The sequence below is a fragment of the Urocitellus parryii genome, chromosome 5 (assembly GCF_045843805.1).
Source record: "Urocitellus parryii isolate mUroPar1 chromosome 5, mUroPar1.hap1, whole genome shotgun sequence".
Lineage (NCBI taxonomy): Eukaryota > Metazoa > Chordata > Mammalia > Rodentia > Sciuridae > Urocitellus > Urocitellus parryii.
Window position 1 is genome coordinate 125,106,385 of NC_135535.1, and position 72,089 is coordinate 125,178,473.

General features: G+C 35.5%; 1 protein-coding gene across 1 annotated transcript; it reads left to right on the forward strand.

The window, feature by feature from the left end:
* The first annotated feature begins 1,432 nt into the window (after positions 1–1,432).
* On the forward strand, positions 1,433–25,732 carry LOC113190317 (zinc finger protein 248). The gene is made up of 7 exons (XM_026399533.2): positions 1,433–1,599; positions 2,307–2,368; positions 3,325–3,425; positions 3,521–3,562; positions 16,747–16,873; positions 17,197–17,292; positions 21,604–25,732. Exons 4-7 carry the CDS (start codon positions 3,548–3,550, stop codon positions 23,097–23,099), a joined length of 1,734 nt encoding a protein of 577 aa, XP_026255318.1. The 5' UTR covers positions 1,433–1,599; positions 2,307–2,368; positions 3,325–3,425; positions 3,521–3,547; the 3' UTR covers positions 23,100–25,732.
* Positions 25,733–72,089: the final 46,357 nt, after the last annotated feature.

Consider the following 72,089-nt stretch of genomic DNA (forward strand, 5'->3'; position numbering starts at 1 on the left):
TTGCTCACTGAGCTGCCAGCTGGAATGGTTTAGAGCTGAAGTTGGTTGAAATAGTCCAGTTTTCCTTCTCACCAGTATATTGTAGGAAGGAATATAAAATATTGTTAATTGGAATTTTGTCTGGACAGAGAAGATCAATGTACTCCCAGGGTGAGATTTCTGCAGAGTTCTTAAGTCCTGAATGGATTTTTGAAAAAAGATCCAATGATATGTTGTTTATAAGACATGCTAATGAAATCTAAGGACATATAGGATAAAAGTGAATGGACATAAAGTGATATTTCATGAAATGGTAACTAAAAGAGAAAAAGGGAAGCTATTCTATTAGCAGGAAAAAAAATAGATTTTAAGTAAAAAAAAAAAAAAAAACCTACCAAAAGAGACCCCCCCCCAAAAAAAAAAGGATATTGCCTAATGATGAAAGAGTCAATCCACTAGAAGCATAAATCAATATCCCCAGGGCATTTTTCAAAAGAATTATAAAAACCAACTCAATTCTTAATCCTGGAATAAGTTGACTCTAGCAGTTACTATATCAGTCACTTAGGGCAAAGAATAAACGATTTTACAAGGGGAGACTTTGCAAAATAAAGCTAATTTTGAAGAGAGAGGAGTAAAACAAATGATTAAGTCATTGCTTCTGACACAACAGCGTCCTAAAAAAATGGTATGAGGTGTACGTCAAGGAATGTTTTGTTCTAGTTTGTAAAGTATGTTTGGTTTCACGAGATCAGAGAGGTTTTACTTCTATAAGTTTGATATGTAAACAGTTTCCTACAAATAAACAATTTTACTTTATTATTTAATTTTTGAGATGAGGTAGGGTTGGTGGGGGGGGGGGTCTCCCTATGCTGCTCAGGCTGGAATCCTGTCTCAGCGTCCGTCCGGAAGAGCTGGGATCATATGCATGGGCCATCCTGCCGGTTTCGAAACTCATAGATTGTCTTTTTTCTTTATTTCATAGAATAGACATGCTTGCTGCAGTTGTTTACATGAACCTGTTTTCTGTTTCCGATAAATGAATATTTATAAACGAAATTTAAGCATATCTTTTCTTTTGCTGGCTTCCTGCACAAGTGAATAATAGTAATCTCTCATTAAACTAGGCAAAAAATCCAGATGATTTCTAGAGACATGGGCATCATGTATACCGGGAAGTACAAACTTTTAAAAGTGTTGAACAATTTATGAGCCAGGCAGCGTTCTAAGTGCTTTTACAATGCAAACCGCTTTTGATTTTCATAGAAATTCTACTAACTAGACATTGTTAATAGCTTCATTCTACAGTGGAAAATGAGGTATGGAGGGCAGGTAACTCCTAGCAGCATCCCTTCGGAGAGCTCAGCTACCTTTCTGTCTTCCAGCCATCCCGCCGCACCGCCTCTCCCTCTGCGCATGCGCACCCCCCCCCCCCCGTTGGTCGTCCCTGGCCTCCAGGCCCTCGTGGGAAACAATTGCCAGCCTCCGGGTCCACGGGGCGAGGGAGCGGCGGGTGAGCCCGGAGGAGTTGAGCAAAGGTCTAGGGGGCCCGGGAGGCTTCGGGGACCGGAAGGAGGCGGCTGATGCTAGGCGGAGAGGAGGAGTCCCGCGGACCCCGCGGTGAGACCTCGGGCATCTGCAGTTGAAGCAGGCCATCCGGACGGGTGCATCCCTGTTGGCGGAAGGGGCTCGGGTCTGGCGCGGGAACGGTAGTGTTTGTGCTCGCGGGGTCCGCACTGGTCTAGCCTCAGCGCCTAGCCCGCGGCGCCGTCGTGTGGCCACAGGTGGGGAGTACGTGTGATTTTCCTACGCTCTGGGCCAGCGGGGAGGGAGCCGCTGCGGCGGGCGGGGATCTGGGGAAGGGACCGCGCGTGTGTAGCGTGTGACGTGTGCGCGACGCGTGCTTGACGTTGTGACGTAGGCCTTTCGCTGGACCCACGGGGAAGGGGCGGGGCTGCGAGGGCCAGGTCTCGTGTGACTGTTACTCTTGACCAAATAATCCACGTGAGATTCTTCCTTCTCTATAAGATGCGGATGTTATGAATATTTGCCGCTTTGGGTTGTTTTGAGCACCTTCAGGTTTTTAGCCAATATCCTATAGATTTATTGTGTATATGTAGCGCACTGGGAGGATCCCAACAAGACCTCCTTTGCTGCTGGAGCTTGGACTGGTCCCTAAGGCCTTTGTGTTAGTGAAGTGGAAAAGGAAAGGGACTGGCGTATCTAGCCACCAAGGCATTTTGCTGGCCCTAACCCACCTGGATTCTAAGATATTCCTTATTTGTTACTTGTTTATTTATTATTTATTATGTATAATCGTAACACAGTATTCTGAAGTCATCGAAGGCTGTGTGCCGGTGGAAGGTCTGGGACAAGTTTAAGAAGAGAGGTGAGCTGGAGCTGAGAGGGGTGGGCACCCAGGCTGCACAGGAAATGTCACCTTTTTGGAGCATGGGCTGGAATGAAAGGCTCACCAGAGGCAGCTAACAAAATGCCATCCCTTCTCGTTAAAAGTCTCCCGCATCCTTCCTATCCTGTTCACTCTTTACTGAGGCTAGCACCTCTCAGTGTACCATCCAAGGGTGGAATTTAGAGAGATGCTGAGTTTCCTGCTCTCCTGGCCTTATAGATTCACAGGATGGTAGTGCAGGCAGGTCCTCTTTGTTTCATCGCATTTAAAAGATTAAAAATAGTTTGTGAGAAAGTGATTCACATCATGCAGTTTGTCATTGGCAGGACCAAGAAATGTAACATCTGCAGATTCCTGGGCCCTTGCTATCCATTTTGTCACTGTTAAGTCATAGTTAGTTTCTTATTAAAAAATCTTTTTGAGCTGGGCATGGTAGGGCAAGCCTGTAATCCCAGTAGCTCCATAGGCTGAAGCAGGAAAATCGCAATTTCAAGGCCAGCCTCAGAAACTTAGCAAGACCCTAAGCAATTTAGTGAGACCCTAAGCAACTTAGTGAGATCCTGCCTCAAAATTTAAAAATAAGCAGGGATAGGTATGTATCTTAGTGGTAAATTGCCCCTGGGTTAAATCCCCAGTACCAAGAATAATAATAATAATAATAATAATAATAATAATAATAATAAATTAATTCTAAGCAAGTTAGAACAAACATGCTTAAAAAAATTTTTTTATCTTGCCTTAAACACACCATAAAGGAGGGTTAGAGATTTCTTGGGTTATCTGATCTCAAGGGATTAATGGTGTTAACAGGTAAATAAACAATGTGGTATAGTTTTTCTCCCTTTGCAACATTGGTATCCATACTATTTCCTTCTTTAGATTTACTGTTATTTTTAAACTCATCTTTTCATGTTTTTAATTTCTCTGTGTAACAGAACCTAAATTGGTAACAAATGAATAAGAAAAAATATTTGCTTACACTCAATGAAAAGTATCATATCTAAACTCAACACATATGGGAGCCACACATGGACAGGTAAGTATTTTGTTGTGGAGCTGTATAGGCAGGTGAATCTAGGAACTGCAAGGCAGGCCAAATTTCTCCTGACATCCTCCTTCCTTCTCTCTTAGCTTTCCCTCCTCCAATAAGAACGGAAAATGAACAAATCCCAGGTGAGTGTTTTGTTTATTTACTCTCACTTTGTTTTAAGTTTATAAGGACTCAATTTTTTAGGAGAAAAAGTAAAACTAGGCAAAAGATTTACATTAAGGGAAATAGAGTGTAGCAAATTCAGAATAGGACAGTTGGCAAAATTAGATGAAAGACTTTTAATTTCATAGGATTGTCCAAGTTATTGTAAAATTTTCTGTGATCTTTCTAATAACATCCCTTAAATAAATGTGATATATTTTCTATAATCATTTCTTGGCTAGAAACAAAGTAGTGCTGGAGCAAAACCCAGTGCACAAAACCCAGTCTCTCTTTTCAGAAGACCAAACATTGAGAGGTTTGACTAGACTGCTCTCTGATGATCCTGATTAATTCAAGAATAAAACCTAAAAGGTACGGAGGAATGGAGGGGTTACATGTCCTCAAAACAGCATTCCTTAATGTGTTGGCTTGGTGTTTCTATATACAGTCACAGGTAGTTCTGGCTTATGTCTTGCATTTTTTAACCTGATAAATACAGCCTTGTCCCATTACCACCATTCACCTGATTTAGTTTAGAAAAAGCCACCAAATTATAGTCAAAACCAGTAGATATTTTTGTCTTTGCCTTACTAGACGTTGAACAACATTTGATAGTATTGACCTCAATCTCTGATTTGAATATCTCCTCTGTTGGTGTCTGTGACATCATCCTTTAAGCTCTCCCTGTTTCTTTTTTCTTTTTTTTTTTTTTTAATATTTTTTAGTTGTAGTTGGACACAATACCTTTATTTATTTATCTTTATGTGGTGCTGAGGATTGAACCCAGGGCCTCACATGTGCTAAGCGAGTGCTGTACCACTGAGCCACAACTCCAGCCCCTAAGCTCTCCCTGTTTCTGATGCTTGATTTCCTCTCTAATCCTCAGTAAAGCATCTTTGCTTTTTGTCCCAGGTGATTTTTATACCCATATTTCCATCCTTGACTTACTCCTCCTCTGTGCTTTATTGACTGGTTTCATGTGTTTTATTTTTTTTTCTTAATCAAATGCTTTTGAATTAATAATATACCAATATGTTTAAAAACTGACTATATTAATAAAAAAATTAAAACTTCAAACCAGAAAAACGATAATCTAAAAGATACAAGATTTTGCACTCCCTTTCTCTTCATTTCTGCTTGCATTTTTAACCTGATAAATACAGCCTCTAGGTAGGGTGATATTTATCCTACAGAGATACTTTCACTGAGTGTGAAAGAAGTTCTTTAAATTAATATGCTAGGATAACTGGCATATATTGGGACAGCCCCAAACTGGAGTGTATGGTCACCCTACTCTAGATCCCTATTTTTAAAAATAGTTTCTTTTCTGTCCTTCCAGTGTTTCTTTATCTGGTTAAAAGAAATAAGTGTACATATTCTTATATACCCCCTCCCTTTATTTAAGAAGGAATCCATTGTCCTTTAGGGCTTCTTAGACTTACATGGGCCTGTGTATTTCTAGTGTCATGTTAATGGCAGATTCTGAGTTAGTAGAAATAGATGGTATCCTGGATTCTGAATTTCTAATAAGCTTCCAGGTGAAGCCAATTCTGCTCAAGGGCACCCTTTGAGTAGCAAGCCTGTACACTGTTTTCCATTCTTTTTTCACTTACATACACCAGAGATTTCTGTGACCAGAACATGGATTGCTGCTTCTTTCTTTGTCACAATTACATGGTAATTTAAGTGTAAATATTCAAGTTTACTAAACTACTTCCAACCTTTTGTTATTGTAAACCATGTTGGAATGAGTAACCTTGCATACACACATGTGCATGTATGTACACACAAAAATAATCCATAGATAGATTTGTCTGTTAGATTAATTCCCAGAGCTTGATCAGCTTAGTGAGACTGCCTTGTCCTAGAGGTGGTATCATTTTATAGTCTCATTGGCAATTCATGAGGACTTATTTCTCCACAGCTTCTCCCATAGAGGTGTTTTCAACCTTTGGATTTTGGGTACCAGATACATAAAAAGTGGTATTTTGTGTAGTTAGCATCTGCAGTTTTCTTCACTCTGGATGAAGCTGAGTACCTTTTCACATGTCTAAGAGTGCTTTGTATTTTTCTGTGAACTGTCTGTTATTATGCACATTTTGCTCCCATCCTGTGTCTAGTTAGCTCTTTATATATTAGAGATGATAATGCTTGTTTTTTTGCATTTTTAAATTTTAATTTGTTTTTTATGGCAGCAGAGTGCATTACAATTCATATTACACATATAGAGCACAATTTACTTGTTTTTTTATATGAGTTGCAAATTACTACTTTTTTATCAATCTTTTATGGGTTTAAACTTTATAGCATTTAACAGAATAATTACAAAGTTCTTCTCACTTCATGATTATAAAGAATCTGATCCTAAAATTTAGCACATTATGTGTTTTATGTTTAAATCTCTAATTCATTTGGAGTTTATTGTAGTATGCAAGAACAGGACAGTTAAATTGCAACAGTATCGTGACATTTACCACTTCCCGCCCTGGGTGCTGCTGTTATCTTGTTTTCTTCTCCCTGTCTTCTCAACCCTGTAAGACTTCTATAGCTTTAGATAGTTAGTAGCTTTATATTTACTTAAATGCTTTCTCTTTCCTATGTTTTCCTTCCTTGTAACAGCAGTTTTCTATTTCATCTATGATCATTTGTTTTTAGCCCAAAGAACTTCTTTCATTATTTCTTGTGCCGGTCTTACAGTTAGAAATGCTCTCAACTTTTTTTTTTTTTTTTAAAGATGTCTGCATTTCTTTGTTTCTGAAGGATATTTTTGATGAGTACAGAATTCTGGATTAAGAGCTCACCCTCGGGCTGGGGATGTGGCTCAAGTGGTAGCTCGCTCGCCTGGCATGCGTGCGGCCCGGGTTCGATCCTCAGCACCACATACCAACAAAGATGTTGTGTCTGCCGAGAACTAAAAAATAAACATTAAAAATTCTCTCTCTCCTCTCTCACTCTCTCTTTAAAAAAATAAAATAAAATTTAAAAAAAAAAAAAAAAAAAAAAAGAGCTCACCCTCTCCCCTTTGGTACTTTAAAGTATACCATCCCAATATCTTTTGAAACTTTGTTGTTGTAATCTAAAGTCAGCCTTATTTATTTTAATTTTTTCATTTCTTCATTTCAAACCCAGGGCCTCATGTTGGCTAGGCAAATACTCACCACTGAGCTACACCCCACCGTGAAACATTTTAAATATTCTCCCCCCTTGAAAGCAGTGATTTTTTTTTTTTTCAAAACTCTGGCAGCTTATGAGAATTTCTCCTTTTTTTCTTGCAGTTGTTACTTGATATTATTTGGTTTTGTTTTCTCTATGTGTACTTATCCTTTTTCTGGAAGGTTTTGATTCTGAGGTGTGATATCTTTTTTATCAGTTTGAAAAAAATTCTCAGCTGTCTCTCTGCCCCACCCCGACACACCAAATATTTGCTACTTCCCTTCTGGGATTCCAGTTAAACTTAATCAGAATCTTTCAGTTCCTTATGTCTATTAGCATACATAACATTTCTTGTCATTCTTTTCCTTCCTTTATTTCTTCTTGTGTAAATCTTCACCTCTCTTTCAACGATGTTAGTTTTCTAGCTGTGTTTATTTTGTTGTAGTGTCCTCTATTCTGTACCCCTAAAGTTTTCTCTTTCACATTGAGTTTTTTTGTTTTGGGCTTTTATTAGAGCTTCATAGTTGTACATAATAGTTGAGTTCATTTTGACATAATCATACATGAATGGAAATTAATTTACTCCATTTCAGTCCCCAGTGCCCCTCCTTTCCCTCCTGTACTCCCTCCCCCTATTCCCTTTCTACCACTCTACTGGTCTGCTTTCTATTCTATAAATATATAAAAAATATATATTTTTTACATTTATTTCTTTTTTAAATCTTTATTTTTTGTGGTGTTGAGTATCAAACCTAGTGCCTCATGCATGTGAGACAAGTGCTGTATCACTAAGCTATAGCCCCAACCCCCATTTGTATATTTTTAATTGGTGCTTATTTTACCTAAAGGTAGAGTTCACTATGGTATATTTGTACATGCACATTGCCTAATTTTGTCAAATTCATTGTACATTTTATCCCCTTTCCTGTCCCTGCTCTTTAATCCTCTACTCTTTTGATCTTTTCCCTGTTCTTATGATATCTGACCATCCCTTTTCCCTGCTTCATTCATAACTTCTACATATGAGAGAGAACACTCGACTCTTAATTTTCTGAGTCTGGCTCATTTCACTTACATGATATTCTCCAGTTCCATTTATGGGCATGATTTCATTCTTAATGGCCCAGTAAAACTCCATATATTCCATATTTTCTTAATCTGTTCATCTGTTGATGGGCATCTGGGCTAGTTCCATATGGCTATTGTGAGTTGTGCTGCTATAAACATAGATGACTATTCACTATAGTAGGCAGATTTTAGTTCTTTTGGATAAATCTTGATGAGATAGCTAGTGATTCCCTTCCTAGTTTTTTGAGGAATCTCCATACTGGTTAAAATCTCCAGAGTGGTTATACTAATTTGTAGTACCATCAGCAATGAATGAACATATCTTTTTTCCTGCATTCTCACCAGCATTTTTCATTATTTGTATTCTTTTTATTTGGTACTGGGAATTGAACCCAGGGGCACTTAAACGCTGAGCTAAATTCCTAGCCCTTTTTATTTTTATTTTTTTGAAATAGGGTCTTGCTAAGTTGCTTAGGACCACATTAAATTGCTGAGGCTGCCTTTGAACTTGAGAATCCTCCTCCCTCAGCCTTCCTAGTCTCTGGGATTACAGATATGTACCGCCATGGCTGGTTTATCATTTGTATTCCTGATAATTGCCATTCTCACTAGGGTAAGATGAAATCTCAATATAGTTTTGATTCATATTTCTCTAACTGCTAGGGATGTTAAACATTTTTTTTCTTTTTTTTTTTAGAGAGAGAGGAGAGAGAGAGAGAGAGAGAGAGAGAGAGAATTTAATATATTTATTTTTTAGTTCTCGGCAGACACAACATCTTTGTTGGTATGTGGTGCTGAGGATCGAACCCGGGCCGCACGCATGCCAGGCCAGCGCGCTACCGCTGAGCCACATCCCCAGCCCAACATTTTTTTTCTTACATTTGTTGGCCATTTGTGTTTCTTCTTTTGAGGAACATCTGTTTAGTCCATTTATTCTTTTGCCCATTTATTAATTGCCACTTGGTTTATTTGGTGTTTTTGTTTGTTTGTTCTTGTTGTTCTTTATAAATTCTGGATATTCATACTCTGTCAGAAAAATAACTGACAAAGATTTTCTTCCATTCTATAGGTTCTCTTTTCACACTTTTTGTAGTTTATTTGCTGTGCCAAAGCTTTTTAATTTGATGCTGATCCATTTATTAATTCTTAGTTTGATTTCTTGAGCTTCAGGGATATTGTTAAGGAATTCAGTACCTATGTCAATATGTTGGAGTGTTAGCCTATGTTTTCTTAGCAATTGCAAAGTTTATGGTCTAGTTCCTAAGTCTTTCATTCACTTTGAGTTGACATGTGCAGGATGAGAGATAGGGATCTTGTTTCATTTTTCTACATAGGGTATCCAGTTTTTCCTGCACAATTTATTAAAAAGGATATCTTTTCCTCTCACATATTTTTGGTATTTTTGTCAAGTATCAGATGATTGTAACTGTGAGTTTATCTCTGTGTCTTCTATTCTTTTCCATTGATCTTTATGTCTATTTTTGTTTGTTTGTTTAGTGTAGATGGAAACAATATTTTATTTATTTATGCTATTCTGTTGTGCAGAGAGTTGAACCAGTGCTTCACACGTGTTAGGCAAACACTCTATCAATGAGCCATAACCCCAGGCCACTTCAAGTCTGTTTTGATGCCAGTATTATGCTGGTCTTGTTACTATAGCCCTATAGTATAATTTGAGGTCCAGTATTTTGATGCTTCCAGAATATCTCTTCTTGTTCAGGGTCGTTTTATTCTTCTAAATGAATTTTAGGGCTGTCTTGTCTAGTTCTGTGAAAGAATATCATTGGTATTTTGATAGGGATTGCATTGAAGTAAGGCTATTTTAACAGTATTATTTCTGCCTACCCAAGAACATGGGAAGTTTTTCTGTCTTTTAAGGTCTTCTTCAATGTCTTTCTTCAATATTCATATAGTTTTCATTGAAGAGGGCTTTCACCTCCTCTACAAAATAAAATGCTTGGGAATTGGTCTAAATTAATTTTCAAGTATTTTATTTTTTGAGATTATTCTGACTGGTTGAGTTTTCCTAATTTCTTTCCCAGCAGAGTCTCTACTGGAATATAGGAAAGCTCTTGATTCGTGAATAGTGATCTTGTATCCTATTAACCTTGCTAAATTTATTCATCAACTCTTAAGAGTCATCTAGTGGAATGTTTCGGGTCTTCCAGATATTGGATCATGTCATCAGCAAACATATAGTGTCCTTTAATTTCCTTTTCTTGCCTGTTTGCTCTGGTTATAGTTTCAAGGACTATATTGAATAGACGTGGTATTGTCTTCTTCCTGATTTTTGAAGAAATGTTTTCAGTTTTTCTTCATTCAGTATGATTTTTGGCTTTGGGTTTGTTGTATATAGCCTTTGTAATGTTGAGGTGAATTCCTTCTATCCCTAGTTTCTTCAGCATTTTTTAAACTTTTTATTTAATATTTATTTATTTTTAGTTATAGATAGACATAATATCTTTATTTTATTTGTTTATTTTGTAAGTAGTGCCAGGGATTGAACCCAGTGCCTCACACATGCTAGGCAAGCACTCTACCACTGAGCCACAACCCTGGTCCTCCAGCATTTTTAACATGAATAGATGCTGGATTTTATCAAAGATCTTGTCTTTATCTGTGAAATGATCATGACTCTTGTCCTTACTTTTCATCTATGTGGTGAATCATATTTATTGATTTGTATAGGTTGAACCAAACTTGCATCCAAGGGATTAAACCCATTTGAACATGGTATACTCTTTTCACCTACTTCCTTGAAGAGTTTTTGAATGCATATTTTGGTTGGTTTTTTGGTTTTTTGGTTAGTTTGGCTAGAGGTTTATCAATCTTGTTTATCTTTGTTACATTGATTCTGTATATTGTTTTATTAATTTTAGTTATGATCTTAATTATTCCTGTCTTCTACCGATTTCGACTTCTTCCTTTTCTAAGGCCCTGAGTCATAACATTAGATTATTTGGATTTTTCTGGTTTTTTTAATGTAAGATTTCAAGTCTGTAAACTAGCCTTTTAGAACTTCCTTTATGCTGTCCTGGAGATTTGATATGCTGTACATTTGTTATGATTTGTTTGTAGGAATTTTTTTTTAATTATTTCTTGTCTCTTCTATGATCCATTCCTTGTCTAAAACAGTATTGTTCAGGGGCTGGGGTTGTGGCTCAGTGGTAGAGTGCTGGGCCTAGCATGTGTGAGGCACTGGGTTTGATTCTCAGCAATACATATAAATAAATAAATAATAAAGGTCCAACAACAATTAAAGAATTTTTTTTTTAAAAAGAGTATTGGGGGTGGGGATGTGGCTCAAGAGGTAGCACGCTCGCCTGGCATGCGCGGGTTGCTGGGTTCAACCTCTTCATCACATAAAAATAAAATAAAGATGTTGTGTCCACTGAAAACTAAAAAATAAATATTAAAAATTTCTCTCTCTCTTTGAAAAAATTAAAAAAAATAAAAAATAAAAAAAGAGTATTGTTCAATCTCTATGTGTTTTTGTGATTTCTTTAATGTTTCTTGCTGTTGGTTTCTAGTTCATTCCATTATGAGCTGATAGGATGCATGGATATATCAATTTTTGGTATTTTCTGAGATTTGGATTTTAACCTAGAATATGATCTATTTTTTAAAAATCTCATTGAGCTTCTGAGAAAAAAGTAAATTCAGCCATACATATCTTGTGGATCCATTTAATTTATAGTATCATTTAGGATGGACATACCTGTGTTGATTTTATGTTTAGATGAACAGGTGATAGGGATATTTAAAACCACCCAGTATTATTGTAGTGAGGTTTAATGTGAAGAAGTAGTGTTTTGTATAATTAGTACACTTAGATTTATGGCATAATTATTTGTGGTGTTCAGTCATCTTGTTGAATTGTTACCTTCACCAATAATTAGTGGTTTTCTTTGTCTCCTCTGATTAATTTTTGCTTGAAATCTGCTTTGTCAATATGAGAATAGCTACTTACTCCTCCTTGTTTTGGGACTCCATTTGAATGGAATATTTTTCCCATTCTTCACTTTTAGCCTGTGAATGTCTGTGCCTATGAGATGAGTCTCGTCAAATAGCATATAGTTGGATCTTATTTTTTAATACATTCTAACAATCTGTGCCTTTTAATTAGGGAGTTGAGAACATTTATATTGAGTGTTATTATGGATAGATGATTGTTACTTCCTGCCATTTTGGTTAGTTTGCTGTATTTAATTGTCTTGGTTTTCATTTAGTTAATGGTTCTCTAGTGAACTTCATATGTTTGGGAGCTGTGGGGTTTGTTTTGGGGTTCCTCTGTGTATCTTTAAGTACTCTTTGTAGTGTTGGCTCAGTGGTTATCACTTTTAGTTTATTTTTATCTGGAAAATTTTTATTTGTCCATCAATTCTGATAGATAACTTTCCAGATATAGCAATCTTGGCTACAGTTTTTCCTTTCAGAGCTTTTAGAGCTTATTCCAGACCCTTCTTGATTTTAGAGTTTGAGTTGAGAGTCAGAAGTAGGCCTCACTAGTTTTTCCTCTAAATGTGACCTGACATTTTTCTCTTTGAGCTTTTAATATTCTTCCCTTATTTTCTATGTTAGGCTTTTTAATTATGTTGTATCTTGGAGAAGTTCTGATTTGATCTTGTCTATTTGAGGAGTCCTATATATACCTCCTGTATGTAAATGTCTATCTCATTTTTAAGGTAGGGAAATTTTTCTGCTTCTATCACCCTGAAAAGTTTCATAATGCTTTTAGCCTGTATTTCCCCATTCTCTTCTATCATAATGACTCTCTGGTTTGATCTCTTGCTATTGTCTCAGAGTTCTTATATATTCTGATCATGGTCTTCCCCCACTACCCCCATTTATTGCATAGTTAGTATTCGGAGTAACATACACGGTCTTCAAGGCCTGAGTTCTGCCTTTGAGGTTTGGAGTTCTATTTTGTTTATGATCTCTACTGTTGATGATACTTCCAATTGAATTTTGAATTTGATTCATTATGCCTTACATTTCCAGGAGCTCTGATTTTTTTTCTTTTTAATATCTTTCTATTTCTTTTTTGAAATGGCCTTTCACCACCTGCATTTTCTCTCTAATTCATTCCTTAGATATTCTTTTGGTTCACTCATTGTTTTGGTCTTTCTCTGAAATTTCATCTACTTCCATATATATGAGTTTCTTTGTTGGTTTGTGAATTTTGTGGGGAGACTTGTTTGCCTGTTTCCTCATGTTTTCAGATTGGACTTGTACATAAGTTGCGTTTGATTCCTCTTTCTCTTTTATACATGTGTCCACCAATGTGTAGTTATCTTTTTTGGTCTAGGGACTTCTCTCTGGTTTTTGCTGTATGAGTAGATATCTAGAAGTGGACCTGAGGCCCCCCTCTAGTTGTTTTTACTTCAGGCACAGATATTGGTTTGGGGTTTTTCTTCCCTGTATTCTATGTGTTGAAGTATTGTTGAGGTTCAAGTAGGGCTAGTTTGTGTGTTCAGTGAGGATCAAGGTTACTGAATTGTGAGCTACTCATCAGGATCTCTACTCTGTACGCTTAAAGTATGCCTGTCATTTCACAGATCCTTAAAATAAATGTCCCGTGTCTACTTGGATATCTCTGCTACTTACAGAGGAATAGTGGGGTCAGCATTTAACATCAATGCTAATAGTAAACAACTATGACCTCAATCAGACATTAACCAGCAGGTGTCTACTGTGCCATCAACTGTATTAATAATCACAACATGTATTGGGTACAAATTACATAAACTATATACTTTTACCACATAATGGAATTATAGTTCCTTAAATGAAGACAAAATATGGTGGAAAGGCAAGAGAAAGTTTGAAGTATTTTAAAAGTGAACAAAGGAGAAGCAGGAGAAAGGAATCAGATGATGGCTATAAAGATAGGAGAATAAAAAAATAACTAAAAGTAATAGTGGAAGAAAAAAGGTACAGGAAAAGTTGGTTACTAATGGTATAAGAGAATGAAGGGGTAATAAGAGGAACATAAACTGAAGAATGTACAAAAAGAACAAAAGATCTAAAGAGAACAAACCCATGTAAAATTTTACCCCACCAGCTGGGTGCAACAGCACATGCCTGTAATCCCAGTGGCTTGAGAGGCTGAGGCGGAAGGATTGCAAGTTCAAAGCCAATCTCAGCAACTTATTGAGGCCTTAAGCAACTTAGCAAGACCCTGTCTCTAAATAAAATTAAAAATGGGCTAGCGATGTGGCTCAGTGGTTAAGCACCCCTCGGTTAAATCCCCACTACTAAAAACTAAAAACAAAACAGTGAATAAGAGAGCAATTAAAATGAATAAAAAATTATATGAACATTTATATTATATATTTTTGTACATATCCACATTAATGAGAACACTAACACCCCCACCCCACCCCCCACTTACACTCATACGTACATACACACAATAATGCAGAATGTAAAAAAGTAAAATATGTGTATACATGTATGTGAAATAAAAATAAAAATTAGAAAAGGAAAAATAATTTTTTATTTTTTATTTGTTTTAATTAGTTATACAGGACAGTAGAATGATAGGATGTGTCCTTTACGATTTTGGATAGAGTACTGTATGAATGTCAGTTAGATCAATTAATATGCTACTCATGTCCTTTATATGCTTACTGACTTTCTGCATTTGATTTATCACTATTCAGGTGGGTTGAAGTCTTTAATTGTAATGTAGATTGGTCATTTTCTCCTTTAATTTCTTTCAGTTTTTTCCTAATGCATTTCAACAGCCTTGTTAGATGCATACTGTTTTAGATTGCATCTTTTTCTAGTATGAATTTGAATCCATCTAATGAGCTCTTAACTTCAGATACTGTGTTTTTTAGCTCTGATATGCCCACTGTATGTGTGTATATATGTGTAAGAAGTCTCCAGGATCATCCTAGGTGGAGTGAGTCCCAAGAATGACTCAGCATATAGTCATTCTTAATGGCTGTAGTTTAGTACATATGAAAAGGATATAAGCATAATGAGCAAGATTCTAAGAGCTTTCTTCCAGTGGAGTCTTAAAGAACACACTTAAGTCCTCTAGCCATGACTCATGAAATACATACCAAGAAAGCCCAAAGATACTTGGCACCCAGAGTTTTGTTAGGCACTGGTTATATAGGTACTGTCTGTCTAGTATTGTTGCCAAAAGCTTGGTCCTTGTTCCCAATGCCAATCTTAATAATGAAGACATGGTTTTGAGAAAAAGGAAAAAGAAGGTTTATTGCTTTGCTAGCAAGGAGAAACACAGGAGACTCCTGTCCCAAAGGCTGTGATTCTGCCCATCAGCAGGAATAGGAGGATTTTAAAAGAGGTGATTCAAAGGCTACATTCCACATTTTATCTGTCTGGAACTGTAATTCACTTGTTAATTTGAAAGAGAGTCATTTCTGAGATCTTCTGGTACCATCCCCAAAGTCTGGATTACTTCATTCCTAAGGTGGATGTTTACTCAGGGACAGATAATTCTGCCTAGGATGGTAAAGAAAGATAATCCTATTTTCCCCTAAAATTAGGGAGAGGGAGAGATTAGGGAGGAGCTAGGGAAAAAGGAAGAGAAAGAAACATGTCCATTTTAAAAATAAGTTGTAGTGGCAGAGCAACAAGGGTTATATTCAGAGCAAAAAGTGGACCACTGTTGTAGCATGTCCCAAAATTCTAGACTCCCAGAAGGAAAGCACATATGCAGAATAAACAATATTGTTTACATAAGCAGTTCAGGCTCAGTGGGTTGTTCTTATCAGGGAATGATAATGAAAATTCTCTTGAAATTCAAGTTCCCAGAAATCCAACAAAGGGTGACCTTTCAAAGGACATCAGTCTCAGGCCTATGGTCTTAGCCCTTTTTCTATACAACATAAATTCATTTATCTGTTGAGCTTTTACCATCCTCACATTTATTTTGTTCATATTTTCCTCTTTTTTATTGGACAAATTCATCATAATTTATATTGAAAATCTTGTTTTTTAATTCCAGTATCTGGGTCACCCATGGATCTGCTTTTTTTGTTTTGTTTTGTTTGTTTTTCAGTGCCAGGGTATTGTGCATGTTAGGCAAGAGCTTTAACACTTAGCTATATTTGTAGCCCTTTTTAAATTTTTGAGACAGGATCTTGTTAATAGGTTGTCTGAGCTGACCTCAAGCTTGCCAGTCCCTTTGTGAGCCTCCCCTACATGGCTGGGATTACAGGCATATGCCACCACATCTGACTGGAGTGGCTGCTTGTATTCCCTTTTTTTCTTGGTCCCTGTTATTTCACATACCGCTAAATTTTTTTAACGAATATCAGATATTGTGTTATGAACAAATAAATTTGCTTCTTGGTCCCTGTTATTTCACATACCACTAAATTTTTTACTGAATATCAAATATTGTGTTATGAACAGAAAAGGATGAGCTCTGCTTGAAGAGATCATCTCCAGAAGATGATCTCTTCAAGCAGAGCTCATCCTTTTCTCTGGTGGGCAGTTAGACTGCAAGGCAGTCTTTTCAACTAATCATGGACTTCTCTTGGTCAGGGCCTGTGCCATATACATTGTAATCTCACTGTTTATTTTAACAACTGCAGATATTACTTCCTGATGAAAATTAGAATGGTAATGTTAAAGACAGTAGGAAAAAAATGTTCTCTATAACTCCAATCCACTTTGTATACACTGCCAGTTCCTGCAATATCCATCTTCTTAAGTGTTCACATGTACGTATCCTAATGAGGTCATAAGCACTTTGAGAACAGGAACCATGTTTTATGTTAGCATCAGTAATATTTATAGCAACTAGGACAGTTCTAAGTCCTTAGTGGAAACTCAATTTTTGCAAAATATATTATTCTATGTAGTAAAGCTTAAAAGGAGGCATTCTGTCATTTTTCAGTAAATTTTTTCTATACCATTTCATTCTGACTACTTCATATATAAAGGGGATATTCTCTTACAGGAGCAAGTGTCATTCAAGGATGTGTGTGTGGACTTTACCAAGGAAGAATGGAGTCTGTTGGACCCTGCTCAGAAGATACTATACAGAGATGTGATCCTGGAAAATTACAGTAACCTTGTCTCAGTTGGTGAGAATTTTTTGGTTTTAGTGTGGTTACCAATTGCATGTACTTCTTAGTTGCTGACAGTGAACAGTAAAAGCCCTGTGGTTTTCTGTTTTAAAGCTTGAGATTCATAATTTGCTATTTTAAAGTTTGAGATTCAATGCTATGAAGTGACTGATCTTTTTAGTCTTCTATGTAAAAAATGTATTCTTATCTCTCAGTGGTTGGTTCATCTGAGCACCTTCTCTAAGCACTTCTGAAGTTGTACCTTTCTTTCCCTTCATTTTTGCATTTATCCCCAAAGATAAGCTATTCAGTCCCAGCCCTGTGTTATTTTGTCTTAACAGGGTATTGCGTTACTAAGCCAGAAGTGATCTTCAAAATAGAGCAAGGAGAAGAGCCCTGGATATTAGAGAAGGAATTCCCAAGCCAGTGCCACTCAGGTGAGTTAGTGAATTCATAGGCAGATGAAGACCAGAGGAAGTTAATTTTAGGTCATTTGGTTTAGGGTTTGTACCCTTTGAAGGTCTTGTTTTTTAATTCCAGTATCTTTGGAATACTGGAATATTTTTTCTGAAATTTCCATTTTTAGCCTCAGACCTTTGGAAATGACCAGGGACTCCATTCTATTATCTTAATAATTCTTCTGTATGTCACTCCTACTCATAAATGCTTTTCTTTTTCTTCAACATTTTAGAATGATTTATTATACTCATAATCAAAAGCTAGTTGGCTTCACCTTAGTTTTTTTGTTGTTGTTAGTTTCTCTTTTACAATCATTCACCTCTCTGTTTTCTTAGGACACCTTTTGTTAGCTGGTATATATTCATGAACTACTTCCATATACCCATTTGACAAAAACATGATGATGAACACTCCCTGTGATCCAGTTATGTTTTAGGTAATACAGAATGATGTCCTGGTATCACAGACCTTGTATTACAATGAGGGACAAACAATATGTTGGTTGGTGGTAAGTTCTGTGAAGAGACTTCTCCCAGGGAACAGGAGACTAAAGCATATTTAGCAAGGAGATCAGAGAAATCTTTTTAATGAGGTCCATGTTAAACAGGAGACTTAATAAAGTCAGAGTACAAACTCTGTAGATTGATGGTATTCCAGGCAGAGAGAACATCAGGTGCTATATCTCTTAGGCAAGTGTGTTCTTGGACTATTTAGATAATGACAGTGGGTGGAAGCTGGTGGGTATGGAGGAGGCTAGTAGGAGGATTTTATAAATAGTAGTAGCATGTGAGATGTAGATATAATAATGTGATTTTGAGGGATGTGAAAAACCTTCAGTTTATCTTGAGTAAATGTCAATTAGATTAAATCATCAGATCTGATTTACAGTTTAAAAGGATGTCTGACTTCTGTGTGGTGACTGTACTGAGTGGGGTGATTGGTAGGCAGGCATGAGCAAGAGAAGAGATACTAGTTAGGAGGCTGTGCTGTACTCCAGAGGGGAGAGGGTGATGGCAAAAACCATGCTAGAGGTGCCGAGAATTGGTAGGTATCTTGAAGATGGGGCCACAAGTATTTGCTCTCAGAGTCAAAGAGAGAGGAGTCTAGCATGATTCCAATGATTCTCAAGCAACTACATAAATTAGGGAGTCATTTACTGATATAGAGAAAATTATGGAGGAGACATTATAGGGAAGTTATTATAGATTTAATTTTGGAAAAGAAAAGTTGGAGATAACTGTTAGAATCTGAGGTTGGATATGGCTAAGTGTGGTGCATGGTTGAGGTTGGAACTAGAGGTAGCCATTTAAAAGGCATCAACTTTAAATGCTGATAAGGCAGAGATACAATCTAGAACAGAGATTGACAGAATTGTTTTTTGTAAAAGACCAGATAATAAAAGTGTTAGGCCTAAAAAGCCACATGTCCTACTTACTGCTATTCTCTTCCTTCTTCCTGTTCCTCTTCTTTCTCTCTTCCTTTCTCCTTCCTTCCTTCTTTCTCCCACCTCTTTACTGCTTCTTCTTTTTCCCTTCAAAAACCTTAAAAGACCATTTCCTTGTGGTCATTGTTTGCCAGCAGCTTATCTTGAGCATGTAGGTGAGAGTAGTCCTAGTATAAGACTATTTTTTGAAGGTATTAAGTCCATTTATTCAAAGAGATTGAGAAGGAACAACCTGAGTTTCACAAAAACCACAGAGCCTGTTTGCCAGGAGTTAAATACAGTCTATTCTACCTTCTACTAGTACCTTAAATGGCAAACATGGGATCCCTACACTATTCCTTGTCATCTCTTACTGATCTTATCATACTTATGTTATTTTTCTTTCAAAACTACCTATATCTCTTCATATTCTAATTTTGCATTGATGACACTTGAAAGTAGAATAGTGTCTCTCAATGTTCTCATTTCTGACTTGGCCTATTTCATAATTTATTTATTCATTCATTCATTCTTTTTTTTTTTAACCTCAAGCATTTCAGTTTCTCTTTAACTAGCCTGACAAAGTAATCTATAGAAATAAATGAGATTATAGTCTCTTTTTATTGACTGTTATAATGTGGTTCTGTTTTACTTGTCTTACATTTCTTTCTTTCTTTCGATACTAAACCTTATACTATCCTATATCTTAAATTGTGTTTATAAATGTTCTCTCATTTATCTAAAAACTTTTTCGTGTTTACTTTGCTTTTTTTCAGATAATTAATATTATATGTGTAAAATGTTCACATCGTACATGGTAATGACTTCAGTCATTGTTACTATTTCACTTGTTTTAAGTCAGAACAATTTAATTTGCCATTAATAGACCATATTTTGTGACACTAATCCATCAGTGGTTGCGCCTCAAAACTCAAACCTGAGTTGCTTAGGGTTTCTTTCCCTACTGAGATTGTGTTCTCTCTAAAAGAAGGACTTTTCTTAATTCTGATATTTTGGTAATTAGTGTTGACTACCTGTAGAGCCAAGTTTAGGCTCTTCCTAAGTGCACTTTCCCTTCTTTTGTCTAATGTATTTTATTATTATTGGTTAGAGTTTGGAAATAATCCACATGCTCATTGTTTTCCTAAGAATCATTTCAGAGGAAGCAGGGAAAACAAGACTTGTATTACCTCCCAAGAGTTAGACCCTGGTCACAACAGAGGCTTAGCATTGAGCAGGGGATTTTTTATGTTACGGGGAATTATATGAACAGTAGCTTCTTTTAAAGAATAAAGCAGATAGAGTCTTAAAATGGTAGGAATGTTGTAGAGATTTTTTGCTTCATTCTTTTATTATTACTGTTGTTGTTTTAATGGAAAAAAAAATAGTGTTGCACCGAAGGATGTCTAGATTCCAAGGAGAGAACCGAGGCTAGATTGCTTCTAATTGCGTGAAAGATGTGTTATTAGGAATTAGCAATTTACAAGAATCTGATACATAGCTAGAATGCACAGAGATGTTTTTTGTGGACTTAAGGAATGTTGGTTTGAATAGTCAATGTGAATCAGCTGGTGTAAATTTTTGTTTGCTTACTTACTTTGTTTTGGTCAGGATAATAACATCTTTGTTTGTCTTTGGGACAGTGGACTTCATAGATATTTTTGTAACATGATTAACGTTGTTTCATTGATTAGCAACAGTGAAGTATATAGCCAAGAATTTTTATGATGAAGTATACTGAAGATTTTAGTCTCATATATAGGAATATGATTGTTATGGGCCCCACATGTAAATAAAAAACACACAAATGAAACTAAATATTAAACAAGTAAACCTAGAAAATCCTGGAAATAAAGGCAGACTCAACACCTAGATATAGAACATACACATGAATGTTAGTGAGAGTCCCTCTTCAATAATAAGTCTATGAGCAAACAGGGTATATACTTTTCTTGCCTTTGCCAAAACCTAATTCTCAGACATTCTTTTTATTGTGTGAATTTTCTGTTCTTTGAAATGAACAATCTCAGATAATCTCCATTTCTCTATTTATCATACCTCAAGTTTATTTCACTTCCTCTAACATGCATTTCCACAGCATTTTAGGGGGAAAAAATTTCCTTGTTGATAAAATTAAAGAAAACTTCTATCAGACCTGTGCTATCAGATCATTCTTTTCACCATGGGAAAGTTTGTGTTTATAGGACTTTAAGTTGGTGTGATGAATGGAATGGAAAAGAATGTACTCTAGTGGAAATAAATCTGTTCCAGTGATTGTTTGAGGGCTGAAGTTCCAGAGGTTGTCTGAGGGCTCTCTATTCTGTATCCAGCCAATGTAGTTTATCCTCTGAAACCCTTGCCTACTAATCTTTAGTGTCACTTTATTTCAGTGTTCAGTGTCTCTTTTGGGCTTACCTTATTGTTTTCAAGTTTCCCTATTTTTCAATTAGTCACTATAGTTCTCTGTCCTATGAATTTTATCTATCCTTTTTATATCCAGGTTGTTTGTTTGTTCCTTGTTTTTTATTTTTTTATTATGGTGCTGGGAATTGAACCCAGTGCCTCATATGTACCAGGCAAGCACTATACCACTGAGCCACATCCCCAGCCTTTCTAAGTCCAGTTTTGAAATTTGTATTTATAAAGTGTTAAATGTGTTTGCCAGTTTCCTCTCCCTGACTCCACAGCAACATGTTTGTATTTTCTACTCAAGTAAAGAGAGCAAAGGAAATATCTTAGTTCAAACCAAGAAAATGAGTCTAAAACTAAAGAATTGGCTATAGAATAGGGCATTTGTGTAAAAGTCTAAGTCCATCAGAAATGTATTAAAATTTGTAAGTTGTGGTTTTTTTTTTTTCATTTCTAGAAAGAAAATGGAAATTTGATGTCCTATTAGAGAACAGCCAGGAAAATCAAGATGAATACTTTTGGCAGTTCATGTTCACCAACAATAAAACACAAAGTGTAGAAAGTGGCAGTAAAGTTAGGAAAACTTGCAATGTGGACACAGACCCCATTTCTTCAAGAAATTTTCATTTCAAAATATGCGACTCATGTGAAATGAGTTTGAAAAATATTTCAGGTTTAATTACTAGTAAAAAGAGCTATTCTAGAAAGAAGCCTGATGAGTTTAATGTATGTGAAAAATTACTCCTCGATAGGCATGAGAAATTTTCTGTTGGAGAGAAATCTTATAAATGTGATCAAAAAAGGAATGTTCTCAGTCATCGCCAGGATCTTACTCAGCCAATTTTTAATCAGCCTTTTGAGTATAGTGAAAATGAACAAGGCTTTAATGAAGAAGCAACCTTTTTTATAAATCAGAGGTCTCAGATAGGGGAGACACTCTGTAAATACACTGAATGTAGAAGAAACTTCATTGATGGTTTAAAGCTTAACGTATCTCAGAGAACTCATTTGGAAATGGAGCCACATGAATGCAGTATCTGTGGGAAGTCCTTTTATATGGATTTACGATTTGGACATCAAAGAGTTCTTGCAGGAAACATTCCTTATGAATATAATGAGTATGGGGAAGTCTTCTGTGACAATTCAGCATTCATTATTCATCAGGGATACACACGAAAGATTCCTCAAGAATACAAAGTGAGTAACAAAACTTGGGAAAAGTCAACCCTCTTTAAACATCAGATAGTACATATGGGAGAAAAACCCTATGAGTACCTTGAAAATGGGAATAATTTCAGCAAAAAATCTCATATTACCCAGTCTCGGAGAGCTCATTCTGGAGAAAAAACCTTTGAATGTGGTGAATGTGGCAAAACTTTCTGGGAGAAGTCAAACCTCACTCAACATCAGAGAACACACACAGGAGAGAAGCCCTATGAATGTACTGAGTGTGGGAAAGCTTTTTGCCAGAAACCACATCTTACCAACCACCAGCGAACACATACAGGAGAAAAACCCTATGAATGTAAACAATGTGGGAAAACATTCTGTGTGAAGTCAAACCTCACTGAACATCAGAGAACACACACAGGGGAAAAGCCCTATGAATGTAGTGCATGTGGAAAATCCTTCTGCCACAGGTCAGCCCTAACTGTCCATCAGAGAACACACACAGGAGAGAAACCTTTTATATGTAATGAATGTGGAAAGTCCTTCTGTGTGAAGTCAAACCTCATTGTACATCAAAGAACTCACACTGGGGAGAAACCCTATAAATGTAATGAATGTGGGAAAACCTTCTGTGAAAAATCAGCTCTGACTAAACATCAGAGAACTCACACAGGGGAGAAGCCCTATGAGTGTACTGCATGTGGGAAGACCTTTAGTCAAAGATCAGTACTCACTAAACATCAGAGGATTCATACAAGAGTGAAAGCTCTTTCAACATCTTAAATGTTCAGAAGCTTTCAGACATCAGATTTGTTGTAAAATTTTTAAAATGAAATTAGAGAAAGCCAAAGAATGCCACAGAGTACTAGAAAAATGACATCTCATTTAAATATATGAAAGCTTCCAAGAAAAATTGAAACTTAACTAAAGAAATTTGTCATGAGGGAAAACCTATTCATTTAATCAATGTGGTAAAAATCTTTAGAATTTATGTTGTTTAATATGTCTTCCAGATGTGATACCAAATTTTTAAATAGAATTGGTAATATTCATTTTACTCATATTCACACTGGAATTTGAAGCTTAAAAATTGAATGGCGGTAACATTAAACATATATGTTAAGAGTCCCTGCTATTTGTAGATTTACATGAGTATGATAATGTAACTAATAAGGGGTATGCTTGATTTGCATATTAGAGCCCAACATGATTGTAAGGAGAAAATATGATCCCCTAGGTTAGTGAATTTTAAGGCATAAATATTTTCCACACTAAATACCACAGTGATTTTTATGTGTGAATGTGTGTTTGTATGTCTATATGTGTGTATATATATATGTGTGTGTGTGTGTGTGTGTGTGTGTATACATATGTAAATACATTTGTACATACACAACTACTCCACACATACAGTGATGTGTTAGTGTCACCTTGTACTGACTTAAAAGTGCTGCTGATTATTAAATTTTCAGGAATTTTGTAAGTCATTTGTTAAACACAGTCATTACTTAGAATTATTGTAAACTTAAACTAAAACTAAAAGCAAAGGTAACCCAAATATTCATCACTCACAACTTTCTAATAATCTTGCTGCATTTCACTGTTCTTTTTGTTATTTAGGTTATTTACATTATTGGATCCATATGGTGAGAATACTGTGTAATGGTTTGCTCCTATACACCTCTTCCCAATTCCACATTCAGTGCCATCATGTTGGTAACTTGGCCTTATTCATATTTAAACCATGGAAATTGGCAAACTCTACATAGCAGGGTGTTCATTTTCTCAGAGAAATTGTTGTCCAGTGTTTACCAGCACACCTCTATATATGAAAACATATTTGGCTGATTTAAAGTACAAACCACATACCCTTTTTCCTATTTCCTGAAACAAATAAATGGCTGTGCCATTATTACTGAACTGCCTCATCAGTTAAAAAAAGCCAAAAGATGTTTTGTGAGGTTTTTAACTACCTCTGAACAAGTCTGATTCTAAATACTACCAGAGACTCTTTATAGCTTGGCCAGTATATGTTAGAAGTGAAATATTATTTCACAAAGAAGCATTCTACCTACTTTTGACTGGTTCCTGGCATATATAAATGAGTATGGTTATTATTATGAAGCTATCCCTTCAATGAAGAAGTCAAAACAATATTTTTCTGAGGTTTCTGAGCTACCTCCCAATCAGTCATGTAAATTCTGTTAATAAAAATGGTATTTACACAAATTAAAGGTTAACATCACTTGTAAATGGTAATACTCAATGCACTCTAGAAATAAAAACTGGTGGTATGAAATGGAATGCCATTTTCATACTCTTGGTATTTCATTGTGGATCTCTTTAGGCATGATGTATGTAACCCTAGTTCTATGTAATCCAGAAACTATGTACTTGTATTTAGTGTTAATGTCATATAGTGTCTGCCTCCTTTGTTCCTTTGTTCTCTATGCTTCTTAGGACCACATTGATTAATAATTCTATGACTACTTATTTCTTCCTTGCTGAGCTGAGTTTTTATTGCCTAGATGATTTAGGGGATAAATCCAGATTAGTTGGAATTAATCACAGAAATTCCATTCAGGTAATTTTGTTGGATGAATAGGTGAGCAAGGAGATGTTTAGAGAATAGTCTGTAGTATTTTGGGGAAAAGTCTCAGTGATAAAACATTGACATGACATGAGAAGATATGAGAGACATGAGAAGAGATTGTCCCTCTTCTTCTAGACTTTTTCATGTCTGTACATGATACCAGCTTATAGTTTATGGCCCTGAAGGGCAGTAGCCTGAAGATAACAGAGCACATGTGGGAAAAGCTGGCCCAGAACTGAGATGCTCAACTCTTTCTGCAACTGCTCTCTTCTGAAACTTTATATTACATGAAGTAATACAGTTTCTTGTTTATTTGTAGGACTGTCTGATATTTAAAGGTAAAGGCATTTTAGTTGATAAAAAGGAACACTTTTCTAAGTGTTACAAGTTCTGCACCATGATTTGGGGGAAGAATTATTTCTAATATGGGGATGGATGTTTGTATAAGCCAGGTTTTTTTTTTTTTCTGATGGAAAACAGAATTTTCTATCTAAAGACATTTTAGTGGTAGATTTTTTACAATAATATGAAACAAGTGATGTTAAAACATACACTTAGAACCATCACCTGCATGAAGCCATTCCTATTCTGAGTCTTCAGGGAACAAGGTTGGAGTCCATTTGAGAGCTCCTGTCATGGAGGATATATTGTCACTACCAGAATTGTGGCACCAAATTGTTAGTACCTTCCTTTGAAGAACTCAACTTAGATACATTTGCTGGTGTGAGCCCAGGTGGGCACAGAGAATGATGGAGAGTTTGGGTGGAGAAAATGTGGAATAAGCACAGTGGTTTGTTATTTTTCATTTCTGTAAATTCCTATGTAAAGGCTCAGTATTAGAAATAAAGTTATTATATTAGTTGAAAGGTAAGTTTCCACTTTGTTGTGATTTTTCATATCAGCATAAGTAAATTTATTTTGGAACTGAGCCCTATAGCAGGTACATCTGCCTTTTGACATGTATGAAGCAGATGTTAAGTTAAATTGCATTGTTCATATATCTCTCTATGGTGTTAAATGTGGTATGAGGGAAGTAGTTCTATAGTCTTCTAAAAAAACAGCTAGGTGTCCCTATTCTCTTCACCTTTTTTATTGATTTGATATGGTACTGGTGTTACCATTTACTTAGATATAAATTATCTCTCTTGCTTTTGTCTGCTATATAACTTTTAAACAATTTTGTAGTAGTAGTCACATAGTTTTTTTTACCATAGATGGTACTCTCTTCCTGACCTGCATTTGTATTGATCCCAAAATGAACATTTGTTCCAAAATAAGGTAGTGAGAATCCATCCTAGAGTACTTAACATTGCCAGGTCAACATGGACCAGACAATTTGTATACTTGTTAGCGTCAGCAATCATATCAAGAAAAAGGAAAAGACCTCACTGAGAAGGCTACATTAAAGGAGGAGCCAAATGGATAACTGGAAGAGTGTGAGTGTGTGTGTGTGTGTGAGAGAGAGAGAGAGACATAAGCATGTATAATCAATAATTTTACATAAATTTTCTTTTTCATTAAACACTCTATTTACCTATTTATATATTTTTGATACTTCCTTTTGGGTTGTAGTACATTCTGTTAAAAGAAATACTTGTGCCCATATACTAAACTGATTTCACAACCAACAAATAGATCATCCCCAGTTCAGTAGTGTGTGAAACCAAGATGTGAATTGGTGGGTCATTGATTTGCGCTAAGATGAGTAAGTAAATCACACTCTGCTTGGAAACGCCCAAGAGTCTATTTTTGGAAGTGGGCCTATTTTCTGTCTTGATTGTCCTCCCCTTGTCTGGTGTTCTGCAGCACTTCACCCAACTTGGCCTTGACAGGTAGTGCCATTACCTATAGGAGGGTTCAACCCAGAGGGGTCCTTGCTGCCCTCAGCCACTACCCCTGCTTATTGCTTTCAATTGGAGACTGCAGGTGTGACTGCCCTGCACCTCCAATTCTTTTATTTCCTCTGACTCTTCATCTACCACTTAGTGCCTGGCCACTGTATATCCCAACCCCATTCCTTTATCTGTGGAATGCCTCCTCCATTTCCTTTTTCTGGCCTGCTCTATATTAGAGAAGAATCCATGTGCTGCCGAGAAGTCTATTCAGTCATATATATTCTATGTATGTGCATTCAAACTGGCACAACACCTGGGTTCCGGGGTCTCTAGTTTGACAATTCAACCTATAGATCTCCGAACTTGTCATCCTCCATAATCATGTAAGCCTTTTCCTTACAATGAATTTATTTATAAATATATAAAAATTTATGTTTATAGCAAAAAAACAAATTTTATTATAAATATAACATATACAAATATATTGTGAATTTTGTGGATAATATATAAAATATATAATTTATAAACTTGTGATCCGATGTATATACATAAAATAACTATATATGAATTTACATATATTTATACACATATACATTTATATACCAATACATACATATATACATGCACATGCATTTATTCTTTGGAAAACCTTGACTAACAGTGTCACTATTATTACATACTAAATTCTCATTATTTAACATAAAATTTATATCTGCTCTTATTCAGCAAAAGAACTGAATCTTTGAAAATATAAAACCATGTTGAAAATTTGTTTGGAATGCTGTGCCATAATATGCTTCATCTTTTTTATGATATGTGGTTTGTATCTCTCATCATTCACATAAACATCCATTCTGTAAATTTCTATATTCCTTCACACAGACTCTGCCCATTTATTTCTAGATATTTTTTCTTTGAACTTGTAAACATCTTGGCTATATTATGAATATAATAGAGGCATTTTGTAATAACATATATTTACCAATAAAGATCTTCACTCTATGCTGTTTAGTGAAGATTGTTAAAACACTATCTAGACTTCATCCTTTCAAGACGTGGTTCTATGCAGAGAATTGGGAGTTTGTGCACTTTGGGGTTGGCATTGTTATTTCTGTGGAATCTGGTAATTGTAAAAATGTCAGATGTTGCACTTAAAATTCATTGAATGAGTCCAATATACTACTTTATTTTTGGATAGTATTGTTTTGTTGTATCCCTGCCCCCTGCCCCCGCCACCCAGGTACACTTAACCACTGAGCTACGTCGCCAGTCCTTTTTATTTTTGTTTTATGGTCTCACTGAGTTGCTTAGGGCCTCACAAAATTACTGAGGCTGACTTTGAATTTGTGATATTCCTATCTCAACCTACCAAGTTGCTAGGATAAGAAGCATGCACCACCATACCCTACTTGGACTGTGTTTTGATATTTTTTTTTCCATTTTAGTTTAATACTTATATAATTTTTTCAAGTTAGTATTTTATATCCTGGGAAATCTTGAAATAGATATGATACTTTTTTCTTTTTATTGACATAATAAACATTTGTGGGGCACAATGTGATAACATGTATATACATTATATAATTATATAATTATCAATTCAAGATAATTAGCATTTCCCTCTCATTTCTTCTAGTTCTTCATAGAATATATAATTTGTTGTTTTTAACTTTAGTCACCCAGATGTGCTTTAGAACATTAAAACTTACTCCTCCTATCATATTTAGATATTCATTATCCAACCTCCTCCTATTCTCTTTCCTTTCTACCCTCTAGTAATCAGTATTCTTCTTTGTGATCAACACTTTTAGCTTCCACATGAGTGAAAACTTGTGTTCAACTTATTTAACATTTTTTTTAAATATAATGAAAGAAAAGAACAAACTAAGCAAGTCTCCATGGAAGAGGGGAATCTGATATCTGGAGATACCACAGTATAACTTTCAAACATCCATTTTTTAACAAAAAAAAATCACAAGATCTACAAAAAAAAAAAAGTGAAGTGTGACCCATTCGAAGGAAAAAATACATAAAAGGAAGATACCTTAGACCAGAGGTGGACTACTTATAACAAGGCTCTAAAATGCTGTTTTAAAGATGCTCAAATAACTGAAAGCTGATGTGGACAAAGTAAAGAAAACAATGCAATAAAAAATATAAAAGATGTAGAAAAAAATTCTGAAGTAGAAAAGTACAGTAATGAGTATATTTGATAGAGGAATCCAGAAACATATTTGAGCAGGCGGAAAAATCAGTGAACTTGAATATAGGACCATTGACATCAAATCTGAGGCACAGAGAAAAAAATCAAGGAAAAGTGAAGAAGATCTAAGAGACCCTTTGGACATCATTAAGTGAACCAACATAGCCTGAGAAAGGATTCAGAAAAGGAAGAATGGCTGAAAAGTTTCTAAATTTGATAAAATATATGAATCTAAATATGAAAGAAGCTCAATAAACTCCAAGTATGATAAAATCTAAGGCAGTCACATTGAGACACATCATAAACTTTCAAAGACCATGAAATACAGCAAGAGGGCTAGTGGTATAACTTAGTGGTAGAGTGCTTGCCTCTACCATGGTTTATGGCCCTCGATTTGATACCCAGCACCTCAAATGAAATAGAGAGGAGCAACTCACTGCACAGAAGGGAACTTCAAACAGGTTATCAGTGTCTACTCAGAGACCTTGGAGGCCGGAAGGCAGTGAGTGGGTCGATATATTCAAAGTGCTAAGGGAAAAAAACAAAAACAAGAATCTTATATCCAGAAAGATGAAGAAATTAAGACATTCATTGATAAACAAAAACTGGGCTAGTGTTACCACAACAAATGCTTAAGAGGATCCTTTAAGTTGAAATAAAAGGACACTGGAGAGAAACTTGTTGCTATTAAAGAAATAAAGATTTACTAGAGTAAAGGTAAACTATAAAAACAAGTGTTTTAACATTGGTTTCTTATCCCACTTTTTTCTTTGTGATTTAAGAGATGAATGCATAAAATATTTTTAGTCTATGTTTTTGTACACACAGTGAATAAAAAAGTAATCTGTGACACCAGTAACTAAAGGGGATGGGGACAGGTTTGCTGGCAGAGTATTTTTTAGGTTCCTGAAATTAAACTAGAATAAATTAAAATTAGAATGTAATGACTTAGATTATTAACAGCAGAAAACAGTTATAGAAAGAAAATACACAAAAAGAAATAAGAATTGAAACATTACGGAATAGCAACTAAAAATACTAATTCAGGGAATAGGTCAGAAAGCTATAAGGCATTTAGAAAACAGCACAAAGACGTGTGTATGCTCCTTTTTCTCAGTAATTATTTTAAATTAATTGTCCAACATAAATTGGTAAAATGGATTAAAAGAAAAAATGGCTGAAAAGTTTCTAAATTTGATAAAATATATGAATCTAATTATGAAAGAAATTCAATAAACTCCAAGTATGATAAAATCAAAGGCAAAGATATTGCATGTTGATAAAAATCAAAATTAAAAGAAAAAAAAACATGATCCAACTGTATACTGTCTACAAAAGACTCAGGACAGAATTAACAGAAAAAGGAAAAGAAAGAAAAAATATACTCATAAGTAGCAAATAAGTAGCCAAAAGAGAGCAGTGGTGATTGTCAGAAAAAAAAAAATAGGCCTTAAATTTAAAAGGTACAAAGGAAAAGCACATTGCATGTTGATAAAAGGTTCACTTCAGAAATAAGATACAGCAATAATAAACACCAAATAATAGAACATCAAAATATATGAAACAAAAATTGATAGAATTGATGGGAGAACAGTTCTACTGTAATGGTTAGAAACCTTAAAATTCTACTATGGATAAAGCATGACAGATAAGGAAATATAGGACTTGAAAAATACAGTAAACCAACTTGATCTAACAACTGTATAAAACAACAGAATACATGTTCTTCTCAAGTGCACACAAAACATTCTCCAGGATATGCTATATGTTAGGCCACAAATTAAGTCTCAATCAATTTTGGGCAGATATTACACGAAGTATTTTCTCTGACTACAACAGGATGAAGTTAGAAAACTAAGAGAAAGAATACTAGGAAATCCTCACATTTGTGAAAGTAATTTAAATAATACACTTTTAAACAACCAATGGCTCAAAAAATCTAAGAAAATTATGAAAAATACCTAAAGATGATGAAAACAGAAGCACAACATACCAAAATACATAGGATGCAGCTAAAGCAGCTATAAGGGGCATGATGGTAGCTCTAGATGCTTCCATTAAAAAAGAAGATTTCTAATCAGTTACCTAACTTTATAAGATGGGGAATTAGAATAAGAACTAGTTAAACCCAAAAGTAACTTAAGGAATGAAATAAAGATTAGATCAGAGCCTTTTCACGAAGATAGTGCCAAAAGCTAAGAAGGAAGCTCCTGCCACTCCCACAGCTGAAGCCAAAGCAAAAGCTTTGAAGGCCAAGAAGGCAGTGTTGAACTGTTGAATTCATAAAAAGAAGAACCCCACATCGCCTACTTTCTAGCGACCCCAAGACATTGAGGCTCTGGAGGCAGCCTAAATATTTTCAGAGAGCGCCCCCAGGAAAAACAAGCTTGACCACTATGCCCTTATCAGATTCCCTCTGACCACTGAGTCAGCCATAAAGAAGATTGAAGACAACACACTTGTGATCATTATGGATGTCAAAGCCAACAAACACCAGATCAAACAAACTGTAAAGAACCTCTGTGACATTGATGGGGCCAAGATTAACACCCTGTTCCGGAGAGAAAAATTAATATGTTTAAATGGCTCATGATTATGATGCTTTGGACAGTTGTCAACAAAATTTGGATCATCTAAACAGAGTCCAGCTGTCTAATTCTAAAAATACCCCTTTTTTTTTCAACATTATAAAAAAGATCAGAGACAATAGAGAAAAGAAAATAGAGAAAATCAATGAGCCAGGAGTGGTGGATAGTCTGTAATCTCAGCTATTCAGGAGGCTGCGGCAGAAGGATCACAAGTCTGAGACCAGCCTTGGTGATTTAGTGTTTCAAAATTTAGAAATAAAAACGACAGGTTGTAGCTCAGCAGTAGAACACCCCTGTGTTCATTCACCAATACCATAAAAAAATGAATCAAAAGTTGGTTATTTTAAAAAGTTAAAAAATTGACAAACTCTTAGCTACATAGACAAGAAAAAAAATATTAAAGGTTCAAATGACTAAAATCAGGACAGAAGATAGGGGCATACCTACTAATTACACAGAAATAAAAAGCACTAACTCCAATAATTGCACTCAAACCAACTGCATAACATGTATGAAAACTGAATATCTAGAACACAAAACCTACTGGGACTGACTCGTGAAGAGATAGGAAATATAACAGGAGACATAACTAATAAGGAAAGTGAAACAGTAATCAAAAATCTCATGACAAAGAAAAGAACCAGACTTGATGGCTTCCCAGATGCATTCTTTTAAACATTTAAAAGATAAATAACATCAACTTTTCACAAACTGAACACAGGAACAATTCCAAATTCATTGTATAAGTTACAATTATCAAGAACAAAGTTTCTACAGGAAAACCATATGTCAACATCCCTTATGAACATTAATGCAAATATCCTCAACAAAATACTACAAAAATGAATTCAACAGCATATCAAAAGGATATGTATGATGTGACCAAGCAGTATTTATTCCTGGAATACAAGGATACTTCAACATAGGAAAAATCAGTTAATATATAATATACCACATTAACAGAGTAAAGGTTAAAAACAATCATTTCATGGGTGAAGAGAGAGAGAGCATTTGCTCAAATTTCAATACTCATTCAAAATAAGAAATGATAAATCACAAATGATAAATCAACGGAAGTAGAAGGAATAATACATATAATAAAAGACGTGGGAAAATCTATAGCTAATATTATACTAACTAACATTATTCCCAGAACCACCCCCCCTCCAAAAAAAATACAGTTCATTGGTCAAATATCCTTAAAAAAGAACAACATTGGAAATCTTATACTTTCTGATAATCAAAACAATGTGATATTGCCAAAAAGACAGACAGAACAATAGAATAAAATAGGGAAGCAATAAATAAATTCTCGCACATTTGGGTGAATGATTTTAGATGAGGGTACTGCTATAGTTTGGGCATAGTTTGAGTATCTCCCCACCAGAGGCACATGTGTTAAAATATTGGTCCTCACTAAGGGACCAATATTGTACTCTTGAAAGGGATTAATGTAGTTCTTATGTAACCCCAAGGTAGTTCTCCTAAGAAGTTGGTTATAAAAAGGAGCAACCTATTTCGTATTTCCTAGTTTGAGATGTGATTACTTGGTCCTGCATACATACCACTGTTGCCACTTGACACAATGTGACAGAGTCAAGAAGGCCCTCACTTGGACTGAGACAATGTCATTTCCATGCCTTTCAAACTCCAAAACTCTGAGCTAAATAAGCCTCTTTTCTTTAGTAGACTGTCTCAGGTTTCTTATTGTAGTAACAAAATGCTGACTAACACAGTGCCAAGGCCATTTAATGACCAAGGGCAGCCTTAAAGGATATTTTCATATCTATATCAACATGCAAAAGAATGAAGCTGCTCTTCCTCCCTATCCCATTTTGAGTTAGCCCCCTTATATCAGAGAAGACATTCGGCCTTTGTATTTTAGGGATTGGCTAACTTCACTTAGCATAATCTGCTCTAATGCCATCCATTTCCCTGCAAATGCCATGATTTTGAGAAGATTACCACTAAATAGGGAAGAGAGGTGGGAGGGAAAGGGAGGGAGAAGGGGAATCGCACGGAAGAAGGAAGGAGACCCTCATCGTTATACAGATTACATGTATGATGATGTGAGGGGGACAAAAAGAAATGTGTCACATTAGATTGGGTAGAGAGAAGTGATGGGAGGGGAGGGGAGGGGAGGGGAGGGGAGGGAAAGGGGGGATTGAAAGGACAGCAGAATAAAATAGACACATAGTATCCCTGTACGTATATACATGACTGTATGACCAATGTGATTCTGCAACCTGTGCACTCAGAATAATGAGAAATTATACTCCATTTGATTCAAATGTAGGATATGTCAAGATCATTGTACTGTCATGTGTAACTAATTAAAATAAATAATAAATAAATAAATAAATAAATAAATAAAATAAACCCTTAAAAAATAAAAGAATGAAGCTGCACATTTACCCTATACTGTATTCTCAAATTAACTTTAAAAAATGGACCTGAGATCTAAATGAAAGAGCTGAAACTTTAAACCTCCTAGAATAAAACTAAGAGAAAAGCTTTATGACATTGGATTTAGGAATGATTTCTTGGTAAGGCAACAAAATAAAAAAATAGACAAATTTGATTTCATAAAAATTAAAACTTTGTGCATCAAAAGACACTATCAACAAAGTAAGCAGGCAGCTCCCTAAATGGGAGAAAATACCTGAAAATCACATTTGCAAAAGAAAATACCAAATGTTACAGAGTATGTGGAGAAGTTGAAACACTTGGGCACCATTGATATGAGAACATAAAATGCTGCTGTTACTATGTGAAATGGTGCATCTGTTATAGTGGTTACTCAAAAAATTTAAAATAGAATTCCTATATTATCCATTAATTCAACTTCTGAGTATATCTAAAAGAATTGAAAGCAGGGAAACCCATGTTCATAGTAGCATTATTCACAAAAGCCAAAAGATGGAAGCAAACCAAGTGTCCATGATGGATGAATGGTTAAAGAAAATATGTTATATACTTACAATAAAATGTCATTCAACCCCAAACTATTAAACATTATGTTACTATATTACTCAACAATTCTACTTTTAGGAATATACACAAGAGAAATGAAAGCAAATACTCAAATGCTTGTACTCAGATGCTTGTATGTCCATGCTTGTACTGAGTGTATTCAAATTCATTATGTGAATGCAAATGTCTGAATGTTGAATGATTTTATTCAGCGAAACTTTTCTTCGTCTGAAATAACATTTTCTGGGTCTTTCTTAAATATATTTATATGTGCTATTAGCATTCTTAACATTGTGTAGCTGACTACCCACCATTTATTTTAGAACAACATAAGATACAAATATAAACATCATGTATGTAGAACATTACAATATTTCTATCCCAGAGAATGGTTTCATCATGAACATTGACCCAATTATTCCTTATATACTTCTAATACAAGGAAAAAAAAGATTCAATGAAAAATTTTAGAGCTTGAGCAGATATTAATGAATTGGGAAGCACCCAATGGAAAGAGGTTTTGGTCTCCATTGAAGAAGTATAAGGGACTGGCTTTGTGTTGTGTGTATTCCTGAGGATTGTGGGGGGTTTCTTGTTGTTTGTTTGAGACTGGGTCTTGCTAAATTGCCAAGGCTGGCCATGAATTCAAGGCTGGCCCTCCTTCCTCAGCCTACCAAGTAGCTGACATTACAGGTGTGTCACACTGTGTGTGGAAGGGACTGGCTCTTACAGAATGAATGCAGAAGTAAAACAAAGAAAAAAAATGATTGGTTACAGTTACAAAGTTGCATTATTTCTTCCAGTTCAGTGGAAAGTTCATAGTTACATTAGGCATCATTACACCATTTAATATTAGACTGCTTCTGATTGGTTGAGCTTAAGTTTCGTTTTTCTCTAATACAAACATTTACCAGAAGCAGCCCAAGTTTCCCTTATGTTTGCAACTGAAGCAAGGTTAAGGTTATTTTCAAGGCTTAACTGGCTTTTCTCAGAGAATATTCAGGCTTGTCTCCATTTAAAAATTTGCTTTAACAAGCAACTCCTTTTCCAGAGTAAGTCCTTGGGAAGCCCTTGAACCCATCTCTGAGTTTTATTTATTTAGCCCAGTAGGCATTGCCCACTGGGGTAGAGTACACTCACCTGTTCCTTTGTAATCCTACCCATCTGCCTTTTAGGGATAGAATGTTCCACAGAACCTCCCCTTGTGTGTCCCCTATATAAGAATAAAGAGTTCCAGTGGCTCGCTCTCTTTCCATGGACCCTTAAAGTCGGAGAGCCGTCCCAGATTATGAACGTGTTTGCAGGCTTTCTTTGTTGTTTTCTTAAGTTATTGGAATAGTCAGAATTTGTGAATTCAGCATTAGGTCACCAGCTAGGATAGATGGGGATAGCTGATTTTTATGTTAATGTTATATCTTGTAACTTTCCTGCATTGTTTATTAGTTCTGGTTTGTTGTTGGTCTTTAGATTTTTCTATGTGTAAGACCATGTCATCTGCAAACACAGATAATTTGACATCATCAGTTCCTAATAGCTCATTTTTGTTTAGAATAGAATGATATTCCATTTTCTAGATAAACCAGATTAATTTATCTACTGAAATACCGTTTGGTAGCTTCAAAGTTCTGGGAACTGTAAATTAAGCTTCTATAAATATGTATGTACAGATTTTTGTGTGGGCATTAGTTTTCAACTCCTTTATTTAAATGGCAAGAATTGTGATTGCTGGATCAAATGGTAAAGCATGTTTTATTTTGTAAGATGTTCCAAAACTGTCTTCCTACATGGCTGTACCATTTTGAATTCCCAACACCAATGAGATTTCACTTTGTCCTTGACAGCATTTGGTTTTGTTAGTGTTCTTGATTTGCCAGTGGTCCATGAAAAGAATTGATTAGCTGGACTTCATTAAAATTAAAAATGTTTGCTTTATGAAAGAAACTATGAAGAGAATGAAAGACAAACCACAGACTGGGAGAAATATTTACAAAAATTATCTGATAAAATACTCTTATTAAAACTATACAAAGTAAGGAAATTCAATAGTAAGAAAGAAAGCAACCTAACTTTAAAAATGGGCAAAAGAGGGCTGGAGATGTGGCTCAAGCGGTAGCGTGCTCGCCTGGCATGCGTGCGGCCCGGGTTGGATCCTCAGCACCACATACAAACAAAGGTGTTGTGTCCACCGAAAACTAAAAATAAATAAATAAATAAATATTGAAATTCTCCCTCTCTCTCTCTCTCTCTCTCTCTCTTTATTTATTTATTTTTTTATTGGTTGTTCAAAACATTACAAAGCTCTTGACATATCATGTTTCATACATTAGATTCAAGTTGGTTATGAACTCCCATTTTTACCCCAATTACAGATTGCAGAATCACATCTGTTACACATCCACATTTTTACATAATGCCCTATTAGTAACTGTTGTATTCTGTTGTATTCTGCTACCTTTCCTATCCTCTACTATCCCCCGCTCTCTAAAAAAAAAAAAAAAAAAAAAAAAAAAAGGGCAAAAGACCAGATAGACAACCGACCCAAAGAATGTACATAGGTGCCAAATATGAATATAAAAGATGATCCACATCAGGGCTGGGACTATGGCTCAGTGGTAGAGCATTTGCCTAGCATATGTGAGGCACTGGGTTCAATTCTCAGCACCACATATAAATAAATGAATGAAATAAAGGTCCATCAATATCTTAAAAAAAAATTTTAAAAGATGCTCCACATCATGTCATCAGGAAAATGCAAATTAAAACAATGAGATACCACTATTAACCTATTAGCAGATAAATATATTGCTGTATTTTACTATAATTTAATTTATACTTTTTTAATGAATAACAATGTTGAGTACCTTTCATGTGTTTGTTTCTATTTGAGAAATATCTTTTGTCAAATCCTTTCTTCTTTTTTATTATATTTGTTTATTTTGTAATGCTAAGGATAGAAATCCCAAGGACTCATACATGCTAGGCAAACATTCTACTGACTGAGCTACATTCCCAGTCCTTGTTTCCTCCCTTTTGTTTTACGATTAAAAATTAATTAATTAATGGATTTATTTATTTTTATAATGCTAGGGATCAAATGCAGGGCCTTGTACATTCTAGACATGCATTGAATCACTGAGTTATATCCCCAATCCCTGTTTTGTTTGGATCTTGGTTTTCATTGACTTGTAGGAATTCTTTTTTTTTTTTTCTTTTTTAGAGAGAGATAGAGATAGAGATAGGTAGAGAGAGAGAGAGAGAGAGAGAGAGAGAGAGAGAGAGAGATTTTTAATATTTATTTTTTAGTTTTCGGTGGACACAACATCTCCATTTTATTATCTGCGGCCCAGGTTCGATCCTCAGCACCACATACAAACAAAGATGTGTCCACCGAAAACTAAAAAACAAAATAAGATAAATAAATATTAAAATTCTCTCTCTCTCTCTCTCTAAAAAAAAATGGGGGGGGGGCGCAAAAGACCTAGATAGTGATGAGGATGGAACCCAGTGCCCCTTGCATGCCAGGTGAGCGCTACTGCTTGATCCACATCCCCAGCCCAAGGAATTCTTTATATAATCTGAACTGAATTCTCTATCAAATAAATGTTATGCAAATATATTCCTCCAATTTTGTTTTTAATTTTCACTGTATCGGTTTTGTCTTTTGTTAACTTACTTTTTAAAAAGTATTTATTTTTTAGTTCTAGGTGGACACAATTCCTTTATTTTATTTTTATGTGGGGCTGAGGATCAAACCCAGTGCCTCATGCCTGGACCTAACTTACTTTTAATGAAGACCAGTTATCAAACTTTTCTTTTCAGATCAGTGCCTTTGTGTTTTGTTAGGGAAGTATTTGCCAATCCTCAGATCATGAGGATATTCACCTGTTTTTTTTTCTAGAAGCACTATTGTTTTACTTTCACATTTATGTCTGTGATTCATCTTGAGCACATTTTGATTTAATTATGATTCAAAGAGGGTATAAGGTGTCTTTCTTTCCATTAAGATAACCAATTTCTCTAGTACCATTTATTGTAAAAATCATCCTTTTCCTATAGTATATTCTCTGCCTTGGTTCAGCCCATATCTAGAAAGGGCAAATGACCCAATAGAAGAAAAAGCCAGAGCCTTCAGTGTGCTCAGTTGAGGTTCCTCCTCTCTGGGATCCAGTTTACTTAATCCTCACTGATTTTATCCATCCACACTGTCTTTGAGTATAAAATTGTTATAATTTATCTAGTCTCTTTTTCTAGGTTTTGAAGAGAGAGCACTTGTCTACTTCAACTTAGTATCTTCTTTTGGGTAGTGGTACCCAGAATTTGAAATTGATACTCCTAAATTAAAATATAATTGTATTGAATCAATTGATAAACTGAAACACAAAATGTAAATAAGAATATTTATGTAGTATTATAAAATGACAATTATTTAGCTACTAAGGGATAATTAAATATTATTTTGTTGCTTGTGAATAAATCACATATATTTTTGTTTATAGATTTGTAAATGTGAATAATTTATGATCTGCAATTTTAAGATATGGTGTTATAATTCAAAATCATTTTTATGACATATAATAGTGTTTTCTGTTCAGTTATTAAGTAGTAATGCTAGTTACAGGGATGAAAAATATTCCTAAAAGCTTCAGTTTGGAAACTGAAGTATGCTTTTTAAGCTTAAAAACACCACTATCATGCAATGTAAAGGTACGGCAACAAGATGCATTCTGTTAATTAATGCCAAAATAAAAATCACATTAAAGAATAGATATGCTAAAGTGGTTGTAAATATATGTTAAGGATACATCTTCCCTAAAATGTAATTCTTCTTATGTGAAAAATTATTCTTAAAATGTAGGAATATTCATGCTTATACAGATTATAGGTAAATCCCAAGTTTTTGGTTTTCTGTCATTGTGTAGGGGAGAAATACTAGAAATACCTTCAAACATATATTAAAGAAGACAATGGAAAAATGAATATCTTTATTCATTGCCTAAACATTAGGCAATGAATATGTTTGTTCTTCATTGCTTTTTGCATAAAAATTTTATATACTTCAATATTATATCTCTAGAAATTAAATACATTTTCTGCAGAACCACAACGTGAACTATTTTTGCAGTTAGTAAACATAACAATAATTTCTTATTATCATCAACAAACTGCTCAATTTGTATCTATTTGGTTCCCAAATGTTCTCAGCTGATTTATTTAACTCAGATCCAAGCAAAAACTACCAATTCCGTTTGTTTTGTCAGTAGCGTTTTGTTTAGAAAACCTGGGCATTAGGTATCAGGAGCTTTAAAAATAAACCAGAATCTGACCTTTTCCAGGGGAACAGGAGCAAAGGATTGTGGAAAATGTGGTCTTAATTTTGGTATTGGGCCAGGGTGGGGGTGGGGGAACTGAGTCCTTTCGCGTGTGCTCACTCCTACCCCCACGTCTGTAAATTCCCATCTGGTTTTTGGCTTGGGAAGTAGGAAGCCGGAGAAGCTTGCCTCACTTCTGGGGGTGAGCCAGAGGGGGCTGCGTGGATGGCATCTCTGTCAAGGGAAGGCCAGGATCTGGTGGAACGAGGGGCCCTAGAGACTGCGACGTCAGAGAGGGACCTGGCATAGGCTTCAGTCCCAGAGCCTCCCTTAAGAACCCTAGGAATGACCGTGTAACGGCGGGAAATTTCATTTACCTTTCTGTACAAAGGTACCTGACCTGACTCAGGGCGTTGTTCTGAATTGTGAATTTAGTATACATGCTCAGTAATACACAGTTCTGGGTTTCTTCCTTCAGATCTCTTTGTACTCACCACCCTCTTTGACAGTAGGTTTAACTATCTCCATGTCAAGAAACAGGAAAACAGATTCCAAGAGGTAAATCATCTTACCCAAATCACACAACTCCTCTGATGCAAAATGCCTCAGCACAACAGAGCAAAGGTAAAAAGCTGTCAGAAAGGGTCTTATTTGACAGCCTGAAGTAAGTTTTCACCTTGTTGATGCTCTGCTAATGTTATCACATACAGAAGGCTTCCCACGGTTGGCCAAAGGTCTGGACCATGGTTCAGAAAGATGGGTGAGTGGGGACTGAAAAGTGGGCAAAGGGGAGGCTGCAAGTAAATGGTAAGTCTTTTGGAGGGCCGGCCTGGACATGGTCTGCCTAGACACAGCTAAAGGAATTCTACCTCCAATCTAATAAACATACCCTGCTTTCAACTTGCACTCACTTTTTTTCAGATTTTGAATAGTCCTCATACATGTCCATTACAGCATGTACTATCTAGAGTTATACTATTATTCATTCTACCCTGACCTTACAGAATCAGAGTAGGGTCATCTGTGACCACTTCATGGCAAAGTTGAGAAAACTTAATTATCAATGTGTTAAGTAACCTATCCAGAATCATCTTGTTTGTTGGTGGCAGAGTCAGGGGAGTAGAAAACCCCTTTCCACATTATAACAGGTAAGTCACCTGCCAGGTTCTATTGCAGTTGAGTTAGAAACAGTTTTAAAAATCTTTCCCCAGAACACTCCCATCCTTTTCTACAGAATAATTTTTCTAAGGGTAAGCATATCAGTAGGAAAGTAAGTCAACAAATATCTTTGACTATTTTTCCTACAACATTGATAATGAAAGATAATAATTTGTGTTCTTATGAAATGTTATTTATTGAATTAAACTGTATTGATTCTCTGTATAAAATGAAATTGACCATTAGGAAGTGAACCCAATAAAAACAAAGTGCACAGACAAATTCTTCAAGATCCTGTCGGGGTCATACATGTGAATTCTCATTCAACCTACTTCTTGCTGTCCCTCCTTAAGGATCAAAGAAACTTTTGACCATAAGAGGTCATTTAGCCGGCTGGTGGGCAGAGATTTTTAAAACACTACATCTCAAAGGCCTGTGGTAGTAGTCCAGGTTTTTCATGATTTGCTTCTATTTTTTTTTCCTCTCCTAGTTTATCAAATCAATCTTTCTTACCCTTTCCCAAGCCAACAGAAAAAGAGCAGATCTCAGGCAAGTTGCTTATTAATTTTCACATTGTTTTTCATTGCATAAAAACAATAAAAGATTAAAATAAAAGAATAAAGTGAGGAGCTGGGGTCATGGCTCAGTGGTAGAGTGCTTGCCTAGCATGTGTAAGGCACTGGGTTCAATCCTTATAAAAATAAATAAATAAAATAAAGTCATTGTGTCCATCTACAATTTAAAAAATATTAAAAAGAGTAAAGTGATAAAAAAAATCAAGGAATATAGTTAGCAGATCTAAATCAGGATAAAGTCAACATGTTGATCTGTGAATATAATCATAGTTTTATTTTAGTGTATATTTACAATACATACTATATAACTATATTTTGAATAATAATGTTCAAATTTATGTCTGATACTCTGCAAAATAGAAAATGCTGCTTTAACCATAGAATAAACAAAAATAATTCTTCTTGGGACATAAATATTTCCTGGTCTGAACTCCAAAAACTGTCTACTATTGTCTTCATGAAATTAACATAGTTGACAACCTCAGTTAACAGTCTGAATTGAATGCTGCCTATGGTTTTCACTGATTGTTCTTTAGTGGGCACAGAAGACAGAAAGCCAAACAAACTCAGCTGACTCAAGTTGCTGATTTCTTCTGTTTGCTGCATCGGATCATCTTGCTTTTTAGCATAACTTATCAGGTATTCATTGTCTCACTTTAATGCTTTAATTTGACTGATTAAATATTCTGGATTCCCCATCTTTCTTAGTGCATGGGATCAAACCCAGGGCATCAAGGATGATAGGAAGGACTCTGCCACCCAGTCATACCCCCAGCCCTTGGGTTTTAAACTATTTTTTTAAATTTATATATGACAGCAGAATGCATTACAATTCTTATTACACATATAGAGCACAATTTTTCATATCTCTGGTTGTATACAAAGTTTTTTCACACCAATTAGTGTCTTCATATCTGTACTTTGGATAATAATGATCATCACATTCCACCATCATTAATAACCCCATGCCCGCTCCCTTCCCCTCCAACCCCTCTGCCCTATCAGAGTTCCTCTATTCCTCTCATGCTCCCCCTCCTTATCCCACTGTGAATCCACCTCTTTATATCAAAGAAAACATTTGGCATTTGGTTTTGGGGGATTGGCTAAATTCACTTAGCATTATCTTCTCTAACTCCATCCATTTACCTGCAAATGCCATGATTTTATTCTCTTTTATTGCTGAGTAATATTCCACATTTTTTTTATCCATTCATCTATTGAAGGGCATCTAGGTTGGTTCCACAGTTTAGCTATTGTGAATTGTGCTGCTATAAACATTGATGTGGTTATGTCCCTGTAGTATGCTCTTTTTAAGTTCTTTGGGTATAGACCAAGGAGAGGGATAGTTGGATCAAATGGTGGTTCCATTCCCAATTTTCCAAGAAATCTCCATACTGCTTTCCATATTGGTTACACCAATTTGCAGTCCCACCAGCAGTGTATGAGTGTACCTTTTTCCCCACATCCTCGACAACAACTTATTGTTTGTCTTCATAATAGCTGCCATTCTGACTGGAGTGAGATGAAATCTTAGAGTGGTTTTAATTTGCATTTCTTTAATTGCTAGTGCTGATGAACATTTTTTAATGTATTTGTTGGTTGATTGTACATCATCTTCTGAGAAGTGTCTCTTCAGGTCCTTGGCCCATTTGTTGTTGTTGTTTTTTGGTGTTTAGCTTTTTAAGTTCTTTATATATCCTAGAGATTAGTGCTCTATCTGATATGTGAGGGATAAAGATTTGCTCCCGAGAAGTAGGCTCTCTATTCACCTCACAGATAATAAATGACTTAGCACTACATCTCAAAGCCCTAGAAAAAGAAGAACAAATCAACACCAAAAGCAGTAGAAGACAGGAAAGAATTAAAATCAGAGCTGAAATCAATGAAATTGAAATAAAAGAAATAATTCCAAAAAATTGACAGCACAAAAAGTTGGTTCTTTGAAAAAATAAATAAAATTGACAGACCCTTAGTTATGCTAATGAAGAGAAGGAGAGAGAAACCTCAAATCACTAACATATGTGATGAAAAAGGAAATATCACAACAGACACTACAGAAGTACAGAAGATAATTAGAAATTATTTTGAAAACTTGTGAAGTCTGGCTTCATGATGTCTTGCAGTCAACAGGTTGATTGGCATCTTGGCAGGTTACACCCTTCTCTGAGAGTCTGTTTCTATGTGTCTGTAGTAGGTCACCCCATCTTCAGTGCTTTGTGGAACCTGGGGCAGAGGTGAATAGGTTTTCATATGTATTGGAGTGATCTTACCAGAGGGATTGCCACTGGAATTTCCCAGACACCAGATTTTCCTATTCACTGGCTACAATGCTGATTTTGGTTCACACATAGTCCATGAATGCTTTCGACAATAAATGTATATAGAAAAGAAAAAAATAGGACAACTAATATTTGCTTAGTACCAACTTCCCCATTACCAAGTCCCACTGGCTGCATGCCTACAGTGTTATAAGGGACAGCAGGGTCAATATTCCCATCATCAGCTATTCTGTACCTCAACTTATATTTGATTTGAATTTCACTTACAGTGTAACCACTTTTCCTTTCTTTATTGCTCTTTCATCTTCGTAGACCAATTCATCTTTGTTGACCAAGTCCCTTTTACCCATTAACTATATTTGCAAAAATGTCTTATAGTTTTATTGCTGGGAGATAAAGAGTTACACAATTACATACTTTGCTTTCTGCATGGGAACAAAGTAACAGATGTGTAGTAAACAGCTACTGGCAGATTTTGAAGAGATGACTTGATTGGTCATTGACCTTGATGCACAGCTATTATTAATGTAGTGTAGTTGTTTGTGAACAGAAAAGCTAGAAGCAAAACTTGTTTGTGCAGTTATAAATAATATGCCCTGGTAAATGAAATCTGAGCAGTATTCTTGGTGATTAGTTTTATTTTATTGAAAATAAATTGCTTATCAGAACTATGTAAAGCACAAACTACTATATATATATATATATATATATATATATATATATATATATATACACACACACACACACACACACACACACATTTATATATAACTATCTGCTGCCACAAACTTGTGGATGCTCAAAGTTTTCCTGGCAAAGCTGAGTCATCAAATACTTTGGAAGCTATTTGTCTAAAGGAATGATTCCAAATTACCACATAATTTATTCCCTGAACAGATCAGTTTCATGCATCTGATATTTTATGTATGAATGTATGTGTATCTGTATTATGTATAAATTAATAAGTTTATTTGGGTATTTTTATTATGTTTATCTTTCTCCCACAAAATATAAATACAAAACAGGGAATATATTAAATATCTCATTATAAACTTTTTTCTGATAAACTCAACAGTGGACATAGCAGAGAATTTTTTCCTAAGTATCTTTTCTATGCCATCCAGTTTTTAAAACTTCTGCTTGATTATATATGTGCTACTACAGAGATCAATTTTATTTGAGGATGTGACTGTGAATTTTACCCAAGAGGATCTTCAGGAATGAGTTAAACCTCATGCCCCATAGGACAGTTTACCCAAGGTAGAATCATCATGCATTTAATGAATGTGGGTAAACCTGTGGTAAGTCAATCCTCTGGAAGAAGCACCATAGAATTCTCAAGGGCAAGAAGTACCATGATTATGATATATGTGGGAAAACCTTTTTCCTGAATTGCCACCTCACAGTACATCAGAGAACACACACATGAGAGAAGCCCTATGAATGTAATGAATGTGAGTAATCTTTTTACCATAAGCCAGCCTTCACTGTATAGGTGAGAGACCCTATTAGTGTGCTAAGTGTGAGAAAACTTCCTACCATCTCCAACAACAAAGAACACATGTAGATGAGAAGCCTTACAAATGTAGTGAATGTGGAAAATCTTTCCCCCAAAGTCAGCCAAACACTGCATCAGAGATCTCACACAGGAGAAAAACCAGTTAAATGTAATGAGTGTGAGAAATTCTTTGCATAGTGTCAAAACTCACTGTATACCAGAGTATGCACTCAGGGGAGAAGCCCTCTAAATGTAAAGAATAAGGTAAAACACACTATGTGAAAAGACAATCCTCAGTAAACATCAAAGACTTCACACAGAGGAAAAATATCCAAATGCAGTGAAAGTAAGAAAGCCTTCTTTGCAAGAAGTCAGTTCTCCTTAAAAATTAGAAAACTCATACAGGAGAGAACCCTTATGCATGTGTTGAATGTAGGAAAACCTTTTCTGATAAGTCCATCTTCAATAGACATCAGAGGATCACACAGAGAAGAAAACCCTTTTGGGAAAGCTTTCTGCTAAAAGTCCCAGCTCAGTCAACATCAGAGACTGACTTCACATAGGGGAGAAATTCACATAGCCAAGAAAGTGGAATAACATTTTTCCAGAAGGTGTCTCTCATTGTGCATTTGAGAACACACACAGGAGAGAAGACTTATCAATGAAATGAAGGGGGAATTTTTTTCTATGATAGTTCAACCCTTATTAAACATAAGAGAATTTACTCAAGGGAGATATCCCATAAATGTAACGAATGTAGGAAGACCTCAATTACAAACCAAGTCTTGCCACACATAGCACACATGGAACAGAAACCTTCCTGCCATAACTAAAGGCTTCTGATTTGGCAGAGAATATACTCAGGGAAGAAAACCTGTGGATGTAATAAATGTGGTTAGTCCCGCTATTAGAATTTAACTATGTTTACATCAAAGAACTCAAATGGGAAGAAATTTTATCATTGTGTTCATTTGTTGTGTATTTTTTTCTACTGGGCACATATCTAGTCTATATTTCTCAGCCTCTATTAAATACAGGCAGAGCCATTTGAATTGAGATCTAGCCAATAGGATGTGGATGTAAGTGATATAATTCATTTCTGGGTGTACTTTGTACTCTCTGCTCTTTTCTCTGGGGTAGGAATGTGGGTGTTTTCCATCGAGAGGTCGGTGCTCACTGTATGTTGGTGAATTCACCCAAGAATAGAGACTACTATTAATACCTTAAATATCTAGAAGCCTCATCTATAAATAAAACTCATTGTAATTGGAGAAATCCAACTTAAGAAATACAGAGATTACAACAAATGTGGAAAAGCCTTTACCAAAAGATGCTATCTCATGGAACTTCAGGTAAATAAAAGCAGAATAAATCTTAGAAATGTTTTTCTGAAAGTTTTTAGCAAAATATACTTTGTTATATCTCAGAGTTAATATTGAGGGAAACTGAATTTAGAAAATACAGAAAATGTTTTTTCTTTAGGAAAAAATGTTTACTTTGTGGTAACAAAATATTAACTATGAAATATTTCCTGTGTATGTAGCCACTATATAACATGTATTTATAAAATGCCACACATATTCCAAATAAATCGGGTATATAGAATTAAAAATAGGTGTGAAGAGTCCTTGAGTCATGGGGGACATTTTTTATGTGAGTATATTACATAGGTAACTTTCATGTTTAACTTTTTCATTGAATTTGAAAATCAAAGTGCTTAATTAATTATTATGATGATTTTTATTGTAAAATCACTGCAGTATTTTTATATTTTAACACAATATATATTTTATGTGAAATAATATTTGACACATTTAAACAATTTGCTACACACATTTTCTTCTACCATTTCTCCACATGTATTAATGAGTATGGTCATTGTTACCAAGCTGCTTTTTCAATTAAGGAGCCAAATAGTGTTTTATCACCCACATATAAACACTTGTAAAACAATTTTTATGTAAAACAATTATTTACATAAAATAGCATGGTCAAGATCCCCACTTTTACATTTAGCATGAGCCTGAATTAATTCAAGAAAGCAGCTGGGAACAGTATGCTCATTGTTTCTTTTGCCATAAAATGTACTTAGTAGGAAAACAGCCCCATCTTTCAGTATCCTGAAATGTCTAGATGAACCCAAGTAGGTTTGAATGTGCTAACTTGTACATAACCCAGAAACTATTTGTATATAGCATACTTTATATTGTCCTTGCTTTGATTTCCTAGTACTGACAACTATGGTATAAAATAGGAATTGGGAAACATTTTCAATAGAAGGCCATATAGTAAATATTTTCACCTTCCAGTAAATATTTTCACATAATTGTTTCTGTCACCTTGTTTTTTTAAAAAAAGAACAATACTCGAAACACAGAAAAATTGTTCTCAGCTCAAGGACTGCAGAATTGGGAAGTGAACCCAGGGCACAGCATATGATTGGCAAGCATTCAACTATTGAGCCACATACCCATCCCTCAAAGACCAACCACTGAAAACTTGAAGTATTAGCTGTCTCTGGCTTGAGGACTTTAGTTTGCTGACCTTTGATATAGAAGTTAAGATCAGACACCTGTGAACCACACTTCTTGGGCCCAAATCTCAATGCTCTTCCATATTAACTCTGTGACCTGTGACGAATCCCTTAACATCTTCTCTTCAGTTTCTTCACAATGAAAATTATAACAAGACTCCATGATCTTCTTCTAATAAGAAGTGGGCAAGTTAGTAAATGTAAAGTACTCAGACAAATGTATAGAATGTTACAAGTATTAATCCTTCTACAGGAAGCATTATTTCCTTGCAACTATTTTTAGGAGCATTTACCAGCTTTTGGTTTGCTGCTTTTAGTTTGCTCTTCTCCACTTATTCCATGCCAGCAGAACCTTGTTTTTTAATTGTCTGCATTTCTTCTGTATGATTCAGTAGTAAATGACTATGGCTTGTATATGAAGTGTCCCTGAAAGATACATGTATCGAAGGCTTGTAGCACTGTTTTAACAGGGGGCTTTTAGAAAATGATTGGATCATGAGGGTTCTAATATTGTTAGTGGATTACTCCATTTTTATGAATTAATAGTATGGATGGATTATTGGGAGGTGGAGGAAACTGTAGGAGATGAGATCTAGTTGGAGAAAATAAGTCACTGGAGGGTGTTCCCTGGAAGGATATATTTTTGTCCCAGGCTTCTCCTTCCTTCCAGACTGCCATGAAGCCAACAGCTTCCCTCTGCCGCACATCTTCTGCCATGATATTCACCCTTACCTCATGCCCAAAGCAATGCAGACTTCCCACCATGTTTTGAAACACTGAACCGGTATTTCCTCCTTTAAAATGTTTTTCTTAGATATTTCACAAACAATGAAAAGTTGACTAACAATAATTGGTCTAACTTAATTTTTAAAAAATTTTCCTGGTCAGTGATTTGGACTAAGTATGTATCTCAGCTCTGACCAGTGAAAAACTGAGGAATATACATTATATTAGGAATATACAGTTCTATTACCAGTTATATATATATATATATCTGAAAGTCACATCTGATTGTATCTTTTGGTCTTGAGGTAGTATCTGAGAACAGTAGAATACAAAGCTGGAAAAAGTCAGTGATGTCTTTTATTTATTTATTTTTTAAATTTTAATACCTTTATTTTTAATTTGTTTTTATGTAGTGCTGAGGTTCAAACCCATGGCCTTGCACATACTAGGCAAGCACTCTACTGCTGAGCCACAACCCCAGCCCTAGTGATGTCTTTTAATCAGGTGAATTAGCCAACTCTGGAGCTTCTTTCTTTTCTGGTTCTGGGGATTGAACCCCAGTGTACTTTACCACTGAGTTACATCCCCAGCCCTTTTTATTTTATTTTTTTTATTTTGAAACAGAGTCTCACTAAGTTGCCCAGACTGGCCTCAAACTTGTGATCCTCCTGCCTCAGCCTCCCAAGTCACTGGAATTACATACATGGACCAACATGTCTTGCTGGAGCTTCTTTATATGAGGTTTTTTCCTTTGTTATACCAATTTTGTTAGTAATCTTTTTATTATCATGCCAAAAATACCTGAGACAGGCTTACTTATAAAGAGCTTTATTTAGCTCAGAGTTTTGGAGGCTGAAAGTCCCAACAACATAGTTCAGGCCCTGTGGAGGAGCCACTTGATGGCTGGATGAATACATGTGGAAGGAAGCATCACATCTTGAATTAGGAGGCAGAAAGCTCGATAACCTTCCTGGGAGAGTTACTTTAAGCCTTTTAAAGGCAGCTCTCCATGCCCGGCAACACCTCTAAGTCCCAAGACCTCCCACTAGACCCCACCTCTAAAAACTCTATCACCTTGGGAGCCCAATACTGCCACCCTGAGGACCAAGCTTCAACACATGGACCCTTGAGGGACAGACCCTAACTGTAGCATTGATTGAGGTGGAATTTTCTATTTCTTATATCTGACAGTGGTTTAAGCAACTCAGCTATGCCTTCTTAAATTATTAGTTCAGAAATGTTAACATTCAACCATCTCAGGAGAAATATGTTTATATGCGAAGTTGATTCAGGATTTGCTGTATTTCAGTCATGCAAATCTCCATATAGCAAACCTGATATTCTTCCATTGTATGAAACAAATGTCTGTTTCATCCAGACTTTATTGTATCAGCACAAGATTATCACTTGGAAATTATGATTACTTTATATGTGTCCTACATTTAAAATGTGAAATATTAAGTTAAACTTAATTGTTCATTGATCTGTTTCCTTTTTGCAATGTGATAAGGATTGAACTTTGTTTTCCCCCAATGAAAAGCCAGTTCTCTCTATGCCATCTGATTAACTCATTCATTTTCCATCCATTTAAAGTACCATCTTTATCAGATGCTAAATTATCATTTGAAGTAATTATTTCAGCTTAGCACTCCATCCCTTTATTCTCTTAGTAGCCAACTGTGCCCTCATAACATAAGGGCTGGCAAATACCCCATAGATTCCACATCATTTCTAGGGAAGGACATTTAATCTAAGATGGACCAATAAGAGCCCTATTTGGGGCTGTTGTAATAGAAAAGCATCATGTTCTGAGGGTTCCTGACTGTGGAACTGTCAATAATCCTGTTGAGAAAATGTGTCTGTGTAAAGAAAACAAAGATACCACATGGAAACATTTGAGAGAGAGACGAGGTCTCAGTGTTGCGTAAGACCAGAATATTGATACCTTTGTTAGATATCCCAAAGGACCTGCACTATTGTGTTTATGTGTTTTCATTTTAGTAATCTGTCTGACTTTTGTTTCATTGAATTCTTTGTTTATGCTCATGCCAAAGGGGATATTACTTGTTACTATGGCTTTATGCTTTTAATAGAAAGCAATCACTTTAAATTTTTTGAAATTCTTCCCTCTGTGTTTTTAAATTTTATTTATTTATTTTAATTAGGTATATATGGCAGCAGAATGCATTTTGATTCATTGTACACAGTTGCAGCACAACTTTACATTTCTATCTTTGTACACAATGTAGCATCACACCATATGTGCAATCAAACATGTAGCTAGGGTAATGATGTCCATCTCATTCCACCATCTTTCCTGCCCCAATGCACCCTCCCTACCCTCCCTACCCTTTTCCCATTCAAAGTTCTTCCATTTCCCCCATATCTACCCCCTCCTTATTATGGATCAGCATCCACTTATCAGAGAAAATATTCAGCCTTTCGTTTTAGGGATTGGCTTACTTTGCTTAGCTTATATTCTCTGACTCCGTTCATTTACCTGCAAATGCCATAATTTTATTCTCTTTTAAAGGTGAGTTATAGTCCATGTGTATATGTACCACAGTTTCTTTATCCATTCCTCTATTGAAGGGCATCTAGTTCACTTCCACAGTTTAGTAATTGTGAATTGTGCTGCTAGAAACATTGAAGTGGCTGCATTACTAGAGTGTGCTGTTTTAAAGTCTTAAGGGGATACAGGCCTAGGAGTGGGATAGCTGGGTCAAATGGTGGTTCCATTCCAAATTTTCTAAAGAATTGCCATACTGCTTTCCAGATTGGTTGCACCAATTTGCAATCCCACCAACAATGTATGAGTGTGCCTTTCCCCCCACATCCTTGCCAATATTTATTGTTGTCTGTATTCTTGATAGCTGCCATTCTGACTGGTGTGAGATGAAATCTTAGAGTAATTTGATTTGCATTTCTCTAATTATTAGAGATTTTGAACATTTTTTCATATATTTGTTGATTATGTGTATATCTTCTTCTAAGAAGTGTCTGTGCAGCTCCTTAACCCATTTATTAATTGGGTTGTTTATTTTTTTGGTGTGAAATTTTTTAGTTCTTTATATATCCTGCAGATTAGTGCTCTATCTGACGTGTGTGTGGCAAAAATTTGCTCCCAAATGTAGGCTCTCTGTCCACCTCATTGATTGTTTCTTTTGCTGATAAGAAGCTTTTTGGTTTGAGTCCATCCCATATATTAATTCTTGATTGTATTTCTTGTGCTTTAGGAGTCTTGTTAAGGAAGGTGGGGCCTAATCTGACATGATGAAGGTTTGGGCCTGCTTTTTTTCTCTATTAGGTACAGGGTCTCTGGACTAACTCCTAGGTCCTTGATCCACTTTGAGTTGTTTTGTGCATGGTGAGAGATAGGGGTTTATTTTAATTTTGCTGCATATGGATTTCCAGTTCTCCCAGCACCATTTGTTGAAGAGGCTATCTTTTCTCCAATGTATATTTTGGCACTTTTGTCTAGTATGAGATAACTGTAATTATATGGGTTTGTCTCTGTGTTTTTTATTCTGTACCATTGGTCTACCAGTCTATTTTGATGTCAATACCATGCCATTGTTGTTACTATAACTTTGTAGTATAGTTTAAGGTCTGGTTTGTGATATCTCCTGCTTCACTCTTCTTGGTAAGGATTGCTTTGGCTATTCTGGGTCTCTCATTTTTCCAAATGAATTTCATGATTTCTTTTTATATTTCTATAAGGAATGACATTGGTATTTTAATTGGAATTGCATTCAATCTGTATAGCACTTTGGGTAGTATGGCAATTTTGACAATATTAATTTTTCCTATCAAAGAGCATGGAGGTCTTTCCATCTTCTATGATCTTCTTCAATTTCTTTCTTTAGTGGTGGTTTTCAGAGGTCTTAGACCTCTTTTAGAGGTCTTTCACTTTTGTTAAGTTGATTCCCAAGGTGTTTTTTTTTAAGGCTATTGTGAATGGGGTAGTTTTCCTAATTTGTCTTTCAGAAGATTAATCAATGATGTATAGAAATGCATTTAATTTATGGATATTGATTTTATATCCTGCTACTTTGTGAATTCATGTATTAGTTCTAGAAGTTTTCTGGTGGAATTTTTTTGATCCTCTAGGAATAGAATCATGTCATTGACAAATAGTAATAGCTTTGAGTTCTTCTTTTCCTATTCATATCCCTTTAATTTCTTTCATCTGTCTAATTGCTCTGGCTAGAGTTTCAAGGATTATGTTAAATAGAAGTGGTGAAGGACAGCATCCCTGTCTTGTTCCAGTTTTTAGAGAGAATGCTTCCAATTTTTCTCCATTTAGAATGATGTTGGCCTTGGGTTTAGCATAGATAGCTTTTATAAGGTTGAAGTATACTCCTACTATCCCTTGTTTTTTTAGAGTTTGAACATGAAAGGGTGCTGTTTTTTGTCAAATATTTTCTCTGCATCAATTGATATAATTATGTGATTCTTATCTTTTATTCTTATCTTTAATGAGATGAATTATACTTATTGGTTCCCATATGTCGAACCAAACTTGCATCCATGGAATGAACCCCACTTGATTTTGGTACACTATTTTTTAAATATGTTTTTGTATGTGATTTGCCAGAATTTTATTGAGAATTTTTTTTTAAAGAGAGAGTGAGAGAGGAGGGAGAGAGAGAGAGAGAGAATTTTTTTTATTTTTTAATATTTATTTTTTAGTTCTCGGTGGACACAACATCTTTGTTGGTATGTGGTGCTGAGGATTGAACCCGGGTCACACACACGCAAGGCGAGCGCGCTACCGCTTGAGCCACATCCCCAGCCCTTTTATTGAGAATTTTTGCATCAATGTTTATCAGGGATATTGGTCTGAAATTTTCTTTCCTTGATGTATCTGTGCCTGGTTTTGATATCAGGATGATACTACTTCATAGAATGAGTTTAGAAGGGTTCCTTACTTTTCTATTTCATGGAATATTTTGAGGAGTATTGGTATTAATTCTTCTTTGTAGGTTTTGTAGAACTCAGCTGTGAATCTGTCTGGTCCCAGGCTTTTGTTGGTTGGTAGGCTTTTGATGGCATCTTCTATTTCGTTGCTTGAAATTGATCTGTTTAAATTGTGTATGGCCTCTTGACTCAGTTTAGGTTGATCATATGCCTCTAGAAATTTGTTAGTGTCTTTGAGGTTTTCTGTTGTACTGGAGTATAAGTTTTCAAAATAGTTTCTAATTGTCTTCTGTATTTCAATAGTGTCTTTTTAAATATTTCCTTTTTATCACAAATTTTAGTAATTTAAGTTTTCTTCCTCCTTTTTGTTAGAGTGGCTAAGGGTTTGTGAATTTTATTTATTTTTTCAAAGAAACAGCTTTTTGTTCTGTCATTTTTTTTGAATTGTTCCTTTAGTTTCAATTTCATTAATTTCTGCCCTGATTTTAATTATTTTCTGTCTTCTACTACTTTTGGTGTTGCTTTGTTCTTCTTTTTCTAGGGCTTTGAGCTGCAGTGTCAGATCATTTTTGTTGTTGTTGTTGTTGTTGTTGACTTTTTCTTCTTTTCATGAATGAACTCCATGCAATGAACTTTCCTCTTAACACTGCCTCTATAGTGTCCCAGAGATTTTGATAAATTGTATTGGAGTTCTTATTTACCTCTAAGAATTTTTTTTAAATCTCTTCCCTGATGTCTTCTGTTATCCATGCATCATTCAATACCATATTGTTTAGTCTCAAGGTGTTGGAATAGCTTCTATTTTTTATTTTATCATTGATTTCTAATTTCATTCCATTATGGTCTGATAGAATACAGGGTAGTATCCCTGTATTTTTTTTTTTGTATTTGCTAGACTTGCTTTGTAGCATAACATATGGTCTATTTTGGAGAAGGATCCATGAGCTGCTGAGAAGAAAGTGTATTCACTAGTTGATGGATAAAATATTCTTTATATGTCTGTTAAGTTCAAATTATTGATTATATTATTGAGTTTTATAGTTTCTTTGTTTAGTTTATATTTGGAAGATCTATCCAGTAGTGAGAGAGGTGTATTAAAGTCACTAAATATTATTGTGTTGTGATCTATTTGGTTCTTGTATTTGAGAAGAGTTTGTTTGACATACATAGATGCTCCATTATTTGGGGCATAGGTATTTATGATTGTTATGTTTTGTTGATGTATGAATCCCTTAAGCAGTATGAAATGTCCTTCTTTATCCCTTTTCACTCGCTTTGGTTTGAAGTCCATTTTATCTGATATGAGGATGGAAACCCCTGCTTGGTTCATGTGAGTGGTATGTTTTCCCCCATCCTTTCATCTTCATGGAGTCTGTGGATCTTTTCCTGTGAGATGAGTCTCTTGAAGGCAACATATATTGGGTATTTTTAAAATTCAATCTGTCATCTTATGTCTTTTAATTGATGAGTTTAGGCCATTCACAGTCAGGGTTATTAATGAAATATGATTTGTATTCCTGGAAATTTTGGTTTATTTTTGGTTTTTAACCTAACTTGGTTTCTCCTTTGATTGGCCTTTCCTTTAGTGTAATTCCTCCCTTTGTGATTTTCATTGTTGTTTTTCTCCTCCTGGAATATTTTGCCTAGGATGCTCTGTAGTGTAAGCTTTCTCACTGTAAATTCTTTTAACGTATTTTTTATTATGAAAGGTTTTTATTTTGTCATCAAATCTGAAGCTTAATTTTGTTGGATATAAGATTCTTGATTGGCATCAATTTCTTTCAGAGCTTAGTATATGTTGTTCCAGGATCTACTGGCTTTGAGGGTCTGGGCTGAAAAATCTGCTGAGATACGAATTGGTCTCGCCCTATATGTGTTGTGATTCCTCTCTCTTGTGGCCTTTAAGATTCTATCCTTATTCTGTATGTTAAGCATTTTCATGCTATGCCTTGGTTTAGATCTGTTGTAATTTTATGTATTTGGTATCCTGTAAGCCTCTTATATTTGATTTTCCAATTCGTTCTTTATGTTTGAGAAATTTTCTGAAATTATCTTATTGAAGAGATAATGTATTCCTTTGGTTTGAATCTCTGTGCCTTCCTCTATCCCAATAACTCTTAGATTTGGTCTTTTGATGTTATCCCATAATTCTTGGATGTTCTGTTCATGTTCCTGACCATCTTCACTGTGCAGTCAACTTTATTTTCCATATTGTATATTATGTCTTCATTATCTGACATTCTGTCTTCCAAGTAATCTAATATGTTGGTGATGCCTTCTATTGAATTTTTTATTTGGTTTATTCTTTCCTTCATTTTAAAGATTTCTGATCATTTTGTTGGTGTTGTTGTTGTGTTGTTTTGGTTTCAGTATCTCTAACTCTTTCTTAAGTAATCTTTTGCTACCTGTATTTGCTCTCTTATCTCTTTATTGGTGTGATCAGTGGTTGCCTGTATTTGCTCTCTTATCTCTTTGTTGGAGTGATCAGTTTTTGCCTGCATTTGCTCATTTAGGTCATTATTTAAATCACAGATCATTTTATTTATGAACATTCTGGACTCCTTCTCTAACATTTCATCAACTGTGCTGTCCATGGATTCCATTATTATAGTATCCTGGTTTGTTTGGGGCATTTTTTCCCTTGTGTTTTTTCATGTTGCCTATGTGTCTTTCTTTCTTGCAGTGCAGATCTGAGGTATTACAGTTTCTACCCTATAATCTTATACTATCCGTGCAGGTTATCTGTACCTCACCTTGGTGTTGGGCTTCCAGTCCCTGTTGGTGACCCACGATGTATGCTACTTCAACTATAGGTGGTCGGCAAAAACAAAGGTAACTCATGATATCAGTGGGGGTATTCCAAGATGGATGCAATTTCTTTCCAAGATGGGGCTGAAAGCGTAGGCCTTATACTGGCTTTGGGCTGCTTGTTTCAAGATGCAGCTGCTTCTAGACCCTGTCTGTTGTTGCAAGGTGGAGGCTACTTCGTGGGGAGGGCTATGGTGATGGCTGCAATGTCCCAAGATGGAGGTGGGTTAGGCCTGGGCTCCAATGGGCTCCCTCGCAGGTCTGCAGGGGCAATCCTGGGCTGGGCCTGAGCTCCAGCGTGAGTCTGCCAGTTGGTGGTGCTGATCAGAGCTACCCTGAGCCTGGGTTCCCATGCAGGTCATCAGAGATGGTTCTGGGCCAGGCTCTATATGTTTTTTGTGTTTTTAAATTTTTTAGTTGTAGATGGACACAATACCTTTATTTATTTATTTTTATGTGGTGCTGAGGATTGAGCCCAGTGCCTCACACATGCTAGGCAAGTGCTCTACCACTGAGCCAGCCCCCTCTATATGTTTTTGTTGTTAAATATATTATTTACATTCTATTTGTTAGTTCCCCAACCCCCTCACATAAAACAAATTTGCATTCTGATTGGATTTGCTTTAAGTATCAGGTATCCCCAAGGTAAAACATTTTCCCTTAGTGACCTGAGTCTTTCCTAGATCAGGACAGGTTTTAGGGATTTGTGGGGGCTAAGGCTTCAACTGTTTTCTCCCTCTTTAGGACGGGCCTTCTGTACTGCCCCACCATCCTATGGAGACAGCTCCTTGGGCCCTAGTCTTGTCTTCTCTCTGCCTAGTGGTTTTAGCATGTCTCTCTGTTTTCAGCAAATAGAAGCCTCAAGCAGTGGCTAAGGTATTTCTAGATTTTCTTTCTACCTGCTTAGAAATGTCTTCAGGCTTCCACAATTGGGCAGGTATGGAAAATTCTATTTAGAGCAGATGTTTCTACTCTGAATGTGGAGACAATTATGAGCATTCTCTTTGGGCTCTAACATTAACTTATTTGACTATCTGAACATCATTCTAACCCCTGCTAGGTATACCCTCTCACCTTAGTAACATACTAACTAGATTCTCACTCTTGTTAACTAGCCAATAGCTTTTCGCTGCTATCTAACTGAACCCAAGTATCTAGTACAGATGAATGGATGTAAGCAATCTTACAAGGATGAATAATGAGCTTATATTTCTCCCTCATCTTCTAGGGTTCTGGAGTCCCCACCTTTTCCTTTCTAGAACACATTCAAGGGTTTCATAACAGAAAATTGCCGCAGTCTGGCTGCAGCAAAATAACCGGGGGCTGACGAGGAACTTGTGTAGATTGATACAGCAGGAGTGGGAGCCGTTTATTGTAGGACAGGAGGGGTATATATACATTCCACACAGCTTATCTTAATTAACATAAACTAGATACAGCAGTCAACCAATAAGGAATCTCCACACTTAATGGCTCACTGGCATTACTTCACAAACCACTCCCTCTGCAAAATGCCAGGCGCCATCTTGACTTGTTTACAGACCCTAACAGAAAATGAAGAAACACATTCTTTATTAATTAAGCATACTACACCTAGCACCCTATAAACACTTCTATATAAACTTTTTGTTCTTATGTGAACTGCATCATTCTGGGGAGTATGCCAGTAGCTTTCATCATATTCTCAGAATAGTTGTTCTTGTCCACAGCCTAGCTGCACTAGGGAAGTAGGATGGGTTGCCAAGAGATTGAAGAAAACACCTAGAAATGGCATGTGAGACATAGGGTTTATTAAAACTTACCAACAGGGAGAGTCCAGTGACAGCCAGTTGAATGAGTAGCATACCATATCCCGTCACTGTGCAGGGAGTTCTATATAGCTCAAGCTATAGAAATGCTAATATGGTCAGTTTGTTTTATTTGTATGACCAGTATTCCAAGGGACAGCTGCTTTTGACATATATGCAGAAAAGAATACTTCTTACAGATAACACTTGCTTCCCAATTCCCATTTACATATGAGAAAGTCAGTGCTCCTTCAGATAATACTTATCTATATATTCTGATATCAGCCCCACTTTCATCATTCCCTTGACTTGTCTAGAATTTTGGAAATGAAAAGGAGCATCTCAGGGACATGGTGTTTTGATGTACCTCCTCCTTTTTCAAGGGTCATATAATAATCAATAATCCAAGAACAACAGCTCAGAAGAGACTCCAAGGAAATTCTAAGGTGTTCTGAGCTACCCTAAAATACCACTTCACTGCTTCTTCAGTTTGCCATGAGAGTCAGGTTTGAGAGTTAGAATTGAGGATCAGAGCTTCATTTTGGATTACATGATCAAATGTGGACAAGGCAGTTGCTCTATGGTAACTACTCAGTATCCATAAGAAGCTTATGTAGATGGCTTCCAAGGGAGTCCTTTTGACCCTTTCTTGCATGGTGATCTCTCTTGGCACAGGATAATGGAACATTCTCTCCATGGTGCACATAAGGCCCTTCCTTGTGAGCTGAGAGGTAAAGGACAAGATAACAGGTGTCTTTCTGCTTGGAGTTAAGTAAGAAAATTGCATCTTTGGGAAAGATAGCTTTTACACTCAAATATCGTTGAGATTTTTCCAAAAGAAAGGGGTCACAAAGATTTGTTTTTTCAAATTGTAAAAGGAGAAATGCTAGAAAGAATCTGGCTGTTTATTGTATTACTCTTGTTAAGAGTTTCAAGAGGAAATTTGTCAAATCAGAAGAGATATTCTGACCTGGGTTAATTTTGTGTAGATTAAAAAACCAATATAACCCAGGCATGGTGGTGAAGGTCTGTAATCCCAGAGACTCACAGGGTTGAGACAGTAGATCACAAGTTCAAGGCCAGCCTCAGCAATTTAGTGAGACCCTAAGTAATTTAGTGAGACCCTGTCTCAAAATCAAAAATAAAAAGGAAGGTCCTGGGATGTGACTCAGTGATTAAGTGCCATTGGGTTCAATCCCCACTACCAAAAATAAATAAATAAAATACTAATATAAATATTTCAAGTATTATATGCTTTATGTGATATCTCTAGAGACTTACCAATGCCCCTCTGTGACAATACAGATGGTCTTTCTCTAACTTACAGTGGTTTTACTATTGTTTTGATTTTCTGATGGTATGAAAGTTATATGCATTTTGTAGAAACCATACTTCAAGTCTGAATTTGTGTGTGTGTGTGTGTGTGTGTGTGTGTGTGTGTGTATCTGTGTGTGTGTTACTGGTGATTGAACCCAGGACCTCACACATGCTAGACAAGTGCTTTACCATGGAATTACATCTCTACCCCACTTCCCATTTTTAATAGACTCTTTTTTAAAAAAATACTTTTTAATTGTCAATGGACCTTTATTTTATTTATTTATATGCAGTGCTGAGAATTGAACCCAGTGCCTCACACATACTAGGCAAGAACTCTACCACTGAGCCACAACCCCAGCCTATCTCTGGTCCTTTTTATTTTATTTTGAGACAGGGTCTCACTAAGTTTTTCAGACTGGCCTTGAACTTACAATATTCCTTCCTCAGCCTCCTGAGTAGCTGGCATTACAAGCATGTACTTCAATGCCCAGCTCAAATTTGAATTTTTCTCTTTTCCTGGGCTAACAATATGCCTCAAAGAGGTAGCTAATCCCTCCTACCATGTGAGGATATAGCAAGAAGGTGTCATCTATGAGCCAGAAAGTAAGCCCTTACCAGACATTAAATCTTTCAATGCTTTGATCTTGAATTTCTCAGCATTGATAACTGAGAATTTTCTGTTTATAAACTAGCTGGTTTATGAAATTTTGTTATAGCAGCCAAGTAGTCTAAGACAATGTTGTACTTATACTAATGGTGAAGTAGTACCCATTGAACCAACCTATAAACTTAGTGAAAGTATCACAAAACTAAAACCAATACATAAGGGAATGGAAGCAAGTAAGGACTAAAGAAGAGTCAACAAATGGAAGAAGCGAACAGCAATGGGTGAGTCTTCTATTTTTATAGCTTTTTTGCCTGTAGAGCTGATCTGGGGGATCCTGAAGCTCAGGTATTAACAGTCTTTCTGGCTGAACCAGAGGACAAATATTGCGGCTTCCACAACAACTGTAAAGCAATAAAGGAAATCCAAGAAAGGAGATTCACAGGGGAGGAAATCCAAATTCTGCCCATAAAAATCAGCTGATACATCTAAATGACACTTAAACTATACATTCCAACTAGGCCACTTAGGCTGAACAAGGGTTTCAACTGCTGCCCACCACCTAAGAGGCAGAGTTTTGAATTTGAATCTAGATAAGTGAATAAATTATTAAGACAAAAATGGATAAAGTTCAGAGGAATAAAAATGGAGCCCAGAGTCTCTACTATATATTCACAATGTCCCAATCACTAAACACATGAAGAAGAATAATACAAACCACTTTCACAAAAAAGACAACAGAGGCCAATTCTAAGATGGCCAAGATTTTTACAGGTAAATTAAAGTTATTTCTAAAACTCTGCTCAAGGACATAAAAGGAAATTTGTTCATAAAGAATGAGCAAATGAGAAATCCCAGGATAGAAATATAAATTACAGAAGAAGAACCAAATAGAAATTCTAGAACTGAAAAACATATTATCTGAAATAAGAAATTTCAAGATGGAATACCATGGATCAGATTTACCTTCCTACCTGAAACAGCAACAGAAAGATAAAAAGTGTGAATCAATAGTTTTCATGACACTGGACATTAGGTGATGGAGGACAGATCCCTGAGATATGAAAACTAAATAAGTTCTAATATTATTGCAATTTTCTGCCTTGAGAGAGTTTCCAGACCACAGAATAGTGAAAGACATCCCAGGTAAAGTCAGACAGATTCCTGAGTTGAGAAAATTAAGCTGACAGTACAGAGAGATGAAGATGGTGAAAGTTCACAGTGAAGTGTACTGTTGAACTACACAGAACACTAGAGATCTGAAGGCTTCCCTCATTCAGTAAGCAGCAGATAAATTATATAGATATACTATAAACTCCAATTAAAATAAGAGTTCCAGATAATAAACTAATATATGAGATATAATGGAATCATAATGATTCCAAAATGAAGTAGAAAAAGAAAAAAAACAAGCAATAAATAAGAGAAACAAACCAAAATGATGATAGAAAATTATTATCATATCAACAATCACATTAAATGAGGATTATCCAAAAACTGCAGTTGCTCAGGAGGCTGTGTGGGAGGATCACTTCAGTCCAGGAATTTGAAAGTAGTCTGAGCAATGACTACCCTTATCTCAAAAATAAATGAGTAAATAAATAGATACATGAAACAAAACCTCTAATTAAAACTCATAGAATATCAAATTGGATATTTAAAAAGTAGGATGCAACTCTATGCTGCCTAAAAAATCAACATTAAAAAAAGGACACAAATAGGTTAAAAGTAAAAAAGGATTTTATAAAAGATATACCAGCCTGAAGTAACTAAAGTATCAAACAGTAAATTTAAGAGCAAAGATTATTACTAGGGATAAAGAATCATTATGGAATCATTATGGAATCTCATCAAAAGGAAATAAGTCTGAAATAATTATGCATGAAATAACAGAACTTCAGAGTACACTAAGCAACAACTGATAAAATTGCATTATACTCCCAGATTTTAATACCACTTTCCAATTCATAGGACAATTAGTCAATCAGTAAGAAAATAGAAGATTTGAATAATGATATCTATCAAATTTTCCTAATGAGCACTCCACCCAATAACAGCCTAATACATATTTTGTTAAAATATTCATGGAACATTTATTGAAACAGGCTATGTTTTAGTCAGTTTTTTCACTGCTGTCCCCAAAGGACCTGATGAACATTTTTTTTTTTTAGAGGAGGAAAAGTTTATTCCGGGGCTCATGGTTTCAGAGGTCTCAGTCCATAGATGGTCAACACATCATGCCTTTGGAGCATGAGATGAGGCAGAATATCACAGTGGAAGGGTGTGGTAAAGGAGAGCAGCTGGAAACATGGCACCAGGAAGCAGAGAAAGAGAGAGCTCTGCTCAACAAGGACAAAATATAAACCCCAAAGGCACGCCCCTCCCCACCAGGAACCCCCCTCCTTGAGTCACATCCTACCTGCCTACAGTTAACACTCAGTTAATATCTATCAGGGGATTAATTCACTGATTGGTTTAAGACTCTCATATTCCAATCATTTTACCTCTAAACTTTCTTGCATTGTCTCATACATGAGCTTTTGGGGACACCTAATATTTAAACCATAACAGGCTATACTTTTTGTCATAAGATTAGCTCAATAAATTTAAAAGAAATGGAAGTCATGAAAGGTACATGTTCTGACCACAATGGTATTAATAAAGGATATTGATATATTTGGAAACTGAACAACACACTTTAATAACACATAAGCTGTGGTTTGGATATCTTCTCTAAAACTTATGGTGAATTTTAATTGTAATGATATGGTGAAATGGGGACTTTAAGAAGTGACAAGGTCATTTTATTAATGTCTTAATAAAGGGACTTTCAGGAGTGCACTCTCTCGATGCTTCTTTGTGAAGAAAAATTGTTTCTCCTTTCTGGAGGAAGCAGCATTCAAAGTGCCATCTTGGGGTATAGCCTGGACCTTCATTAGATACTAAATATGCCCATGTCTTGATCTTGAACTTTTCTGTCTCCAGAACTTTGAGAAATACATTTTTGTTCTTTACCCAGTCTGTGGTGTTCATTATGGCTGCACAAAACGTAAAGACAACATATGTAGTAGGCAGAATAAAGACCTTCCAAGGATATTCATGTGCCAGTCCCTGGAATATTTGAGTATGATTGGTTACATGGCAACAGAGAATCAAAATTGCAGATGGAATGCAGGTTGATAATCAGATGACATTACAATAGATTATCCTGGATTATCTGGATGATCCCAATAGAATCACAAAATTCTTTGAAAGCAGAAAATTCAGTCTTGAGTCTGCAGGAAATGTAACTCTAGAACAATGATTAAAGTAACATAGTACCACTAACTTTTAAGGTATAAAAAGGAGTGAGACAAAGGGATATAGACTGACAAAAAGTCTCAAAGACTAAATATAAGACAGCTTCTTCATCTGGGCATGGTAGTGCATACCTGAAATCCTAACAACTTAGAAGTTTGAGGCAGGAGGATCACAAGTTCAAGGCCAGCCTGAGAAACTTAGAAAGACCCTGTCTCAAAATAAAAAATAAAAAGTGATGGGGATTCAGCTCAGTGATAGACTGCCCCTGAGTTCAATCCCCAATACCAAGAAAAAGAAGGAGAAGGAGAAGAGTTTCTCCAACCTGATAAATAGCACCTATGACCCAGGCACAGTTGTGCATGCCTGTAATCCCAGAGGCTTGGGAGGCTAAGGCAGGAGGATCACAAGTCCAAAATTAGCCTCAGCAAATTAATGAGGCCCTAAGCAACTTAGCAAGACCTTGAGTCTAAAAAAAAATATAAAAAAGGGTGGGAATGTGGCTCAGTGGTTAAGTGTCCCTGGTTTCAATATCCAGTATAAAAAAAAGCAGCTCTTAAGAAAGACATATCATATTAATTGTGGCAGACTGAATGCATCCCTCTAAGGTTATTACAAGACAAGGAAGTTCACTCTCACCACTTCCCTTTAACATTGTACTGGAGGTTTTAGTTAATTCAATATTACAAAGAAAATAAACTGAAAGTGCTGGTTTTTGTTGTTGTTGTTGTTGTTGTTGTTGTGTTCCTTCTGAAATTCAGGTATTGGCAATGTGATAATATTAAGAAATGAGACTTAAAATGTGATTAGCCCATGAGGACTGCTTTCTTGTTGTCTTAGTTTATTTCAGTCTTTAAAATAATAAGTGAGACTGGGTAACTTATTAAGAAAATAAATTTATTTCCCACAGTTCCAAAGGCTAAGAATGCCAACATTAAGGCTCTGGCATCCATTGAGGGATTTCTTCCTGCATCCTTACATGATGGAAGGCAGAAGGGCAAAAAGCATTAACACTGTGTTCTTACATCACAAAAGAGTGGGACAGTAGCTAGCTAATGCTGGGTGAAGCCACCTTTAAAAGGGCCTCACTCCCATTAACGATAGAGCTCAGCCTTTATAAAGACCCCATCTCTTAATACTATCACATTGGCAATTCCTAAATTTTGACAATGTATTCAAATAGAAATGAGATTAAGGCTTTTATAAAAGAGGCTTCATACAATGTTGGCTTGCTTGCCCTTTAACCTTCTGCCATGTGAGGACACAGTGTCTTTGTTCTTTGGAGGATTCAGTTAATAAGGCACCATATTGGAAGCAGAGAATAGAACTCACCGGACAACTGAACCTGCTGGCACCTCTTTTCTTGGACTTGCCATCCTCCAAAACTATGGGAAAATAGATTCTATTCTTTATAAACTACTTCATTCCAGATATTTTATTGTAGAACCATAGACTAAGACAGAAAATATTCACATTGAAAAGAAATAAAATTATCTTCATTTATAGATATTCTTCATTCATAGAATCACATGATCATCATGATTCTGCTGATTTCTAATAAAATTCAGGGGAAAATAATGCTATAACTAATCTACATTGTATAAAGTTTCAGACTATAAAATCAATGTATAGAAATTTAAAAATCAAAAATTTTCACATATTTGTCAACATATTTTCCATTTTTCAAATTATAGCCATCTCTATAAGGTGAAGTGATACTGGTTTTCATTTGCTTTTCCATAATGTAGAGCACCTTTTTTATGTAATGCCAATGAATAAGTAAAAACTTAATATGAAAATACAGTACCATTAAGTAACAAAGAATAGGAAATGCTTAGAAATGAATCTTATAGAATGTATTTACACTATAAACTATAAAATAGTAGTGATAAAGATTCTAGACTTAAGGAAAAGAAAATTATATGTAAACTGTTTTGATAGAGTGCAAGAATCAATATGTTAAGCTGTCAATATTCCCTAATTTATTTCATCAAGTTTTTTTAAAAAATGTGCACCAAAGAAAACTAAAGGGACAAGAAAACCCACAGGGTTAATATCCAAAATGCATAAAGAGCTACAATTCACCAATAAAAAGGCTACCAACCCAATTAAAAATTGAGCGTAGGATTTGAGTAGACATTTCTTTTCTTTTTTTTTTTTTTAGTTGTAGATGGACACAATATCTTTATTTTATTTATTTATTTTTATGTGGTGCTGAGAATCAAACCCAGTGCCTCACACATGCTAGGCAAGTGCTCTACCAGTAAGCTACAGCCCCAATCCCATGAGTAGACATTTCTTCAAGGAAAGTTAATGATGTCATAAAAAGGAACTCAACATCACTCATCAGGGAAATTCCATTCAAAATCATAATGAGACACCACTTTACATATGCATTAGGATGGCTGTTATTTTTAAAAATTCAAAACAAAAACAAAAAAAAAAACAAGTCTTGGCATTGATATGAAGAAAATTGATCCCTGTACATTGCTGGTAGAAATATAAAATGCATCTTCTGTGTAAAACAGTATGGCAGTTCCTCAAACAACAGCAGCAGCAAAATCTAAACATAAAATTAGCATATGAAATAACAATTACATTTCTGTGTATATACCCAAAAGACCTGAAAGTGGAGACTCAAGAGATATTTTTAATTTTTTTTTAAAGAGAGAGACAGAGACAGAGAGAGAGAGAGAGAGAGAGAGAGAGAGAGAGAATTTTAATATTTATTTTTTAGTTATCGGTGGTCACAACATCTTTGTTTGTATGTGGTGCTGAGGATCAAACCCGGGCCGCACGCATGCCAGGCGAGCGAGCTACCGCTTGAGCCACATCCCCAGCCCTCAAGAGATATTTTTACAACAATGTTCATAGCAACATTATTCACATCATCCAAAAGGTAGAAACAACCCATTGCCTACTGAGGGTCAACAAATTATGGTGTGTATATACACAATGTAACAACCTTCAACTTTTTAAAAGAGTTAAATTCTGACACATACTACAACATGGACATAATATTTTGAAGTCATTATACCCAGTGAAATAAACCAGATACAAAGAGGCAAATATTTTATGGTTCTACTTACATATGGTACCTAGGATACTCAAATTAGTAGAGATAAAAATAGACTAATGGTTACACAAGGGCTGAGTGGAGAAGGGAATGGAGAGTAATTGTTAATGGATTTGGAGATTCAGTTTGGGAAGATGAGAAAGTTCTGAAGATGGATGAAGGTGATGATTGAACAACAATGTAAATGTACTTGAGGTACTTAAGAGTAGAATAGAATGGTAAATTTTATGTTTTGTATGCTTTTCCACATGTAAAAAGTACAGATGAATAACTATAAATCTTGCTAAAATTTAAAAAATGCTAGAGTATCTGTATTAAGTTTAGACAAAGCTGACTTCAAAGCAAGGAAAAGAATTAGTGACAAAGAGGAGCATTATATAATGACAAAGGAGTCAATTCTCCAAAAAGTCAAAACAATCCTTAATCTTTGCTCACAACAGAATGTAAAAATATATGAGGCAGAAACTGAAAGACTGCAAAAGGAAATAAATGACCCCATTATTAAAACTGGGGACTCCAACACTCTTCTATTGTAACTGACCAACCCAGAGACAGAATCAGTGAGGGTATAATGGGATTGAACAGTACCCTCACTCAATTGTATCTAATTAACATTCATATAATATCTCATCTAACCACAGCGGGATATACATTCTTTTCAAGCTCACATGGAACATAAACTGAGATAGATTCCATTCCAGCAATAAAATAAACCTTAGCAAATTAAAAGGAATACAAGCCATACAAAGCATATTCTCAAACCAGAATGGAACTAAATTAGTAATTGGCAGTATATAATAAGAAAATCCCCCCAAACTTGGAGATTAAACAATACACTTTTAAATAACCACACATCCAGGAAGAAAAGCTTTAAAATATTTTGAGTTATAAAATGAATTGAAAACCTAGGAATTAGATCAGAAACTATGTGTTGGGGCAAATTCAAAATGGCTATAAGTTGGGCTCCTTCACTGGGTCTTCCAGCAGACTATGTTATGGTTTTAGTATGTAGCCAAGGCCATGAATTGGCTATGTTATGGTTAGTGTGTAGCCAAAGTCAGAAACATTCTGATTCAGTGTGTGCACTAAAGGTTATAAACAGTTGCTTGTGATCACTTATGTAATCTGTTGGCAGTATGTCTTCTTTGTCTGGCCTGCATATAAAAAAGGATTATGGAAAAGACTCAGGGGAATAAATGGAACTGACAGGAGCTAAATGGAAATGGCTGGAGCTTAAGCTGGAGGCAGTTGCCACCTCTGAATAAAGCATGTTTACTATCCTAATTGCCTCTTGCATTATCTTTCATCTGCCAAGATCCCAAATTTGTTTCCCAGACCTGACAACACTATGCAATTCCTAGAAAAAAATGTAGGGTCAACACTCCAACATGTAGGCTCAGGCAATGACTTTCTTAATAGAAACCCTGAAAGTTCAGGAAATAATGTCAAGAATTATTAAATAGGATGGAATCAAATTAAAAAGCTGCACAGCAAAGGAAACAAATGTGAAGAGAGAACCTAAAGAATGGGAGAAAATACTTGCTAGCGACTCTTCTGACAGAGGATTAATATCCAGAATATATAAAGAACTCAAAAAACAACACTAAAAACCCAAATAACTTGATTAATAAATGGGAGAGTGAACTAAACAGACACATCTTCAAAAGAAGAAATACAAATAGCCAACAAACACATTAAAAAATGTTCAACATCATTAGCAATCAGGGAAATGCAAATCAAAACTACACTGAAATTTCATCTCGAATTAGAATGGCAGTCGTCAAGAATACAAATGATAATAAATTCTGGTAAGGATATCACAGAAAAGGTACATAGTTGGTGGGACTGCAAACTAATACAACTTTGGAAAGCAGTGTGAAGATTCCTCAAAAAACTAAGAATGAAACCACTATATGACCTAGATATTTCACTCCTTGGTATTTATCCAAAAGAACTAAAATCAGCATACTATAGTGATATAGGCATACCAATGTTAAAGCAGCACAATTCACAATAGTCAAGTTATGGAAATAGCCCAGGTGCCCATCAATAGATGAATGGATAAAAAAAAATGTGATATTTATACAAAATGGAGTTTTACTCAGCCATAAAGAAGAATAAAATGTATAAAAATTGAGGAACATCTTTTTAAGTGAAATAAACCAGACTCAAAAATTCAAGGGTCAAATATTTTCTCTCATATGTGGAAGCTAGAGCAAAATAAGGAAGGAAAGGAGTAGTCCTATGAAAATAGAAGGAAAATCAATGTAATAGAGTAAGGATTGAAAAAAGGAGGAACTGCAGAATTAAATAAACCAAATTATGCTATGTTCATATGTGAATATAATAGTGAATTTCACATTATGTATATCTATAAAGCAATGATTAAAAAACTAGAAATAAATAGAAGGATTAGAGTAGAGGAAAGGGAATGGGGGAGGAAGAAGGGGAGGGAAAGAGGAAGTAGCAGGGACTGAAATGGAGCAAATTATTTTCCATGTATGTATGATTACGTCAAATGAACCCCAATAGTATGTACAATTATAATGCACTAATAAAAATATTACTTTAAAAGGCTGAATAATATTCCCCTAAATGTATATGCTACATTTTCTTTATTCAGTCACTCACCAATATGCACTTTGTTGGTTGTTTTCTTACAATTGTAAATAATTCTGCAATAAACACATGAGTGTAGATATCTTTTTAAGATCTTGATTTTAATTTCTCTGGATATGTATCCAGAAGTGGGAATACTGAATCATATATAGTTATATTTTTAATTTTTTCAAGAAACTCCATATTATTTTTCACAATGACTATTCTAATTTATATTCCCACCATCAATGTAGAAATGTTCCCTTTTCTCCACAAACTTGCCAACATCTATTATCTTTAATCTTTTTGATAGTAGTCTTTCTATCAAGTACAAAGTCATATCCCATTTCCCTGATGATTAATTTGCATTTCCCTGATGATTGGTGATGCTGATCATTTTTTCATATACCTATATTTATATGTCTTCTTTAAAGAAATGTTTCTTCAAGTCCTTTGCCTATGTTTTGCTTCCTGATATTGAATTATAGAAATTTCTTAAAATTTTTGGATTTAGTCACTTATCAGATATACAGATTACAAATATTTTCTCTCATTCTACATATTTATTTTTTTTTAAAGAGAGAGAGAGAGAGAGAGAGAGAGAGAGAATTTTAATGTTTATTTTTCGTAGTTTTCGGCGGACACAACATCTTCCCTTGTATGTGGTGCTGAGGATCGAACCCGGGCCGCACACATGCCAGGCAAGCACGCTACCGCTTGAGCCACATCCTCAGCCCAACATATTTACTTTTTAATTAATTAATTTTAATTAATTCTATTGATGGTTTTCTTTGCTTTGTAGTATGTTGTAGTCCCACCTGTGTGCAATTTTGCTGCCTAGGCTTTTGTTATCCTACCCAGAAAATCACTGCCAAGATCAATGTCAATTTCTCAGTAAATGGAAGGACATGGAGACTATGATGCTTATGGAAAGAAGCCAACCCCTCAAAACCAAAGATCAAATGGTTTCTCAGATATGTGAGTGCTAACACACAAGGGAGGGAGGGGAAGATTGAAGTTCCGTGGATTAAACAAAGGGGAATAAGGGAAGGAAGGGAAGATAGGAATAGGTAAGGCAGTGGAATGAATCTGACATAACTTTCTTATGTATGTATATGAATACACCATAGTGACTCTAACTATTGTGTATATCCACAAGACTGGGATCCTAACTAGAATAATATATACTTCATGTCTGTATAAATATGTCAAAATAGACTCTACTGTTATGTATAATTAAAAAGAACAAATTAAATAAAAAAATAAATTTTTAAAAAGATCATCAATGTCAAGGCACTTTCCTCCATGTTTTCTTCTGGTAGTTTTTGTTTGTTTGTTTTGGTTTTGTGGACTGATCCCAGGTATGTTTTGCCATGAGTTATATCTCCAGTCCTTTTTGTTTTGAGACAGGATCTCACTGAATTTGCTAAAGCTGGCCTTGAACGTGCCATCCTCCTGCCATAGCCTCCTGAGTTTCTGGGATTACAGGTATGCACTACCACTTCTGGCCTCTTCTAGTAGTTTTTTAGTTTTATGTTTTACATTTAAGTCTTTGAGGGGCTGGGATTGTGGCTCAACAGTAGAGTGCTCACTTAGCACGGGCAGGACCCGGGTTCAATTCTCAGCACCACATAAAAATAAAGGCATTGTGTTGTGTCCATCTATACCTAAAAAATAAATATTAAAGATGAACAAATAAATAAGTCTTCGATCCATTTAGAGTTGATTTTTGTGTACTGCATAATTCAAGGGTCTGACTTCATTCTTTTGCATGTATATATCCAATTTTCACAACACCATTTGTTCAGGAAACTATCATTTCTCCATTGTGTATTCTTGGCATCCTTGTGAAAAACCGGTTGACTGTATATGCATGGTTTTATTTCTGGGCTATATATTCGGTTCCATTGTTCCATATGCCTGTCTTTGCTCTAGTATCATACTGTTTTGTTTGCTATAGTATCATAAAATATATTGAAATCAGGAAGTATGATGTCTCCAGGTTTGTTCTTTCTCAAGATTACTTTGGTTAGTGTGTCATGATCAAGTGAGATTTATTCCTGAGATGCAAGTTTGGTTCAACATATGCAAATCAATAAGTATATTGCACCACACTAACAGAATGAAGGTTAAAAATCACAGGATCATTTTCATAGATGAAGTAAAGTCATTTGACAAAATTCAACACTGGTTCATGATAAAAGCCATGCACAGACTAGGTAAAGGAGAAATATAACTCAACATAATAAAGGTAACATGACAAGTACACCACTAACATTTTCCTCATATGAAAACTTTTCCTCTAAGATCAAGAATAAGAGTAAATTAAGAAAATAATCCCATTTACAATGGAATAAAAAAAGAATAAAATAGTTAGAAATAAACTTTCCTGAGTTAATGAGAGACTTGTACACTGAAAACTACAGAACATTGATGAAAGAAATTTAAAAAAACACAACCAAGCAGAAAGATATCTTTAACTCCATAGATTATAAGCTTAATATTGGTTAAATGTTCATACTACCTAATGTGACCTACAGATTTAATGCTATTTCTCATCAAAACTCTAGTGACCTATTAAAACAGAGGTTTCTTTTGTCTGTTTGTTTTTTGCTGTTTGGTCTTTTTGTTTGGCTGTTTGGTTGGGGTTTTGTTTTGTTTTGTTTTGTTTTGTCTTTCTTGGTACGGGGTTTTGAATCCAGGGCCTTGCACATGAAGGCAGGTACTCTACCACAAAGATATACCCTCAACCCTTAAAACAAATAGAAAAAGAAATGCCAAAATTCACATGGCACTATATGTGCCTGTGAAAGTTTGGCTAGTGGTACATTGTCCCAGGAACCCTGACCATCACAGTAAACTTGCCTCAAGGTGATTACACCAATCAGATCTGGCTCAGAAATCATCCTAGGAAAGCTGCTGCCCACTCTGTGGCTTCTGTGACAGTTGACATTATGACTATAGGTTCACTGATACCCCTGTTCCCTCTCCTCCCATTCCCCAATGGTTGTTCCTCTAAACCAGAAACCTCAGCCCTGTCTGGAAAACAAGACATGTGGAGGAAGCTGTTCCTTTTTGGACACTGTCTCCTCT

Bases quoted from the DNA above. Each gene is read 5' to 3' on its own strand.
- LOC113190317 (XM_026399533.2), top strand. The intron at 16,874-17,196 runs GTGAGAATTTTT...TTGTCTTAACAG, and splicing joins CAGTAACCTTGTCTCAGTTG to GGTATTGCGTTACTAAGCCA. The intron at 17,293-21,603 runs GTGAGTTAGTGA...TTTCATTTCTAG, and splicing joins CCCAAGCCAGTGCCACTCAG to AAAGAAAATGGAAATTTGAT.